The sequence below is a fragment of the Silurus meridionalis genome, chromosome 13 (assembly GCF_014805685.1).
Source record: "Silurus meridionalis isolate SWU-2019-XX chromosome 13, ASM1480568v1, whole genome shotgun sequence".
Taxonomy (NCBI): Eukaryota; Metazoa; Chordata; class Actinopteri; order Siluriformes; family Siluridae; genus Silurus; species Silurus meridionalis.
The window spans coordinates 13,224,259-13,285,206 of record NC_060896.1 but is presented as its reverse complement, the minus strand read 5'-3'; the positions used below and the strand labels follow the sequence as shown (position 1 = coordinate 13,285,206).

Sequence of the window (60,948 nt, the reverse complement as noted above, 5' to 3'; positions counted from 1 at the left end):
AAGATGCTAAATGTCTACCAACAGCCATATAGTTAGAGATCAATAAAAAAGTGATGGTTTATCTGAAATCACTTTCAATGATAAGTGTAAAGTTCCAATATTTGATTCATTCAAATGTTTAGCTCTTCAATAAAATAATATTAAAAAAAGGTTGACTGAAAATGCAAGTGTGTGGATGTGAGATAGAGAAAAAGTGTGTGTGTGTGTGTGTAAGAGAGAGAGAGAATGTGAGTTAGTGTTAATGCTGACTTGATAAGAATTCCTGTGTTCCCACATGAAGACGTCAAGAAGCTTACTTCAAAAGAGGATTGTACAATACAGATACCATCCGAGTGACAGTGGTCAGCACTAGAGTTTGCAAACACTCCCTCTTGTCTTCACCAGTATTCACAAGGAACACAAAGCAGCCATTGGTGAGTAAAACAAGCCAGCCTTTAGGGGATACTTTCACACTGACTCCTTTTATTTGCTAGACTCTTTGGTGCCTGTGGAAGTGCCTGAGGGCCACTCCACCCGGTGTACACACCTTCTGGAGTATATTCACACAGGTAGTACATTGTACACGCCCACCAAAAGCATAATAGGGAAAGTGACAGAAATGGAAAAATTCCTGTTGTTTGTTTAGAAAAGAAGTGAGCATCTCCAGACAAATATTATGCGAATACTTTATTATCAATGTGTGAACGGTGTTAGCTTTTTGTCTGGATATTAGTAATATATAAAAACTATACACCAAAACCAGGTTTGTCTAATTTTGTTGTATAATTTTTCAAAATGGTATTGAAAAATTCTTAATCTTATATATATATATATATATATATATATATATATATATATATATATATATATATATATATATATAAAAGCCAAAGTGCATTTCTGTTTTTTTCCACTTGTCCATGTACTCATTGCACCATACATAAATAATTACATTGTAAAAATGACTCCAGTATTTACAAGTATAATATATATTTCATATAATATATAAAACTTTATATTAAATCTAAGTAGACGATATTTGGGATTGTTTGTGGGGTGTGTCCAGTCTCTGGGTGCATCTTTTGGCTCTGAGTCTGTGACTGGCTTTCAATGTTCATCAGTTTGTGTGTGTTATCTGTGGTTGTTGAGGAGGATTTCGAGCCAGCACGGGCAGGAGGTGATGAACTGGCGCGAGTAGCACGGTCCCCAGCCCTTGGCAAAGCTGATGCGCACACTGTTGGGGTCATATGGCCCATCTGGTAGCGCGGGCTCAGCTTCGTGGCGCAGCAGTAGCCGAGCTGAGAGCTCATAGTCAAACACCTTGATGGAAAATCCGGGCATGACTTTACGTACAAGCAGGCCGCGACCTCCTGGTGCTTCCAGCGTTGGTGAGTTTACGAAAATGGGGTGCTGGCTACGATTGTAAGCCCACACACCGTCCGGCTCTTTGCTAAGCAGCAGGCCGTAACCTATTTTGCTGCGTGTGCGCTGAGCAGAGCCACCGCGGTGCTCGCCGCCCAGCTGGCCCAGGCACAGGCCCGTGCCCTGAGGTAGGTCATAGAAGATGCTTACTGAGGGCTCATACACTGGGTAGAGGCGACCCACTCGAGTCCGGTGCTCCCAGTATGCCACGCTACACCAGTGGCTCTGCTTAGGGGTGTCTGGCGACAAGCTGGCATCTGTCAGAGAGAGAAAAAAGGAGTGTTTAACATACAATGTAGTAGTAGTATAGGTAGTATTAGTAAAAGTAATAACTCAAACTAGAAATTTGTCAAGACAAAGGGCGTCTTTTATGCTGAATGGTAAAGATGTTCAATTGAATGTAATCTGCTTACATGCCTAATGGGCCTTTACTCAAAATGTATGTAATTTTTTGCACTGCCTCAAGAGGGCACCACTCTTAGGCATTAGATAATTAAATCTGACTACTGCCTGATATAAATATTGGCCTTATTTATATAATTTTTTCTTTGAAATCATAAAAATTAGATAATAAATTGTAAAAAAAGTAAAAAAATATTAAATCTGAACACTGGTTATTCAAATGATACTAAGTGGTGTTTGCAAATTATTAACAGATCTCTTCGGTGTGATCGAATTCCTAGTCGTGAAATACTTGCAGAGATCAAAAATATAGAGAAAGAGACCCAGAACAGTAAATCAGCTTCCTAATCAGTGCCAAAGCCCTCTGCTTTCACATCGAGTTAAAAGTCCCTGGACTCACAAACAAACACATCCATATTCCATACATGCTTGTGAACATTTCTGCCTTTTGTAATTTCTTCTTCTGCAAAAGTAAAATTTTAGCTCATATTCATTCTGTCCCTCCCACAAAACTCATCCCTCTTTTTCTGTCTGTCTTCTCTCCCCTCTCTCTTCTGGTACATTCCAGTGGGTGGCTAAAGGTGGCTAGGAAAATGGGGGATGGAGGTCTCTTCCCTCTCTCTCTCTCCCACCCTCCTTCCTTGCTCCTGCTGTGGGCCAGAGAAATGGCATTCAGCTCCCTGACGACTTAGCCCAAGCTCGCGACCCCTTGACCCCTCAAGGCTTCGCGCTATCAGCTCCCATTAACTTGCACGGAAAGTGATGCCATTATTTTGCTTCAGAGAGTCTGTTGGCAGAGATTTTAGGGACCTGCTCTGTGGCCCTGTGCATTTCTTGGCTACGCTCTGGTCCTAATAATGCAGCAAACACACACTGTATTAAATATAAAGCACGCATTCTGACCTCAGTTTAATCACCAGCTCTAATCTGGGAGAGAGAGAGAGAGAATTGTTTAGCCGTGTAGGGCTAGATATACGGTCTCACACGCCCACACACACACACACACGTTCGCAGAGCACATGGTCCCTTTTCACTGGGCCCCTGAACGTTACCATTAGTGAATTCTTCAGATCCTGCACAAGCCTGCAAGGTATCTTTTTTTTTTTTTTTTTTCCTCGGTGGCCTTTACAGCCTTCTGTCTGCTATCATTTTAGAGGCTTTGAACATAAGCACTGCTTTACGAGCAGCCTACACGCCACACACAACAAACGCTCTAACTTAACACAAGTGGAATATAAAGTCTTTAAAGGAGCTGTGATACATGAGAATATGCCTCTAGCTTAACTCCATGGGTCCGAAAAGTTTATAAAAAGTCATCTTTTTCTTAATTTATAAGAGAATTAACTTGTAATTTTATTGCAAAAGTATTGTTTCGCAACCAATTGTAATGTACTATAAATTGTCAGAAGTTTAATCAAGTGAATTGCTAAAAAAAAACAAAAAAAAAAGTTTACTCTTATTGTATTTTGCAGTGACAGCTGAAAGTGAAGAGTTTTGGATGCAGAGAAGACAGTGAGCTGAAAATGGTGAAAATAATTTAGTCTCTAAAAGCAGTGGACCGTGTAGTGTTTACAATAAAGACGCAGGAAGGAAGGAAAGAAAGAAAGAAAGCCACAGAAAGAGGAAAAAAACAGATATTTGAAACAAACAAAGGTAAAGAATGGATTCGGAATGTTCGATTTGGGTAAAAGAATAAAAAAAAGACAGGAGGCATTGTGTGCATATGTATACGGGCATATATCAGTTTTCAATGCGCACTATGTTTTTGAGAGCTGAAGAGAATTTCAGGCAGAGTTTTGTTTTTAAGTGAAGTGTGTGTCTGTGTGTGTTTTGGCTGTGCTGCACTATGATTATGTCAGAGAGAGAGAGAGAGAGAGAGAGAGAGAGAGAGAGAGATAGAGAGAGAGAGAGAGAGATAGAGAGAGAGAGAGAGAGAAAGAGAGAGAGAGAGAGCGAGAGAGAGAAAGAGAGAGAGAGCGAGAGAGAGAGAGAGAGAGAGCGAGAGAGAGAGAGAGAGAGAGAGAGTTATTAGAACCTCCTTGACAAAATAGTACCATCTCTTGCTCGTTCTCATTTATGTTCTCCCTCATCCAACACACATCCTGGTTTAAAATAATCTATAGAGCCTCTGTGGTCTCTGTCTCCTTTAAATCCTCTCCCTTTTCTTGTCTTTTGTAGTATTCATCAATTTGCCACCATTTTGTCACACTTCTTAAGGCAGACACGTTTCACTTTCAGTACCCCAGCATGCCTGCACAGAACAAACAGGATGCAGAACTACTGTCTTGTCTCTCCCTGAAGATCTCTAGCAGTATGCCATGCCAGGTGTGAGCATCAGTTTTTAAACAGGTATCAGAACTAAGACAAACTCCCAGAAGGCCTAATGAATGGTAAAGATTTGATGTCCCATTTCAGATTTGCTTCAGAAACTTGGAGTGGAAGACAGCGCTGTTGGTAATTAAAAATATTCCACACTCAGTTTCTTTGTATATAAAATCCCTGACACAGACACTCATCAGGCACAAGCACACACACACACAGGGTAGAGAACTGGAAGCAATTACGCCACTTTGCATCTGTTTAACCTCGCCACCTCGGAACAGCTCCGTTTACCCATTAGGAAAGTAGCGGCCATTATTATCGCCATTATATTCTCAGAACTGTCTCCTCTCAGCACCAGTCTCCTAAAAGACACATGCTGTCGGCAGAAAGACAGCGACCGGCTGAATGTGGAATTCACCTATGGAAATCATTCCAGGAACACGGAGGGGGAAAAAAAAAAGAAACAAATCACACTCTTTATACTGTATATAAATGCAGGCTGGTAATCATTTGCTAAAGCGCTCTGCAACGCAGCTCTGGCGAACTGAATTACATTAAAGCCAAGAGCTTTTAGGATGATTTAATGGTAAACTGCATGCTCAAACAGTGGATCAAGGGTGTTAACAGTGGAGTGTAAATAATACAGGCCCATCAACAGCACGAACGATTTTTAGACTTCAAACATGAAAAACGAAGAAAAAGACTACAGCAATGACGCTCGTTACTTTCAGCAGCCTTTTCTTTCTGGCGAGCCTTTTGTTTTGCTTCATTGTTCGATACTTCAAAAAAATAAATAAAGTGTAGCACACACGAACATATGTGCACGCGCAAATGCACAAAAGGCGTTCCCTTTTAAATGTCTACACTTGCACATAATGCCCTGTTAAATCTACCAGTGCAATCACTTGGGTAAACAAATGCGTTTCATGGCTCTTTTCTCATCCCGTGCTTTGCAGGGCAAAGAGCGAAATTGTTCCCCCAACAAGCAAAGTGCTCCATGGAAACCGCTCCGGACCTATACAGCTGCTTCTCCTCTTTTATACACTCAATGAGGAGTGAGGAGTATCAAAGCTCGGGTCATGCCACTTCCTCAGACACCGCAGCTCATAATAACCATGACAAACTGTACATGAATCAAACTGTACGTGCTCTGGGTCAGCCTGAAGGCATCACCGTACTCAAGCTGCTTGTTGAGGTGGGAATATAGACTCGATATACTGCAGATACATGTTCTCAATGCAGTGATGTAGAATGATAAAAAAAAAAAAAAGTACATTAGTGGCATGCTAGTTCTTCTGTTTCGAAAAATAATCCTCACTTGTGCTGCTGCACCCGAGACATTGCATGCAGTGGGACAATATGAAAAGCAGCTAAAAAGAAGCAGACAAAAGGTAGGGTTAGACCCCCCCTCCCCCTCAATCTGGGAGTAATTACTACTAAGTACAACTAAGTACACAAAAAGGTCTTGAGAGTTTCAATGGCAATCCTCTCTTATTATCCAGTAATGCTTTTAAAAGCACCATACAGAGAAGAAAAGAAGAAGGAGAACAGCCCCGGGCTAAACTCACATCCAGAGAGAGAAAAAGAGCAGACAGGAGAAGAGTGGTACGGTTTAGAGGGCCTGTCGTCTCTTCCCGCCGAACTGCAGACCCACATTGCTCTCTTTTTCATCCCTCTCTAATCCATGGAATTCTGAAAAGATGAACTCATTCCTCTGCTGCTCAGAAAGAGAGAGGGAAGGGGGAGAAAGAGAGAGAGGGAAAGAAAGAGTTGTTGGAGTCTCTTATCCTGTGCCAAGGATTAGATTCCCCTCCAGCTATTAGACTGTACCACTGGACTGACAGGCAAAGGGGGAGACAGTCTCGAAAGTGTGTTTGTTTGTGAGTGTACAAGAGAGGAAAAAAGGGGGCAAAGTCAAAATAAGTAGAAGAGACAAAGTGCAGTTCACGAAGGACAGGATTAATTATTTTGACGCCAGTCCACCCTGACTTGAGCATTCTTTTTTTTTTTCCTACTCTAGCTGTATGGAAAGGCTACATATTGGGGAGTCGGTAGGAAGTATAGGGGTATGGGTGTAATTTAAGTGGGAAAAACGACCCTGAGGAGCACAGTAAAGCCTCCTCCACCAACCCACCCTCTCCAGCTATGTGGTACGGCTCTGATGTTTTTAGACGACTATCGCTACAAAGCAACTTACAACTGGCTAAGGCTACATTTAGGCTGGCGTCTGTGCTATCTCTGCCATCAAAGACTGCTCTATCAGCCAGACGTACTAACCGGTCCTGCACCCTCACTCAGATAGATTTCTGTCTCTCTTTTTTTTTTCCTTTTCCCCCCTCTCTGCCGCTATTATTCTCTCTCTCTCTCTCTCTCTCTCTCTCTCTCTCTCTCTCTCTTTCTTTCTTTCTTTCTTTCTGTCTCTCGCAGAGCCAGAGGAAAAAAAAAAGGCCAAAGCAACAGAAGCTGACAAAGAGCTACACACTAACAGCAGTCGTCCTCTTATTCAGATAGGGTTGCGCTAATATAACGCCAAACCCATGAACATTATCAAAAACAAGGAATCCCTCGAGGTTGGGTTTGTATTACTCAGCCAGTGCATCACCCTACTGTAATCCTTTCTAAAAGACTCTGTGGCGTTAACGATAGACCTGGGTACACGGTCAGATGACCGCAAGTTTCACACCTCAGCCACATGTAAAGCCCTGCACTTGGCTCCCGCCATGCAGAGAGCTGTGCTGCGGCCATCATGTGTTCACACTTCGACACATAAGGTATCCGAGCGCACAGAAACCAGCGCGTCAGCTCCTCACGAAAGGCTGAGCGTGTAAAATCGAGAGGTGCAACTGCACGTATGAAATTGTAAGTCTTTAATTTAATACCTAGCGACATTACAAACCACAGTCTTCGGGTAACGCCTCTGGAAGTGTGCTACGCCATGGTTTTATTGGGCGAAAAATATACAAACAAAATGCTAATCGGAGAATGGTATTTATAAATAGTTTTGACAAAGCAGCTCAAATATCGAGCTCAAACTATTTCTTTGAACACATAATAAAAATAAAATAGCAGCTGCTGAATACTTCAGTCTCAAGAATATAAGACAAGTGATATCAAAACAAATTTTGATTTATATGTTATGATATAGTAAATAGTCCATAACATTCCACCCCTATTACCTCTATTGCCTCTCAAGAGTATTACATGTTTTTGTGTGTGTGTTTTGGTTTGTCATATGTGAAAGACCCAGCCGCATTCTAGTTACTTTTTTCAACTTTCCATAATAGTTATGAACAATAATGCATTAAAATAGAGAACTATTTAGATGTTAGGCTTTGTCATATCGCCCTGGGATTGTACGGTTCTTACTTTCCAGCCTACATTTTTTAACCCAACTAGGAACTTATACTGTTACATTAGAGAAATAACAACTTGTTGAACAATGCATGCTGTGGTACAGGTCCAAGGAATCTCCTCGATATGCTTTCATTGGTTACCTGCTTTATAACTAATTAGCATACAATTGAGAATATCTGATTTTAGGTACCGTAATTTCCGGAATAAAAAGCACACCCATATATAAGCCGAACCCACTGAATTTTACAAATATTTTTATTTTTAACATAAATAAGCCGCAGGTGTCTACACTAATGTACTTTACACAGGCTTTAACAAAAGACACGTTACACACGGTGTAACGGGTAAAATATGTTACCCTTCCTTTAGGAGCATAGCGGTATTTTGGGAATAGCCTGCCACTGCATTTTTTCCGGTATTACTGCGTGTGTGGAGACTGAGGAATATGTCCTTATTATTTTCTGATGCTCATTTCTAAGTTTCTTTGACTAACCCTTAACGCTGTTGCCAAGAAAAATAAAAAAGCACGAGTTTTGGAAACCTGTCTGTGCGTATATGATTTCTGTTGCAACTGGAGTTAGCGAGCTCTCCCTTCACCCAGACTCAACGCGTTACAACGGCTTGTATCTAAACAGTAGCCGACCAAGAAAGTCATTGTTTACTGTCTTCCTCCTTCCTTTTACAACTATTTCTCTCAAAAGTTTATCTTTTGGCATCGTCGTGCGTTTAAAAATCACCCGATGGAAGTTTTTTCTCCCGATGCCGTGCAGCTCAGAACACAGGTGAGGTGCGTTTTTTCGTTTTTTGTTCGGAAATTTCATTGGTCTAATGTTATGGTTCAGTTTTTTGGCTTGAAGTTTGTGAAACCGGGAAAAACGTGGGGAAAAAGTAGCGGCTTATAGTCCGAAAAATACGGTATAAGATCTAAAGTCATTTTGCTAGCACCTTACTGGTGTGAACACATTGTCAAGACTATAGATTGATACGAAACCTTAAATTCCTGTTACTGTTAAAATAATTTATTTGTCTCAACTATTGTGTATCAGAAACCATTTGTTTATTCCTTTTTTTATGTTTGCCATGGTATGTATACCATGCATGTTTACAACCGAGTGAAAGCATGGCGTTTGGTGTGAACTGGAACGCTTCACATTACATTTTTCCCATGAGCATCTTCCACAGGTGTGTCTCGTGAACACTGAGAACCCGGTATGAACTCTAAACCCATATATCTGTGCTACTATCCAAACACATCCTTTAGCGGGCAAATAAGCTCTGACAGCTGAATAGAACAGCGCAGATTTGCTTTCAGGCCTGTGTAAAATTGAGTCCATTTAAGATGAAAGCTGTGTATTTGGATATGATGCGTCTGTGAGGTGATGGACACGCAGTTGGCTTGGTTGAGGCCTGACTATTGATCAACTGACTGGATTGCAAATGCGTCGGGAAAATAGGTTCTGTCAGGACGCCGCCATTCGAGTACTGCGTTTCAATTACAACTCAGGGACACACGGTTTTGGACAACCAGCTTGAGAGCACTAGAGCGTAATGAAAATGTGGAAGGGAGCAATTCTGATCATTCACAACTTAGTAAGAACGTCAACGAGGCAACAGCAGAGAGGAATAAATCGAATGATGCTCTTCTATCACACTATACACATAGTTTACATTTAAACTAAAAGCATGCATTAGACAACATTGTCAGGCCTGTGAGGATAACCAGATCTTTTTCCCTGTTCATAAATAGCCTCTGTTCAAATGAGTTCAGAAAGGTCTCAGTAAAGGGCACTGAATGGCAGCACAAACTCTCTATTGAGCACTGTAATTACATTTGCAGAGCAAACCAGGCTCTGGACCGCAATGATGCGCTGACTGCTGTGGCTCAGAACGACTCTTTTAACATAGCTACCATGATAATATGATATATTTCATTACACAACTAATCAGAGATCAGAGCACGTGGGTAAAAATGAATAAAGTGATAAATTCAAGTCGAGAAAGGTGGCTGTTATGTCTGCATTGTTTGGATTCATGTGTCCTCCTGGAGCCAAGGGTCTCTGACTTACTGGACATTTTTCACCAGATATGTTTAGCACAAATTAAAGTAAATGTATTTGTGAGAATGGCATTCGTCCCTTCAGTACAGTTCCAGAGATTTGTAGAACTTGTGTCAAACTTGTACCAATGACTTGTAATATCCAAAGAATTTAATGCTATTTTTCCATAGCCATCTGTCCATAGTTTGATCATATACCTGGCCTCAATAGATCTATCATCTATGTATGTTGCATATAATTTTATTTATAAGAGTAAGCTTCATGGGCTTCCTATTTTCCTTGCTCCAAACTTTCCCTGTCTCGTTTGGAACCACATTTAAGAATGATCCCTTCGTGTCTACTTTTTAGACAGAAAACAGCAATTACAGCTGTGTAAAATGACCCGCTGTAACAAAACGATTGCTAACATTCGATGTACCACCATACACACGACAAAACCTACAGCATTTGGAGTTATTCAGCAGAGATTAGAATCCCAGCCTTTTGAAGAACACGTCCGGTGATATACGACCTCATTTGGTTCAAATGAATATTTCCATCAAACAAACGAGTTTCCAAAACAGCCACGATGTTCTGGAAAAATCTAAAACTATGCCTGTGCCATTATAAGTTAGACTGACAGGTCTGAGCTGCTTTCAAGTCTTTTGATTACAGCACCCGCTTTTAGGACTGGGCCGCTACATCATCTTTGCTTGGATCGAGCAGTGGAAAAGAGTGTATGAAAGTGGGAACAACCACAACAGGAAATTCAAATCCAATTCCGTGGCAAATATATGCGCTCTGCTCGGATTACACGTTAGCAAAACACAAGCCAAGCAAACAGGCAAAAGCATATGAAGGCTTTAAAAAGCCAAGCTTGCTCCCTCTAATATACACATTCTCTCTCTCTCTCTCTCTCTCTCTCTCTCTCTCACTGTCTGTAAAAGGGGAGCATGGAGAAGGTGGGCTGTGTGGGCCTCTTGGTTTAATCCTTACTGAGCTTTCTGCAGGCACAGAAAACTGTTCTAGCTTTTTGCTGTTTTAAAAATACTAGCCTCTATCGGTCCTGGAACAACTGTCAAAGTGTCTCTGGAGAGGAAGGGAGCGAAAATATTCATCTTATTTTAGTCAGCTGATCACACTGAAGGTTTACACAACAACCCTTTCCTTTTTATTCCATACCAATTTTAGAACTGCCGGTCCTGAATAACTAACCGGGGGGGAAAAGAAATGTAAAGAAAACACAACGTCAGCATCCACAACTGCCACCTCGTTCCGTCCGCTCCCCTAAGCCCGGGCCAGCCGGCTAGTTTCATAGCGTCCAGCACTCAAACGCAGCATTGTTCGAACTCTCGGGCAGCCTTGAGAGGAGGCTGGCTAAAATACTAAACCAACAGTTGGACATTCCATACATTTTTAATGGCATGGCTGGGTCTTTATTTGTTGTCCTAACCCCGTGGCCTGGCCTAGATGAATGGCTCTATTGGAGGAGAGCGGAGCGCTGCGAGGAGGAGGGAGTGCAGAGACAAGCATCACCAACCTTCCCACAGCACGCTGGAGGATTAGCTCACTGGCACTGCTATGCACTGGGAGGAAATCTCCCGGTGAAAACGATAACCTGTGCAAATGGGCCGTGTTTTTAAATTGCGGCACATGAGTGGACCAGGCAACGCGTGCGGCTGTCTGAGAAGCTAAGGCGCTTGTGTGTATTAGCGAATGCATATATACACACATTATCAGCTGTGCAAAGAAAGTTTGCTGTTAATACTAAGACTAATGGCTCACGTCGGAAGTTAGGCTTACGTAAGGCTAATTTCAAGGTTAGGCAGGCAACACAATGACGTCAACCTGGAACACCCAAATGCTGAAAGTTGAAATGTCCCATATTGAAAAAGCCACATCATTTAGCTGGGTTTCTGCCCGGCTCCCGATAGCGTTGCCATGAGCGGTAAATAAATACAGCATGTGGCAGCATTGTTTCAGTTTACTTTTAACTGATTTGGAAGCCTATTATTTCCACGCTGCACACTAGATTAGTCGCTACTAGATAAGTCCTATCAGTCACCTAAAAGGCTAGGCGATTTGACTAGAATAAATGATGGATGAACATTTTACACTTGGGTCCCAAAACAGCGTGGAGATGGCTGACTGTGATGCATGACTACTTGAAATCTTTAAAAACACTGAAGTGAATGATGTTGCAACTGATGTTGCACTGCTGTACCATTAGAAATGTATGCCCCCCCCAACCCCCCCTAAAATAGGCATGTAGTAGAAGAAGGAAAAAAGATCCAAACAATTTGTGTCTCACTTCTAATCTCTTTCGCTCACTCCCCCTTCGTCTCTTTCTCTCACTCTGTAAATGCTTTACATCTTGAAATCCTTATAACACTCAAACAACCTGGAGAGCAAACAAAAGATTCTAATCTAATATCCACAAGATCTCATTCCAATCCCACATCCAGGGGTCAAGCAGAGTACACCACTCCAGATACACACACACACACACACAAAATATACACCATATACACAAACACATACACATTGTGATCACAAATACAAGCTTAAATAAAAAAACAAAAAGAAAACAAGGGTTGATTATCTATTTCATTGAAATTATTTACAGATAATATGGCTATAAATAAAATGAGATAATAATTTCCTTGCATTACCTAAAAAACAACATCCTGGTGTCATCTGAGTGAAACTATATCAGCCTGGAGCTTTAATGTGCTACGTTACACTGAATTCCACAGCCCATACAGCTGTCTTCTAATGACAGATAACTATGTGTGTGTCTGTGTGTGTGTTTGTCGACTTTACGTGCATTATGTAAGGGGGAAAAGGAAATCAGTCTCTCCGGACCGGAACACACACTCGAGCCGAGTCTCACTGACAGCACGATTCTGTTTTGCTATTTTGCAGAAGACAAAAACATGTTTACTGAGGAAGTCCACCGTCATACACTGTATGCAAAACCCAAAACAAAACATGCCAGGAAAGGTCTGTTAATGAGGGCCAACGCACAAATGTTCACACAGGCACGCACTATATCACACACACACATACGCGCTTACTCTAACACATCATCTCCAGGCCACTGGCCTTCTCTTTAACATTCCTGAGCCTCCCCATACCGTCAAAGGGGCGATTGAGCGAGGCCCTAAGCCCCGGCGCTACAAAACCCAGGCAGGCTTTTTAAAACAGGATGTTTGGCCGAGGCCTCCTTCCCCTCAAATAAACAATCCGCAGAACCTGATTTTCTGGAGGCAGGGTGGAAGTACTCGAGTCACATTATTTCCACATCCCGTATCCTGGAGCTCTCAAGGCCCTGGGGGAGTGTGGCCAGGCTCGGGGGCTGCGGTGGAAACCTGAGGCCTCATGCCAGGCAGAAAGGAAAAGGCGAGAGAAAAAGTCGAAGAGAAAGAGAAAGGGGCAGCAGCCCACCGGGACAAACCAAGGTAAAGCAAAAAGAGGGGTCTAGTGTGGCCAATCAACCGTGACGAGGTGAGCAGTGCTGTACATTAAAGAGATCTTACATGAGCAGGTGATTAGAGCGATGGCTGAACACATACAAATGTTTGCATGACTATTGGAAAATGTGGCAACATCCTGCACAAGCTAAAATTAAAATGCAGCACTATGGTATAAATAACACACAGGGCATCGTGGTATGCTGTAAATGATCCAGCCAAGTGACTTTCAAAATAACAAAAGCCGGCCTTTTCCACAACAAACTCGGACCATCATTGCAAGCTGAGGCCTGATAAAACAAAGCATGTGTAGTTAGAAAGAATAAAAAAAAATAAAAAAAAAGAACAGTTTTAAGAACATTCTGTCTATTTTCAGTATCAACTGAATAAGCAAATGACCTCAATTTGTAGGAAACACGCACGTGCACACACACACACACACACACACACACTTTTAAACCTGTACAAAATCTATGCGTGCAATCTGATCACTGCTACATCCGTACAGTGTTGCGTGTTGTGATTACTGTATAAATGTGCCATGCATTTCCTTTTCTCTCTTTCTAACACACACACACACACACACACACACACACACACACACACACACACACACACAAGAACACAGTCCAAGGGTAAGCTAAACTTCAAAAGTGGTTCAGACTGACCTCATGTGAGTTTATTCAGCCTGTGCATCAGAGAAGAGCAGCAAAAATCAACCCTCTGTGTGTGTGTGTGTGTGTGTGTGTGTGTGTGTGTGTGCACGCAGGCATGTTTGTGTCTAAGTATTGGCCTATCATTCTGGAACAGAAAACCCCTACTTACATCGAGCAAAAAAAACAAAAAAACACCACCCCAGCAGTTCCTGTGTAACTCAAGTCACTGCTATACTCAGACGAACACTCTATTACAATATAATGCACACGGCTAAATATACAACTTACTAGCTGTTTAGAACTATTGATCATTCCTTTAAATATAAGGCATTAGGCTAGAAGATTTAAGCTCTATTTATCCAACAGGAACTCTGATACAAACAACACAAGACGACAGAGGAGCAACCGCATGATGCTGATTCTAAATCTCAGTCTTTCCATGTCCAGTTCATGTCTTTGAAGTCTGGGATCAGAAATTGCAAACCAGATCCTAACTTTTACAGCTCATTTAATTAGACAAAAACCCAGGGCTAAACGTCTTATGACTACTCTGACACATTTCTACCTCAGAAAGAAAGAGACAGAAAAAGGGGACATTTGCATATTTTCAGCTTTTTCACTTTCCTGATGAAAGTGATGACATCCCTGGCAAGTGGAAGAGAAAGCACTAATGCATATTACGCAGATATAGACGATACTGATGTCTAGAAAAACTACTCACTTCCCTCGTCGCTTGACTGAGGCACATCAGGGTGGTGCAACACCACACAAAAGTCTACTAGTACAGATGTACACTCGCAAACAGTTTGGATTAGCTTCCTTTTTGACATCTGGCAGCGAAACTCCACTGCGCTTGTTAAAGGGAGCTCGTGATGGCTTTTGACGTCAGTCTGAGGCTGTTGAAGCGACGCAGTGGCTGCAGCGATCACTATGGGACATCTTTCTCGGGATACACAAAGTCCAACATCTGTTCGGTTTATCACTGTTTTCTAAGGTAATTCCAAACAACTGGTGCCTGGCTTGTATTCATAGACTTGTGAAATGATCAAAAGGAAAAGTTTCAGACAGCAGCAGGAACACTGGCAGCGAAGAGGCAACAAGTTTGCACTGTTACTGATCCAGTGGTCTGAATGTGTGAAACACGTAGATCACAAAAAACCCAACTTTGAGGGGAAACACTGAGCCTTATGCACACAGTTATACAGGAAGCAATGAGAAAAAACTTCAAAGGGCATCATTCTAATGTCCACACGACCATAAGTGGGGAGTGAGGAAACAGGTGTTCTGCATGACTACCCAGTCGAGGATTTGGCACACACTGTCTCACACACACACACACACACACACACACACACACACACACACACACACACACACACACACACACACACACATATATACCACAGTAGGACCATATGCTCAGTGGCCATGCTTTGAAAAATGAGGTCTTAATAACTGCTCACTGATGTAGAGTAAATACAAGCTGACAAACACATGCTTTTTGCACCAAGATGTCACTGATCACACCTCGGGACAGAAAAAAATGTCACTGGTGCACAAATCACATCAAAATGGAAACAGTAGCACATTTGTATCAACATAACACTCAACCACAGCACAATCACTAGGGTTGACCTACATGCATAACAGAATTACTGCAAGTGTGCACTGATCGTATTTTGTAGCTTTGCTGCCGATTTCCAGCACGTTGGATTTCAAATTAAACAATGGATATGACATTCAGAAACATTGAACAGATCAGGAACACACTCGAGGTAAAAACTGTACCATAAAACTGTACCATTACACATGCAAGTGTACAATTCACCTGCATGACCTCAGCTAGCTAACAACAAAACAATGCTAAGATTTAGAAGCAGCATTTTGGTAAACAGTATACTATACACTATAAAGAAGTCTGGGACAAGAAACCAGTTCTGAAACTAAATAAAAAGTAAAATGCTTACAGGCCAGTTTAATCCCAGATCCAACGAACAAGCTGGAAGTCCCATAAAAAAGTGTTGCCTAATTCCAGAGAACACTTTTATTACATCTGAGAGTTATTCTGCCAAATCAAGAGGCAACACAATACTAGTGGTATGCGAATGCAAACATTTTCCAAACCGATTAGTCAAGGGGTCGCCTGAACAACTAGTCATTTAATCAGTGTAAAGGAAGCCCTGTGGCTCGGGGTCATGTCCACCTGACACTCGTCTGACGTCTCTCTTAGAGAAGTGTTGACGCAGTACACAGTCCTTTAATAACTAACACAGACAGCCCTTTTCATCAACCGAACAAATAACTGTAACCTTTCTCTGCCCTAAAAATGTCATTGTTACCCAAAAAACAAAACAGAACAAAAAAAAGCGAATAAATATTCAAAATAACTGGACTGTTGTTTCGAGCACATGTCCTACAGTAATTGTTTTTGGGTTTTTTAATGCAAAGTTGATGCTTTAACATTGATTTGATCTTCGTACATAACCATGCTAATAAATGGCTGAAAATCAACTGGTTTGTTTTTTTTTTTTTTTGGCTAAATTCCGACCCTTTCATAAAAAAAAAAAGTTTTGATAACCATATTTGCCATATTAGCCTTCTGCTACTACCACTATTACTATATTAATGTTGTTATTATATTAGTATTTTCTCCACAGTATTATAAAGTATTAGGACAAATTCTAAATAAAATAATCTGACTAACTGACTAATAGGCTGTTGCTTAATCATTAAATGATTCTTTCATTAACACTGATGCCATTAGAGGTAAAAAACTTCCAGCAGATACAGATTAACCGCAAAGGCGATACTCCAGAGAAAAAACAAATGAAAATTATTTAGCTGCTTTTCAAAAGGCAAATCTGTGACTTTTAAAAACTGAAATCAGCTATCCTACCTATCCAGTTCAGACATGCTCTACCGTGATTGTCAAACAACGAGGGATAAGTGTTAAGAACAGGTATTACAGTAGCCCATGGGCTACAATCCACAGCAGGCTGTTACCCCTGCAAAACACACAATCTGCCCCCAGGCCCCACTTTTACTAGTTCCTGCGTGTGGGTGGGGGACCACACGGTCTACTTCTGCTCATTGATCTCTACTCTCTGCATGCCAGAAGGGTGGGGTGATGGAGACGGATGTGGAGGTGTGCTTATACGTGCTGGGTGGTGGGGGGGTGGGGCAAAAGACGCGTTCTTTTCTCCTGAGAGCCGAGCGAATTCTTAAGCCCTGAATTATTGAATCAATGCACAAACCAAAATCAACACATTTAATTACACATTACAGATACTAATAGAGCCAAGTGGTGGTGAAAATGACCTGGTGATGCATTTGAACACGATAAGAAGGACAAAAAAGCTAACAGTACCTTGGGTCATGAGAAAAATTCTTCCCTTTTTAGTTGAGCGCAAAGGCCCAAAATACCCTATACACTCAGCGCTGTGCCGCATGACATACAGTGAACCAGAATCAGAGTTAGTGTTTGAACCTGCGTTTGTTGACACAGGGAGTGTCGCCAGGCCGAGCAGTAGTGGTGATGGGATATGGTGAGTGTGAAGTGAGAGCCTTCATCTGGCCAAGCACTCCATTCACATGTGCTGTTTAAATATGAGCTATGCTATTCCCAGCCCGGGAGAGAAATGAGGTGAGGTCTTAGTGTCTCGCTCCGCTGTGGCCATGATCCTATGCATGCACAATATGCCTCCAGTTTTATGAGACAGGCATGTTGAGTTCATGCCATGAGAGGGGAGTGTTTCATCTCAAATCGGCAGACAGGATGGGGCTGGATCTGCACTTTTCCTTCAGTGTGGCCCTGTTCACAGAAACAGAAACCTGTCCAAACCCCCCTCCCACTTTCAGTATGCCTAGATAGAGCTGTAACTGTGTAAGCGCGCGCGTGCGTGCGTGCGTGTGTGTGTGTGTGTGTAGGGGGTCAAACATGTGCTATTTGAATGTGTGCATGCCTGCTGTGAATTTGTGTGTGCCGTGGCCCATGTGTATGTATGTGTGTGTGTATGTGTGTGTGTGTGTGTGTGTGTGTGTGTGTGTGTGTGTGTGAGAGAGAGAGAGTAAAACAGAGGGGAGAGAGAGACAGAGCTAGTGTGTGTCCCAGCGAGCTTGGATCTTATTACAATTTGATCCCACTCAAATATTTCTGAAAGAAAAACAGGAGGGGAGGCCAGCTCTGTGGCCAGCCAGCATGGCCCACTGCGCCTCGGACCGCCTTACAATGGAGAGCTTTATCTACGGCGCACTCTCCCTACTCCTAATGCCCTTTAATGAGGAGGAGTAAAGCACAACATAAAAAGCAAATTACCTGCAAAGTTTGCACATTTAGCTCGCACTTAAACAGGAACTCGAAGCCTCAATCACAAAAAAAAAAAAAAAAAATGATATTGATATCTTTACTGTTTGCATATTTCCGTAAGAACAGCACACCGTATAGCATATGAAAGCATAGAGAAGTTCTCGATTCATCCATATATATTCTGGATATATTCTGGATTCATCCATTTGAATCCACAGACCCATTTGCCTCGACTGATTTCAGGACTAGTGCTTATGAAATCCGTATTGTATTCGTAAACTATTCGCAGTTCAAAAATGTCACATAGCTTTTGTTTGGAAAGTGATATTATTACGCATTTTAAAAAACAGCTTTAAATTCCGACCGAAGAATGTGCAATGTTAGTGTTCACAATGCAGACCATCAACAATCGGCACAAATGTTTTCGGTTAAGCAATGGCGTATTTTTTTCCCAATGGCCGGCACTTTACAAATATAAACTGAACTCACCTGAGAATTCCCCTTGGGTGATGTTTGGTGAGCTGGCAGCCTCCATTTCAGTGTAAGACAGTGTGGAATCTGACAGATCTGAGAGGACAGGAAAACGTACTTGTAAACACGTGTCAAACAATTGCAGCTCTTTCCACTGTTTATCAGCACTCCGTTTAATTGCTTTCAATTACACGTTCAGATTAACTTCCATTGTATCTCAGCACATCCTCCACATAACATCATTTGCATACACAGTAAGCAAAGCAGCATGTGCACAATAATGGTCACGAGGTTATGAGTTATATTGAAAACCCAGCCCTTTTTAAAATGGCACCAGTCCCCAAGAGTTCATTGTGGTAATGGGGGATATCCCGGCTTAAACCCCAACCCTGGGCCAGGCTCCACTAGTTCTCACCACATATCCAGGCGTAAGCCCAGGCTGCCCGCCTCCGCACTGGCATGCTGAAAATGGGCCTGTCGGATGCTGGCTGCAGCCTCTGCTCATTCTTGCAGTTACGGCCACAGATTCCTGGCCACTGTGTCTAATTGCGACCATTAAAAATCTTCACATTGTTGAACTCTTGCTTCCTCTCATCCCTCTCTACAGACAGGGATTCAACTAGCGGGTGACAATTGATGGCAACACTGCAAAGGGCGTCCTATTACCTGGTTTATGTGAGTGTGTGTGTGGTTAAAAAGTGGTGTGGGGGTCATCTATAACTTTTCTTTAGCTATTAGAAGACAGCTTTCACTACTGCAATTATTAGATATACACCTCCAGACACTGCAGTTTAAACTATGCAGCTGCTGGTGTATTGGTTCCTAGGACACTTACCCAGTGGCTTGTGTTCGTCACTAGGGGAAAGTCTTGAGTAGGGAGGAGGAGGCGACTCTGAAGGAAAAACAGAACAACGAATCATAGACGGGTCTTATCCTACAATTACTAAACCATTTATTATGTGCTACATAAAAAGCAGGAAAAAGCACTGGTTTAAGTCCTCGCTGTGCATGCTCTGTTTTCTCCTAACACTGAGTCAGTGTATAAAGTGTAATCAACCAAGAAATGTTATATTTATTTCAAATGCAACCTAAGGCACAATTTCCAGTCATTTACTAAAATATAACAAAATAATAATAATAATAATAATCATTTGAATATACTGAAAGATATATTTACTACAAATTATTTCCAAGACTTGGACATATCACATTTTATACCCTAACATAAATCTGGACATAAAAACATTAAATATCCATCCATCTTGCAATGTATCAAGGGTGAGAATACTGCAATCCAGGCACCTCTTGTTTTTAAGAAGGGCTGTGCAATTAAACTGAAAATGAATTATGATCCTTTTGTAAGAGAATTTGCGATAAACGTTTACATTGCCTTGCTCCCCGTGTATAAGCCTGTTTACAGCAGGGTTGTCATGGTTAATTGTTTCTCATCGATCACGTTGGTTTTCCAATTTCTTTGACATACATATTTCAACTGTGTGTAATTTATTTAAGGTTGCTGCTGCCTTTACTAAGTCATCCATTGCCTTCCCCAATCACCACATACATAATTCATATTATTGAGGCTCAGAAATAAAAGTACTTTTCCATGTTGCTGGATGGGTACCATCGAGGGTGCATATTTGTGCCATTTTTGTATGCATCTTCAGCATGTGAAACCATCATCAAACTTCAGATAGTTATACCTAAGAATGAAGCTTTATCCCTTCCTGTTTTTCCGGTAGAGGGTTTTCGATCGCTGTAAACAGATTATTAATATTATCACCACAAAGTATGTTATACGATTAGTCAGGATTGTGTTGGGTTTCTGTATATAGAGTATCGTGAGCCTGTGTTTAGGTGCTGGGGCGCAGGGTGATGGAAAAGAGGAAGGCTGTGAGCCACTTGCCGAGCTAACAATTCACACCTCTCCATGAGAACAGTGGTTCGAGAGATCAAATAAATTGGAGCCCAACTAAAGATTTTTCGACGAGTCTGCTAATTTTTAAAGCCTTGTGTGTCATTTATGAATTATTAAATCACTGTGGAGTGTGAAACCACGAATGTTGAACATGGGCTACCTATAAAACTGGTAAAAGTTGAATCGTTGGCTTTTTCTTTGAAGGATTACTTTCATAATGTGTTCACAACCACTTGTATCTTTATCCATTTCCCAAATGAGGGTTATTGCCAATTGTTAAGTTACGCTGATACACAATTGCATCGTCCCCTCATGGCTTTTGCTGCGCATCAACAATTGGATCAAAAGATATTAGAGCATTTTGCTCACACTATTTTATATGGTTTTAAACTTTCAGTTAGCACCAACAACAAACGTGACCTTTTTACCGAGACCGGGCCAAGCGACTTGAACGATGTTAATCCTACTGCAAACTCGGCGTGCAAACCCGCCGTGCTTATGGGCCGTTTGGCGTTCCATAGAAAAGTTTGCGAACACGTGACCTCGCCTAGAGGGAGAAGCTGAAGAAGAAAGGAGGTAGGGGGAGGAGGAGGGAGAAAGGGGGGAGTAGGAGGGGGGGTATAATAGCGTCTGTCTCTTTAAGAGCGGCGGCGGTAATTGCCAGGATCCTAAACTCAGTCACTCACATACACACAGCAGTCAGTCTGGCGCCAGCAGTATGCAAACTGTATATTATCACCACTCCTTCGCCTAAATAGCATGAAGGGGGGACCTTCTTCGGCAAAAAGGCCTTTTAAAAACGCAACTTGAAACTGATCTCATTTCAAAAAAAGGGAATCGTGCCTAACTAAATAAAAGAAAAAGAAAAGCGGTTTTTGTGCGCGTGCATCCGAGTTTCCGTTCACTGGAGACTTTCTCGTGCTTATAGATGTTGCGATTTAAAGATAAACCAATTATACTGTAACGGGTTGCTGGGGTTTTTTTCCCTTCTTTTTCACAGACCCAGTAAAGTTCAAATTGTTTTCCATGTGAGATACATTGAAATGGCGGGATAACCCGATTCATTATGAGGAGAGAAGAACTCTCAGTCAGCGCTTGTCGTATGTGATCAAGCGTTTGAGAGGCCCGAAAAAAACCCCTGGCTTTATCGGGACACGCACGAACGCCCACGAGTTATGTCAATATGGCAGAGAGCAGCAGGGGTCTTCTCACCTCTGCACCAAAGAAATGGTGATTAGTGATCTCAGACACGGTCTGGCTTAGAAATTAGTGAAGGCTGATAGTGATTGTGCTGGATCGTAAAAACAATGACAGTCGACAATCAAGGGCGCATAGGGCCTCCATATTGCATGGTCAGGGTTTAAGCCTTCTCCAGTATCCTGTTAGACACCCCCCAACAACAACAACAACGAAAGAATAAATAAATACAAAATTAAGTGGCATGTCAGCAAATCATTACTATTATTAACCAGGAGTTTTATAAGAAAGTGAGCAAATACTCCATGTCCTGGAGTGAATTATGCCTTTACGTGCATCATCGTATTTCCATTGTGGAAATCCATGAATATTTATTTAATATAGACTTCATTTATTTTTTTCCATGAGGCACAAAACCAAACCAAGTAGTTGGCCAAGAAAAAAACACAAACATTACAATGCAATATCCTCCTGGCCGTTTGAAAAGTAATGCTGATGTTTAGTGCTGCCGTTTCACATCGCATGCAAGCTTTAGCATTCTGCAGATGTTTACGCAAAAAAGTTCATTCCCTTCTACATTTGAGCACTACGATGAGCTTGAGCTGCTTAGACCTCACGACGTGATCCAAGTCACCGTCGTACACATTAAGCTTAAATATCAGCGAGTTAAAAACAGAAAATGTGCAGGTCAGCGTAGTTAATTAGTTAACACAGTCCACTGGAATGCACACATAGGCCATTTTCTGCTTTTTTTGCAGGGGTCAGGAGAAAGAGGTTAATTAGTTAGGAGGTCATTTGGCTGCTGGAATTACTTAGATGTTAAGAGGCCGCATGTAATGGAAGGAGTTCAGTTGAGTATGTAGAAACGCAGCCACGTAGAGAACAGAAATTGAGTGGAAAATCGTTCTGAATGCATACAGGGTTTTTTTTTTTGTTTTGTTTTAAGACTTCAAGGCTTTCTTGCTCAGTGTCCTAAACATGCTTTCCACGCTGACTGGCAGGAGTGTGTGCCAGTTTACTTCAAACCTGGAAACCATTAAAATCTCTCAATCACTCATTGGGCCTGCACCAGAACACACTTTATCAGCTGCATCTATTACATGGATATCAGACTGTAACACATTTTAGAAAAAGATTCGAGAAATAAATCTTAAGGGTTGTATGTATTTCCCCTTTCAGCAAACTCTTTAGGGTATTAAAGAGAGCCTTACACTAGATACACAGAAAAGAATGCAAAAAAGCCTTCATTATTAAATGAACTCTTAAAGAAGCATTGTAAAATGTTTTCTTTCTTTTTTTTTTTGTGTTTTATAGAGGGGCTCGAGGTATAAAAACTCAACACTGCTGTACCAGAGCTGTAGACAATCACATGAGGCATGTCTCAGAGCTACACCACACACTTTATAAAGCAGGCCACACCATATTTAGGCTAAGAAAGCTTGTGCTGTTCTGTACTTTTTCAACACATATGGAACAGTTACAGTGTTCATTTGAGTAAAAAAAATAAAAAACCGGACAGAACCCCTCCAACGCAGTATAAAATATATGTACACCTTCAGTCATAACTTTTTTTTTTTTAAACTTTGGTCAAATTATTTACCAGCGCCTGAAAGCATCCCCATGGCTAGGGCAGGTATGCTTACCTGGCCCGCACAGGCGGCTGTAATGATAGGGGTTGCAGCAGACCAGCGGTCCGTCGCGCCCGCCGAAGCTCTTGCACTCGTAGAGCGCTTTGAGCTGCGCCGTGTGATGTAGGTCGGTCCATCGGTACAGCTTACACACAAGAAGCTGCGGCGGAGCCGCATTAGCACCCAGACGCTGCTCTCCCCGAGCCACCATCACGCATTCGCTCGGCACTCCGCCTCGGGACTCCACGGCTTCGAGTAACGCATCCAACGTTTTCTCCTTCAACCGCTTGAGCAGCGAGTACGTGGCGGCCTTGAGCTCCTGCTCCGCCAAGCTGCGCCGTTTTGCCTCGGGACTCTCGATTGAGGAGCTGCCGGGACTCCGAGGCGACCACTGACACGAGCCCGGCTCCTTCACGCGAGCCACAATCGCCGATTCCGAGCTTCCGGGAGGTCCGGAAGAGTCCCTGTCTTTGAACAAGCAGCACGTCACGGTCCTGCTGTCGATGTCCCGCGACGACCGGGGGCTTCCCCGTTCCGGAACGCTCACCACAGCGCCGCCGCGTTGGTCCAAAGTCACCCCCCAGCCGGCGCTGGAACACACTTCCCCGCCGAACCCCGCACCGGCCGAGCCGCTCGGTGTCATCGCACCGAACTCGGTTTTGCCGATTTTCTCCGGTCGGTCACCGACATCGTCCCGACAGCAGTCTCCGCTCTTGCCATTGGCGTCACCCTCCTCGTTATCTGGAACCAAACGGCTTCTCCAGAGTCGCCGCACGAGACCTGAGCGTTTCGTCCTGAACATACGACACTTTAAAAATCTGAATGGGTGTTTTATTTTGGGTTTTAATTCTGTTCCGATCGCAGGCGTTCACAACTGGGTTTCAGCTTGTGCAACATTAAGCTTGGCCGAGTGCTGTGCAGAGCGCGCACAGCAGAGCACCGTGGGTCGGGAACAGAACCACAACATGGGGTTTAAAAGCACGTTCTCGGGCAGCATTAACATACACACAGCGTACATGAAATGCAACACAGCACTGGAAACGAAATGCATTCAAGCGCGAATGCCGTCGGTCGTGCCGTCAGACGCGCGTGTAAAATCTGTTTAACGCACTAGTTCATGTTCTGAGGAGAACAAGTATATACCGCGCATATTGGACGCTGACCAGAGGGGGGGAAAGGGCGACCGACACTTAACACCAAGTCATAAAAAAACTACTGTAATTATTAATGAAAGAAAAAAAAAACTTCAGCGTTCTCAGGCGGACTTTAATACCAATTCAGACCCTCTCTATGGTCACATGAATGAAGCTCCTCGGCAGGTTAATTCCATAGAGAAAATTCCCAGTCGGAACTCGCGATCCCGGATGAGTTCCTTACTGTTCCAGCACACTCCGGTCTTCCAAAAAATATCCGCTGCTTGAAAAAAAAAAAGCAACAATCCGCGACTTAAGGTGTGCACCCGATTCCGTGTTCAGACCTGGTCAAACACTGCAGCTCTCAGCTCTCCCTTTCTCCTGTTCTCTGCTTTTCTTTTTTCTTCCCCCCTCACTCACTCACTCAAACACACACACACGCACACACGCACGCGCGCGCGCGCACTGGGCCCCTGAGGAGAGCGGTGGAGCCATTGGCTGACTACCATCATGTGCTAGTCTAGACACTTTGGCGGCTCTGAGCTGCACTGATTGTTGCGCAAACAAGGTTTCAAGTTTCTTAACTCTTAAAGGCGCACCGTCCGGGTCCTGTGCTACAACTTAACTCCGTGGGACAGTCGTGAGACCACTTACACTAAGCATTCAATATTAAAACGCAAACACGATGTTTCCCCCCCCACACACACACATGCATGCATCACTGAATTGAACGTATATGATCCAGGAGTGACCGCACAAACGTTTACGAAGTGAACTCTGACCTTATATATCAAACTCGTCCATGATGAATGTTTTCTAGGAAGTCAGTTTGGCAAAATGTTGGCTTCAAGTAATACATACAATCACGTTTTTGCGTATTCTTACACATTTCCATGTTTTATAACAATTACAGCATTGACTAGAGATAGAAAAAAAATATTTTTATTTATTTATTTTTAAGATCAAGTTCTATCAGTAATTACTGACAAGAATCAGTGTAACTATGTCCCTGCTGGTGGTGAATGACAGAATAAGTGTTTTTGTTGGACACTTGCCACAGAGCTCTGCCCCAGCCGGAGACAAGGAAAGAGTTAAAAGGTTCTCAGTGGAGTCTGCAAGTCGAGGCCACGCCCCCTCTCCGTTAACTTACTTAAAGAAGCAAAAGTTCGGCAAGTGTCTCCGCTGATTGGCTCTCCCGGCTTTACGACTCTCCTCGCGGATACTCCGATTGGCTGAGAAGATAAAAGGAAAAAAGCGCCGCAGTTCTTACAATTGACAGTGAATGAAATAAATTCCCCATTTGCCGGCAGGTTGCCAGAAAGCGGTGCGCAACATCTGACACGCGTATTCGGCGAGAAGCTATGTAAATACGGTCTCTGCACTAGTTGTGTTGACAGTCTTATTTATAAAAGGAAATACAATATGAAACGAGCGGGGAAGGATTGGAGTCGCATAAGTAAGTCACTAGGAAATAAAAAATAATACAAAAAAAGGTATAAAAAAAATCTATTAGATGCATTATCACAGTTTCTTATACAAACTTGTGCTGAAATATACCACACCACAATGGGCTGCCAACCAAATGCTCAGAGCAGTACTTTGAGAAAAAGCCACGTGTTAACACATGGAATTAAAGGAAATTACACACAATCGCACACGTCTGCACACGTGGATCAGTCAGAGCGGTATTGTGCCAGTATGGAATCGGGTTGATGTGGCAGGTTTGAGGGTCATAAAACCCCTGATTTCTCTGTGTTTTAGGCACCTGTTGCACACTGCACAACCTTTCACAAATCAGGGTAAGAAATCACAAAACACATAAAGAAATCACCAAATCAAGGTTATTAATTACAAATTACAGTAAAAGTTCACACATCACAGTCACAAATCACATGAACAAATCACAAATCACACTAAGAGAAATAAAAATAGTTAATGCAATGTCACACTTTGTACTTAATTCTTCATGTTTAATTAAACAATACAAAAGTTGTAACACTACTTTTATTTCCATACAATATTGACAAATAACTATTTCGATTGTAGGATTTGCTGGGGTTTTTACTTCCATTTAATTGGAATCTTACTTCAACCAAAATAGTCTCAATTACCTGATCCAGGCTTCTGTAAATAAGAAATAAAAACACAGATCATTTGAAGTCCATCATGAATAAATGTGTCACATCTGGCATAGACAACAAGCAAAATAAAAATAGGAAAAGGACATTTCTGATGTGGTTTTGATTGGAAATTAAAGCGTATATTATAGTACTGTATATGTTTGCTCTACATATACAGAAAAGCTGATTCAGCAGATTGATACCAACTGACAAGCTAACGAATGGCCAAAGACATATTTAAAGTATCATCTGAGACATGCATGTATCATAGAGCAAAATGTGTGTCTGTGACTCGTATGTGACATAAGAGAATGTAAATCATAAATCATGCTACATGTACACATATCCATTCCACTGATACAGTTAGTGACTCAGATTAAAAGTATGCATTATTCAACCAAAATATTTCTTAAACAGTTTTAGGGCCAACTCAGGGTAAATCCAACATTTCCTTTAAAGTGAAAAGAGATTTTTTTTTGTGAAACACAATGGCCAGATACATGTTTATTAACACAATAACAGATGGGATCAGATGAAAACAGTGGGATCTGAAAAAATATATTAATGCCCTGTGTTTACATCATTACAGACATTTAAGCGTTTGCTTTGATCAGTCACAGCGAGTTCTTTCAGCGATTTTTTCAAGACTTAAGACAGGCAGCAGTGCGTAATCCTTGCATATTGAAGCAGCCAGTCACTCATGAGTTGTTCAGAACATTGTGTCCCATGAAAGTCCAGTCCAAGGTCAATTTGTACCACAAGATTACTGATGTTAACTTACGCATGAGTAAATGCATATCAAACATGGTTTATATGAACATTTAAATCTATTATTTTGTGAATAATTGCTTACATCAATTCCAAAAAAGTAGAGCGTGGAAATGCAAAACTCTTTTCTGTCTTTGCAAAGTTGAAGGAGAGACAGAGAGACGAGCATCTCAACAATAAAATTCACCAGCCTGTGACAGCAGCCATATGTTCACAGGACAGGAGGCATTAATTCTTCATAAGGAAATTGGAAGTGTGCGTGTGTTGTGTGTTGAGAAACTAATGAGAACCAGGCACAAACACTTAGCTCTGTGGACATCATGGGGTGGAGGACACTAGATTGGCTGAGATTCTACAACTTAATTCACAGTCCTCTACAGTATGTACAATGGCTGATGGCCAAGTGAAACACCCGTCATCAACCAATTAAAAGATTAATACCAGACACTTGTCCTTGACCTCATCTTCCGCATTTCTGTTTCATCTCAGAGAAGAATCATTAGCAACACATAGTAATTGGAACTACAGAGGAAAAGGCCTTTTTTTCAGTATTTAATTTGTTATGCTCAGTAATGTTAGGCATGTTATTATCAAGAGACTGTAAGAACACTGCAAAGAGTTGAAACAGAGACATGGAAAAAGGGGGAAGAGAGAAAATGACAGAGGGAAAAGAAAGATGGTTAAATCTTTAATTGGAGGCAATTTGATTCATTTGGTTGTGTTGGAGACGGGCAGTCCAGGCAGACAAGGCCTGAGGCAGAGTGTGTGTGTCATCTCTTTGTATTTGTCAGGGTAATTCAAACCCCCAGGGACCTGCTGTCAGTAGCTTGTGAGCCATTCCTTCTGATCCAACCCTTTATGGACCAGTTCAGCCACTCACGGAATCCAGGCTTTTGGCTAATTTCTTCTGGTCTTTAGGTAAGCGGCACAGTCTTGTGGTATTGGTTCCATATAGTAAGGTAATAATTCATGTGAGACATATGTTGTTATATAGCTTTAAGCTTTTTAATGTAATTTGTAAACAAGACTAAGGCCTGGGTTGTTTGTTTCAAGAAAAATGTATTAGGTAATGATGCTGTGTTTGAAGGCCACAACAAATGTTTTTTGATCTCTCCATTCCACATTCTACACCTTCAACACCTTTTATTATTTACGCGTTGTTGGACATTACAATCCCAGCATAAGGGTCAATTTGGATACACACAGGAGCCAGCTCAAATGAGTCCAAGCAGCATCAACGATGGACGAAAAGGTAAATGACACACCTGTGCTGTATTTATAACTGAAACTGCAGCCAGTTTATCTCAGTCAGATTCCAATTTTACAGCTGCTGATAGAGATTGCTAATTAATAGTATGATTATTGCAGTGTTTTGTGTTTTTTCCCCATTCTGTTTTCCTGACCAGCAGAGACGGCAAGACTAAGGCCTAAGTAGGCAGGTCAGCCGAGCCCTAGCCAGAGACACACTTGTGTGAAGAATAATATTTTCCAACTTTTTATCAGCATTTGTTCAGTTGGCCATGGAGACAGTCTGTCTTTGAGAGGCAGATAACCAAGTGAAAGCCTCTAATTGCACTGTCTCTGCCAGACTGATTTAAACGCAATCATGCACTTACATACACACACACACACACACACACACACACACACACACACACACACACACACACAAAACATTCCTAATGACCCCAAATTAGAGGCATTGTAGGAAGAAAGCTTTGAGGAAGATTACTCCCACCAACCTATACCTCTTTGTACTCATATTTGTGTACTTTCTTGACTGTACAATATACTGAACTACAGGACCTCAAATCTAGTTGACAAAAAAGCATCATTTACAACTGTATGCATAATTTCATGTATTAATACCTGTATGGCTAATTGTTGCACATTTGTGTATGAGAAGAGAATTACATTAATTAAGTTTTATTTTGGATTGCCTGTAGAAGAAACGGGAATATATTACAGCACGAAAATACTGCACAAGAACAAGATGCCAACACACACAAAAAGCGCAAAGTCAGGGCCAAAGTAAACTGGCACTGAGCAGATTTTCACACATTGGAAAGACCCAGTCCTCACACTAGGGCAAAAACATTCACATGTAGGCCCTAAACACACTTAACATGGCCTCCATCAATAACAAATTACTAACTTGGCATAACAACAGTGCACAATGAATAAGGTACACCGGAATGCCACTCAATAAGGGAGTTTGTTGAAATAAGGAGTCTTGTAAAAGTTCCCCAAAGGGTCAAGTGAGAGAATCAGAGTGTTGAAGGTTTTAATGAAAGTATGTTTGTTATGTGAAGGCCTGAGTTGACATAGCATGGTGGTTGGGTTCAGGGACATGGAGGAAGGAGAAGAGGAGAGGAGAGGAGAGGAGAGGAGAGGAGAGGAGAGGAGAGGAGAGGAGAGAAGAGGAGAGGACTGCTGGAGACAGTACAAACACTCTCAGTGTGAACCGCTGTACTTTTTTTTTAATGCTTCCCGAATGCTAGTAAATTCAACTCTCTTAAAAATTTATGCTGAAACCAAATGCCAAGTATGACATCATTTACAGCATAAATATTTTTTTTTCATCATTTTTCACAACTCTATTTACATAACGCTGAAGGATCACTGTGGCCACCACACATACCCTGGATCCACAGCTAACTTTGTAGCACCACACAAGCCAGCATGGCCCACTGAGCCCCTCTTAAAAGAAGCTGGTAGAGAGAAACTCAGTAAAACTGAGAATCGGTAGCCATTTGTCAAATGCATAACATCTGTCAGATTGTTGTTCAACTGAAAGTTTCTAATGGTGATGTGGTGAAACCTCATTTGCTGTTTGTTGCATGGATTTGCATGAATTTGAGCCCTGTGAATAGAGAGGTTGATTACATTGCTTTGTTACTTTTGAAATGTGGTTGTTTCAAGGGATAGATTAATGCACATCAGCAGCATCCTTATTTGGGAAAATGAATAAACATGTGGGCTGATGTATGTGTAGATAATTTTTTTATTAAAGTATGTGAAGGCTGAAAAATGAAGCTAATGATTCTTACACTTGTTTTATACGAGAAAGGGCTGCATTGTGGCCTCTGCACACAAGCCTGTTTATTTACAACTTGGCTGCCTGGAATGTGCAATTACAGTTCAAGTTTTCTGATTTGCCTTATAATAAATCATATCAGCCATGCTTTACTCTCAGAATCCAGTTCTGTGTTTATATATATATATATATATATATATATATATATATATATATATATATATATATATATTTGTGTGTGTGTGTGTGTGTGTGTGTGTGTGTGTGTGTGTGTGTGTGTGTATTTTCTCACAACAGCCCTGCATCGGATGCTTATTCGCATTTGACTAGGGTGTTGGAGGTCCTGATAGTGATAATCAGTTGGTCTGGCGTCATCCTGGTAAGTAAGCACTGGCTCCCCTTCTAAAAGCCGGCAGTTTGATAGGCTATCAGGAGACTGGAGGCTGTGCTGGGGAGACATGGTGTCCGGCTTTAAATGACCTCCTAAAATAGAGTGGTCTGCACAGACCCATGTTCCCAACATCCCATCCACTGGAGAGGAACCCACAGAAGAAATGCATATCATCAGGTTGATTTCCTCTAATGAAAGACAGCACTGCCGCTGGGGTGGCAGCAATCATTACCAGTAACCAGCTCTTCATAACCTTTAACCTTTTTCACCCTTATCTATTTAGCAAAGAAGCCTCAAAAACTTCAGCAACAGGCAGTACTGACACCTCTATGCACTCCCTCACAATGGCCCATAGAATATGTTCTGCATTAATATGCACCAGTCTATTAGTCAGGTGCCTAATACAGGAAATATGGATGTTGTGTTTCATCTCATAGCAAGATAAACTGTTCACACATTATGGCTATGATAAAGAATATAAAAAATATGCAAACTGACCAGGTTTGTTTTCTGGACACTAACTGGTTTTGGAATAAAACAATATACTCCTCTTGCTTTTGATGTTGTCAAAAGTTCATCAGAGGAAGTTGACCTTTTTTCTGAGTGAGTATCTGTCCTACAGAACATGTTATTTTCATTATAATGCCTTTGCTACATCTCTCCACTGATGTTGATTTAAGTCCTTCTGGTGCTGCTTGGGTCAACCAAGTGACCCACCCATTCCCAGCACATGATTTACTCCACCACAGCAGGCACACTTCCACTATGACCTCTGACTCTGCTCAGGCCTGGTTTTCCCAGAAGGGCCACTTGTTTGGTAGAGCAGAGAGAATAGGCAGTAATGCTGGTGTAATGCCTCTTTTCCCAGCAAGCAGGAATAAATGACAGCAAGGCTGAAGCTGGGAAAGAGGGAAGATCAGCAGGAAGCTTTGGCTTATGAGCTGGAAAACATATAAAGCCTAGGGGAGGTTAGTACAGGGCTCTGTTTGCAAGAGGGCCTAGGAGAGCAATGAAAAAGATGGACAGATGAATGCAGAGTGTGGCTACTGGAGCGTTGTGCTTCTGCATGTCCCGTTTGAGGCTGTTAATGTGTCCTCAACCTTAATAAGTACAGCTGTATTTTTAAAGCCTATCAATAGGCTATAGGCACATCATTTATTTAGTTCACATTTCTTACATTATTTACTTATTCTTTTATCCAAGTGCCCCTGTGCTATAAAAAGTCAGTTACCTGCAAATATCAGTTGACACATCTATTGGAATTAGGCACAATGTACAGAAACAGTCAGCTAAATGCCATAGCTGACAATAGCACCAAAATGTCATGGTTTCAAGTCAGCTCACTGATTATGACTACAAATATATATTGAAACAATACAAAATTAAAAGAAAGAGACAGGAAAAAGGAACATTACATAAATTACTTTCACACGGCTGTCTTTCTGAGCATATCCGCACATGAATCAGACAAGTTATCAATACTGGTGCTAGTGTGATTAATCTCCATATGTTCCTTCCTTCTGCTCCCCTGACAGGGCAGAGATGTTAAAATCAATTAGTTTGTCTCTCGTTTCTATAGCCTGAGGCAGGCAATGAAAAATTGATCTTTTTATGGTGCGATAGAGTAACAACTCTGCACGTGGGGCTGTGGATCCCAGCAGCCTAAAGGAGCTTTGCTGTGTCTGTTCTTTAAACACAGCAACTTTCTTCACAAGTCAGGTTCACCATGCCACAGGAGGGCACGTGAGAAATAAAAGAAATGCTTGGACCTTAGGAAACTCCAAATAGCACAGTGGGCGCCTATCTGGTACCACAGAGTGCTTGTCGAGGAGTCGCCGTCATCAGGGCTCCTGGAGGACTAACGACTTCTAATTCTGATTTACTTGATCTCGTATCTGAGAGGAAGCTGCAGACTGCCTGCCAGTCTGGCTCCCTTCATGACCTCAGCACGTAGGCTTGCTTACAATAGGCGGCCAACAGCAGCAGCTCCCACAGCCTCATGGGTAACATGCCGTCAGTGGTAGAAGGAGGATATCCTGGTGAAGGGAATGTACCCGGAAAAGCCTTCTTGGGTCAGAGACATAACTGAGCAAAACAGACATTTTTTTGCTTTTAAAATATTTTCCTAATTCCATATAAAAACTACAAATGTGATAGACATATTTTGGTTTACAATGTGGATAAAAAAACTACAACAATGGTTAATTTGTCAGACCAGTTTCTGTACTTGTGCAAAATCTGGATCTTAACTTTATTTAGTCATAAAGACTGAGGCTTCCAAGAAATATGATTCGAAAATTTCAAAGTTGAGCTCATTTATTAAATATGACTATGAGGCTGGCACTGGTGTACAATAACCTAAACAGGGAGTGGTTAGGTTAAGGGTATTGGTCCCTTGTGAAGAGTGACAGCGCATTGGAATTAAGTTTAGGGTATGTTGTTCTGATAAACCTCCAATTTAGCTAATGTGCTCAACAAGAATTCTGAACATGATACATATGACGCATGGAGTGTAGTGATAAATCCCAGAGCCCCTGTTTGTGAGAGCACTCTCTCGGGAGCAAAGATTAAATCATTCCCATGGATTCTCTCACTCTGTACATCACCACTTTTAGAAGTGTGTGCTGGAGGACAGTCTGTGGGCCAGGTGATACTTGTATGCGTCCCAGGACTAACAAAAGAACAGTGATAAAGGCCCTACTTACTGTGTTTTATGAGCTCCTCTCAGAAAAGCTAGGAGAATGAGGAAACGTGGCCTCCCATTGATGTGGAAAAGCAGAACACTAGCATAAATAACCTAGTATAATAACTTAGGATGTGTGGGACTTAGAGAGAATAGGACACACTTTTTCCCAGGAAAAATTCTTGGCATTATGTATTCTACTGATATTACTGTACTTTTCCAATGTATGCAGAACCCTTACTTAAAGACATTTGACCATATTTTACATATCTATCTGTCACACTGCCCAGTTCTCTGTGGTGACCTCATTGCAGCCAAAAAATGTAAGGAACTTTCTGTCATCCCCTGGCCATGTTTCACGGTGTCTACAGTACATATTTTTGTACTGTAGCTTTGTAGCTTTGCCTAAGCAAGATGTCTTCACTCTTTTGTCCCATCTCCATAAACTCCAGTGTCAGAGTGGCTCCTCCCTCCATTCAGCTGTTTACTTTCTCAATAAACCAATGTTTGGACTTACATCAGTGGGGAGAGAGTATCTAAGAAACCAAGGAAGGAAATTTTGTGGAAAACAAAGGAAAGGGAAAGAAACCATGAGCGAAAGCAGGCTGGACCTGCACTTTTTCTGCTTACGGCGGGAGCAAAGCAGCACTTGGCGCCATCACAACTGGCCGTCCTGGCGGCTGGGGCAGACAGGTGGAGAGAGACAAGCGAGTGACGTTCACTAAATACCAAGTGGAAGGGCCAGTCAGGCAGGCTTAATGTGGTGTTTATGTATTTTAGATGAAGGTGATTTTGATTCTGCAAGAAAAACACAGAAGAACTGGCAGACCCATCCCCAAATCCACCAGAAACTTTGGAATAAATGTTTAAAGGCTTGTATCATGTAAATGTAATAAATAAATAAATAAATAAATAGATAAATGTGTAGCTCTGAAATAAGTAATATAATTTAGCCAGTGGGAATAAAGGTATATTATGAAAAAGTGTGCATATGAGAATGAAAGGAATGTGCAGTACAGAAGTAGTTTATGACCTTTATGCTAAAATGTTACCTAGATTTCTTTTATTTCCATTTGCATTAGTGAGGCTTATTAACACTCTAGTTTGTTGGTGCGTGATAAGTCATGATAAGTCAGTTACATAAATAAACTTCTGTACACAAATTACATTTGGTGTTTTGACAGTTATAATCACCTTAATTATTGAAACAACTTTGATAGAAGCATTTCCAACAGCACTGCCTTTATATGACATCTTAAATGATACAGTTAATTAACCAAGCACTGCTAAAAAGATCATGTGTTCAATTATAAAAAAAAAATGTCATTGTTTATAAAGTGACAGAACAGGTAATGTTTGCTTTTTGGCTCCAGGTTTCTGGTTCGATCCTTAACTTGGGTTACTGTCTGTGAGGAATGTCTCATGACTGTGTGGGTTCCTGTCACCGCTGAATAGAACGTGCCAATAGGTGGCTCAGCTATGGTTGATTATCCAGTCTTCCAGCAGACTTCCAGCTCGGTCAGATAGTAATGAATAACAGTATGTTCAATAAACACTAAAGTAAGAATTCTAGGAATCATGCTTTTGTTTTTGAGTCTTTGGTGTGGTTAGCACCAACCTACCATACAAAGAAAATATTGTGTAATTTACAGTTAAACCAACATGTTTTTTTTATTTCACTTAAAAACAATACAAGTTTTTAACACCTTAATAACACTAATACAAAATCCACTGTATTTGACTCCATCATTAAATTGATATTGACATAGCATTTTTTAACCATTAGTTTAATGTAAGAAAAAAATGCAATAGGAAATGAAACAACTATAAATGTACAGAAATTCCTAACAATATTTGCAATTTACGGATTTACAGATGTACATTATTGTACAGAAATAACAGTATTTTTGCACACTTTTCTTTTAAAGATGCATTACTTAATACTGCAATTGTGACCACAGTACACATGTAGGTAATTCATTTTACTTCTTCTATCCCACACATCATTAATATTCTACTCAATTACTCAAAACATTGTCAATACATTGTATAGAATAAACAGATTTAGTAGGTCATTCAGCTAGAACAAATTAAACTAGTAACAAAATGAACTAACAAATGCGGTGAAAATATACTGACATCTTATGTTAAAACTGGGCTAATTAATGCATAGTAAATGATTATAATTGTCTGTTCATTTTAAGAACTTTAAGAACATTTTGAGATTGTGTGCCCATGAACAAATGTAGAATAATGTATAATTTTGTAAGAAAACATGTGCTTATGTGAATGAAAAGTGTGTGTTTATATATTTCCTGACAGTCAGGCTAACAAGAGACTCTTGGGATCTCAGCACAGTCAATTTTGCAAATTGCAATGTAAGTTAATTTTTCTGTTACCTGATTGGCATCTAGCAGTGGAAAATGTTTTCAGTGGAACTCATGCTTGTGTGGAGGTTAACATTTTGCTATTTTGCCTGTTAGCTCATGCACTGAATTGACATTTTGCCTGTTAGCTCATGCACTGAATTTATTTTATACAGAAAAAAAAGAACAGAAACACTCCCAAACAATTTGAAGAAGAAAAAAAGGGGGAAAAAGAGAGGACTAGAAAGCCGTCAAGCCAGGCGGTGACTGTGGCAGGACTGAAGAGAAAAAATCAGCAATAATGATTTCAAACAGGAAGAGTGTGGCGTCAGTACAGGCTGAAGATAAGAGGGCTGTGCTCCATACACAAACACAGGACTCAGTGGCTCCCACATCTCCAGGCGCCCCTGCAGTTGCTCTGTCCTCCCACCCAGACTGGGTCCTGTACCACAGGCTGCTGACCAGCACCACACCCACCCCCCCCCTCAAACACACACACACACACACACACACACACACACACACACACACACACATACACACACACACCCCCATACACACAGACACACAGAGTTGGTTTTCAGCGAGTGCAGTGCATGATATCCATACTGATATACACACAATAAATTATAACCATTTCCCATTATAATTGCTACAACATAAGGTGGTCTAAATCATTTTTGTCCTCATCCACTAGACAAGCAGTCATGTGGGCAATGATTCTGACATTAGCTATATTAACCCCCTTCTCCCTACACACACACACATACACACACACACACACACACTACAGTCCTCTGAACTGCATTAAGCCCCCTAGGCTAGACCATATAAATGTCATAAAAGTTGAAGCGCAAAGGAATTAATTAACAGCAAAGCCTCACAATTTCTTTTATTATTTTTCTCTATCTAGAGAGCAGCTGGAGGAAATATTTTCAAAATTAATCTAGAATGGAAAACAAAGAATCGGTTGTTTTCTGGTCTCTAAACTGAGAGACCATATGACCAGGTATCCCTGACTACTTCAGTGCTTTTAAATGTATAGATATGATAGACAGGTGTTCAAATACTTATTTGCAGCTGTATCATACAAATAAATAGTTTAAAAATCATATATTGTTATCATATATTGTCAAATATTGTTTTCCTCACTGTATATACAGTGAGGAAAATAAGTATTTGAACACCCTGCTATTTTGCAAGTTCTCCCACTTAGAAATCATGGAGGGGTCTGAAATTATCATCGTAGGTGCATGTCCACTGTGAGAGACATAATCTAAAAAAAAAAATCCAGAAATCACAATATATGATTTTTTAACTATTTATTTGTATGATACAGATGCAAATAAGTATTCAAACACCTGTCTATCAGCTAGAATTCTGACCCTCAAAGACCTGTTAGTCTGCCTTTAAAATGTCCACCTCCACTACATTTATTATTTTAAATTAGATGCACCTGTTTGAGGTGTTTAGCTGCATAAAGACACCTGTCCACCCCATACAATCAGTAAGAATCCAACTACTAACATGGCCAAGACCAAAGAGCTGTCAAAAGACACTAGAGACAAAATTGTACACCTCTACAAGGCTGGAAAGGGCTACGGGGGGAAATTGCCAAGCAGCTTGGTGAAAAAAGGTCCACTGTTGGAGCAATCATTAGAAAATGGAAGAAGCTAAACATGACTGTCAATCTCCCTCGGACTGGGGCTCCATGCAAGATCTCACCTCGTTGGGTCTCAATGATCCTAAGGAAGATGAGAAATCAGCCCAGAACTACATGGGAGGAGCTGGTCAATGACCTGAAAAGAGCTAGGACCACCGTTTCCAAGGTTACTGTTGGTAATACACTAAGACGTCATGGTTTGAAATCATGCATGGCACGGAAGGTTCCCCTGCTTAAACCAGCACATGTCCAGGCACGTCTTAAGTTTGCCAATGACCATTTGGATGATCCAGAGGAGCCATGGGAGAAAGTCATGTGGTCAGATGAGACCAAAATAGAACTTTTGGGTTATAATTCCACTAAACGTGTTTGGAGGAAGAAGAATGATGAGTACCATCCCAAGAACACCATCCCTACTGTGAAGCATGGGGGTGGTAGCATCATCTTTGGGAGTGTTTTTCTGCACATGGGACAGGGCGACTGCACTGTATTGAGGAGAGGATGACCGGGGCCATGTATTGCGAGATTTTGGGGAACAACCTCCTTCCCTCAGTTAGAGCATTGAAGATGGGTCGAGGCTGGGTCTTCCAACATGACAATGACCCGAAGCACACAGCCAGGATAAACAAGGAGTGGCTCTGTAAGAAGCATATCAAGGTTCTGGCGTGGCCTAGCCAGTCTCCAGACCTAAACCCAATAGAGAATCTTTGGAGGAAGCTCAAACTCCGTGTTTCTCAGCGACAGGCCAGAAACCTGACTGATCTAGAGAAGATCTGTGTGGAGGAGTTGGCCAACATCCCTCTTGCAGTGTGTGCAAACCTGGTGAAAAACTACAGGAAACGTTTGACCTTTGTAATTGAAAACAAAGGCTACTGTACCAAATATTAACATTGACTTTCTCAGGTGTTCAAATACTTATTTGCAGCTGTATTATACAAATAAATAGTTAAAAAATCATACATTTTGATTTCTGGATTTTTTTTTTAGATTATGTCTCTCACAGTGGACATGCACCTACGATGACAATTTCAGACCCCTCCATGATTTCTAAATGGGAGAACTTGCAAAATAGCAGGGTGTTCAAATACTTATTTTCCTCACTGTATATATACAAACCCGATTACAAAAAGGTTGGGACAGAAAAAGGCCGGAAAATGTACATATAAGGAATAGCTGGAGAACCAATCTGCAACTTATTAGGTCGATTAGCAACATGATTGGGTTTAAAAAGAGTGGCAGTGTCTCTCAAAAGTCAAGATGGGCAGAGGATCACCAATTCCCCAATGCTGCGGCAGCAAAAAATAGTGGAGCAATATCAGAAAGGAGTTTCTCAGAGAAAAATTGCAGAGTTTGAAGTTATCATCATCTACAGTGCATAATATCATCCAAAGATTTAGAGAATCTGGAACAATCGCTGTGCCTAAGGGTCAAGGCTGGAAAAACATACTGGATGCCCGTTATTTTTGGGCCCTTAGACGGCACTGCATCACATAAAGGAATGCTACTGTAATGTAAATCACAACATGGGCTCAGGAATATTTCCAGAAAACATTGTCTGTAAACACAATCCACCGTGCTATTCGCTGTTGCCAGCTAAAACTCTATAGGTCAAAAAAGAAGCCATATCTAAACATGATCCAGAAGTGCAAGCGTTTTCTCTGGGCCAAGGCTCATTTAAAATGGACTGTGGCAAAGTGGAAAACGTCTGTAGTCAGATGAATCAAAATTTGAAATTCTTTTTGAAAAATTGGGACGCCATGTCATCCGGACTAAAGAGGATAAGGACAACCCAGGTTGTTATCAGCGCTCAGTTCAGAAGCCTGCATCTCTGATGGTATGGGGTTGCATGTGGCATGGGCAGCTTACACATCTTGAAAGGCACCATCAATGCTGAAAAGTATATCCAAGTTCTAGAACAACATATGCTTCCATCCAGACGTCGTCTTTTTCAGGGAAGACCTTGCATTTTCCAACATGACAATGCCAGACCACATACTGCATCAATTACAACATCATGGCTACGTAGAAGAAGGATCCGGGTACTGAAATGGCCAGCCTGCAGTCCAGATCTTTCACCCATAGAAAACATTTGGCGCATCATAAAGAGGAAGATGCGACAAAGAAGACCTAAGACAGTTGAGCAACTAGAAGCCTGTATTAGACAAGAATGGGACAACATTCCTATTCCTAAACTTGAGCAACTTGTCTCCTCAGTCCCTAGATGTTTGCAGACTGTTATAAAAAGAAGAGGGGATGCACACAGTGATAAACATGGCCTTGTCCCAACTTTTTTGAGATGTGTTGATGCCATGAAAATTTAAATCATCTTATTTTTCCCTTTAAATGATACATTTTCTCAGTTTAAACATTTGATATGTCATCTATGAAATATGAAACTTCCACATCATTGCATTCTGTTTTTATTCACAATTTGTACAGTGTCCCAACCTTTTTGGAATCGGGTTTGTGTATACACACACACACACACACACACACACACACACACACACACACACACACACACACACACACACACATATATATATATATATATATATATATATATATATATATATATATATATATATATATATATATATATATATATATATATATATGTATGTATATGGTACGAATACATGTACCGTTCGGTTCAGTACACACATGTACCAAATGCAGTCCTTTTTACGTGTTGATCATCTGAGGTTGCATTTTTTTAAATATTATTATTAAACCTGAAAACATACACGACAATGACGGGAGTGTCATTGTGGCATCTCACTTCGTACCGGAAATAAGATTTGTTTTGAGCATGCATGAAAATGAAAAAGAATCCATAGCGCTAACCAGGAAGATATTCCTTACGTCCAGCTGCAAGAACTTCTCTTAAAGAAAGAAAAATCTGACAATTCCGCATATCAGGGGGAGTGAATGAATGAAGGATGGAAGGAATGAAGACATTTGTTAAAGTATTCTAAAATAAGTAGAACTGTTAAAAGTTAAGTAGAACATATCTTTAGAAATTTTAATATTATATGTAAAACACAAACACACACACACACACACACACACACACACTTATTGTGCCAATTTAATTGATTTCTCAATTTAATCAATGTAATATAAAAGTGTATTGCATTAATTTTTTTTATTATTATTATTATATTAAATAATATTATAAATATTATACTTCTGTACTGCAAATATTTTTGTATCTTTTTTTTTCATATGCACAATCGAGTACCGCTTCACCCCTAATATATACACTATATTGCCAAAAGTATTGGGTCATCTGGTCATAATTACGGTATGTGTATCACTTTGTGCACAGGGGCATTGCCATGCTGGAACAGGTTTGCGTTTTCTAGTTCAAATGAATGCAAAGTGTTATTATAGTGGATCTAAAGATGTGTATGTATGTTATCTATGTATGTTAACATATACTGTATATGTGTGTGTGTGTGTGTGTGTGTGTGTGTGTGTGTGTGTGTGTGTGTGTGTGTGTGTGTGTATATGTATATGTGTGTGTATGTGTGTGTATATGTGTGTGTTATGTGAGGATAAAGATTTGTGCTCTTTGTTAATAATTTTATAAAGCCATTATTATAAATGCCTGTTATCAACAAACATCTGCTTTAATTTCCTCATTTTTATCTGTATTTGTTCATTTGTCAATACTCACCCACTAGCCTACTCTCCTCTATCACACAACAGCTACCAGCCTGAGAGGGTAAAGGAGAGAAAATGCTTCATCTACTGTATTTGAACTGTTGCTCATGTTCACGTCACAGCTAGGGCAGCTGAACACACTTTAAGGTAAACACACTTCCACATACATGAGCTCTGATTGAAAGGGGAGAGAGTGCCTCCCTCTCTCTTGTGGCCAATTATTTCTTCCTAGACTCTCAGCAACATACAGCTGTCAAACTTTAACACACCTTGTGTAGTTAATCAAACACTAATGAACACCTGACTGTAAGAATCAGGTGGATATGATTAGGGTTCCAATAAAACATAAATTCAAAAGTTTTAAATTGAAATGAAAATGCAAAACCTATTTAATATTAATATGGGCCTCTGGTGAAACTCGTTTCGCTTCCAAAAAAGTACCATTACTACCAGTATAGTGCTAATAATGTTTTGTTAGGAAGTGTTTTTTTTTTTTTTGACTGTAAAATTTTAAAGGGAAAAACTGAAAGAAGAAACATGAGCCTGGAATCCCAACAAAGTAATCTCAGACATACTGTACAGTCCTGGAGGCTCCTCTCTTTCTCTCTCTATCACTCTCTCTATATTGCTCCCTGTCTTTGTCTCCGTATCTGTTTTTTTTTAGATACCCTCACACACACATTATATGTGCAATTTGCTGCCATCCATCCTCCACTGCAACCGTTCCACCATTTTCAGGAGAAAAAAGACAAAAAGAGTAAGCAGCATTCCAGAAATGTATGATCTCAGTCAACAGTTTTACAGTGGGAAAGAATTTATCACCCGTTGCCTCATTAGCACCAGGCTGTTAAATGTTAACTCAATAAAAAATATATTTTCTCTGAAATTCATGGCTTTTGTAAGTACCAAGGGCATAGCATGGACTGTATTGAGGTCAGCACAACATGAAGAAGAATTTGGAAACCAGGCTGCTGATGATAAGTAAGGGAGAGTTTTGACACGTGGGAAGCAGGAGATTCTTAGACACTTAAAGAAACGCAATCCATGGGTGTTATTTCTCTACCCTCTGTGTCTCTCGCTCTCTAATGGCTGATTATGATCTCAAAAAGATTTTACTTATCCCACTCGACAATTGTGTTAAAATATAAATGTGTAAATATGTTATACATAAGCCCGAGTTAAAACAGTGAACATGATTTAGTTCATGATTTTACATCCTGCCTGCATTTTGAAGCTAATAACTCTAAAGGAGCACTTGCCCTGCACTTTTTTAAATACTTTTTTATGTGTTAACATGTAGGGATGATATAAAAACAATTCATTGGAAGACAGATGCCTGGGACTGTGGTTGAAAGTACAAAAGCTGTATCAATTTTCTTCTGTGCTGTATTTTATCATTATCTGTTCTAAGGAAACCACAGCTGTATCTAATCCAACAGTTCTGCTACCGCTAAGAGAAATGCTGCATGGGCCCTCATGATTAAGACACAGTAAAAGCAGTTGAGCAATACATAGTTCTGACACAAATAAAAAATGTGACAGCGAAAAGGGAAAGGACGAAAGAGAAAGCGAACGAAGGATAGCTAGAGATAATATACTGTATGTGGAGAAAGAGAGATGAGGGGAATTACTTCAGCAGGGTTTCAGTCTAAAAGACTGTAATTACAGCCATTCTCATCTCTGTGATTGTAGCCCTGTGTTTCCCAAACGGTGGTAAAAACAAGGCTAAATATGGTGGGCTGGAGACAGATCTACCCTCTGGGCTAGTTTTATACTATACAGAATAAAATTATGAAGCTTTTTCAGACAGGATATTCAGGAAAGGGTGCCCATTTTAATCAGCAGTTGTCCTTAAGTTCCTGCTTATAACCGTTAGTAAAAAAAAACTGCTTCGCATTTAAACAATGAAACAAATAATTTAGACATAAATGCTGTAAAAAAAAAAAAAAAACAAAACATGTTGAACTTATTTAGACTTGATGATTAAAATGTTTTCTACACCCTGATGCGTGGACACTTTTTACTCATGCAAAGGCTTTTAGTGTGAGATTAGCCATTTTGGCCAGGATGCAGCAGTTCTACCTGAAAGATACTGCAGTTTCTTGGACAGATGAAGATTGGAAAACATTGCTTGGTCTTTCATTTTATTTTTGTATTCTAGTTTCGTTATATATATATATATATATATATATATATATATATATATATATATATATATATATATATATATATATATATATATAAGGTTAACCTTTGTCGGCTTCCTGGAGGTCAGCTATCCCCTGTTTTGTATTATGCACTTTAACTCCTCCCACATTAGGGATTAGGATTGTGTTTAATGTTCCTTCCAATTTGGCCTGAAGACAAAAATGATTCACCATAATGAAAAAGCTGCAAGTATAAGTCATTTGAATATCATCAATTATACATAAAAGCTCTCAGAGGCTTGTTATGGCAGCTTAGTAAACATAAATTGAATCATCTCCCTATCATGATCCTCAGCTGGGACGCAATCACCCCGTCTTCATCCTGTCCAGTCTTTAGCAGCAGCCAGCAGCTCTTGGATGTTACTCAGTAAACACTGTTGAGGCCTCAGTATACAGTGAGAGAAGATTAAGAGCTTTTTAAAATGCCCCCAGCTGCAATTTTAGCTTTAGCTTGCCATCACAGATCCAGGGACGTGCTTATATTCAGTTTCAGAGGCATGCAGTTTGGATGCATGTAATACATGTACACAGAGCATCTGAAGTTTTTAGGCAGTGTGGAATCTTGGAGTCAGGTGAGCCTAGGAATGTCTCGATTATTTGTGTGGGGTGTGAGACTGATCTCTAGAAGCCCAGAAATGCAAAGTCAACATAACAGTGTAGTGGAACCTCCTGTTGGGAAGTGTGAAACACCCCTAAACACATAATTAAAGTAAATAAATGCGACAATTCATTTGTTATACTGCATGTTCAAAACACCTAGTGAAGCAAATTTGTGGACATTTTATTCATTAAAACATTAGAAGCATAAGATCATTGATATAAAAGGTGTAGGCCATGTGGTAATAATAAGTGCCTAAAATATTATGAGTTCATAACTGCCAACAATGTGTTGACCATGAATTCTTGAGGTAGCCAACACCACTACCATTATCTCACTTCCACTGTGAGGTATTTGGAGTGTGTGATACGGGTACATTCCAGACAGACTCTCATCCCCAACACCCAGAGGGGCATTGGCACTGCAGTCAAACAACTCATCTGCTGAGGGGACTGAATGAACGAACAGCAATGCCTGTCATGCCTTTAAAATAAATGTGCTGGGCCTAGAGCCAAGAGAGCATAAGCCAAAACAAATATATTGTCCATGCCTCTGACATGCTTTAAGGAAGAACAAGGATTTGTTTAATACTTAAAGCCAAGTGAGCTTTGATTGTGTTTTCAGAGAGAACCGGCAACTGTTATTTTTTTCTCTGGATTTAAGCTTTTCAAGCAAGTATGCCTCACGCTTTCTTTAGTTCTTCTGCCTTTGTTGGTTTTATTAAAAGTGCAAAGAGAAATTCTTTAATGCAAAAACAACCCAGACCATCTGTCAGTCTATTTTCAATCATTATGCCTCTTCACTAAGATAAAGGGAGATTTTTTTTACACCCAACTACTTAGGAATGAGATCTAGATCTTGACGATAAAGCCTGTGGGCCTGAGGCTGTTTTTGTCTGGACAGACATCACAGGATAACACCAATGTATTACCTAGAGAAATTTTTTCTTTTTCTTTTTTTAGATTCTTTTTTTTTAATAACCCAAATTTCCAAATTACCTCACACTAGTTCTACACAACCTCTAACCACCCTCTAAGTCTAAATAGCCTAAAATAGTCTCAAAAGTCACAATAGCCATTGCATCTTCTCTAACTGCTGATCCTGCAAAGTCAGATTGTAGCTTTCCTTGTGTGGAGGAGAAGAGCTGCCCTCTTCTGTGCCAGATCACACAAAGCACCATGCCCAATAATTATATATATATATATATATATATATATATATATATATATATATATATATATATATATATATATATATAATCCCTCACTTTACTGCAGTTTAAATCTCGCACCCTTGGTTTATTGCAGAATTGCATTTGTCACATAACTAATTTGTTTCTCTGATTTTCCCAGTCTCTTGTTGATAGCACGATAGACCAAAAAACTTATAGGAAATTGTTTTTATAGAGGTTTTTTTTTTTAAACATGAAATTTATTCATAAAAATATAATTATTACATCCATTTATCACAGTTTTTCAGTGGTTTTGGAATGTAAAAAAACCAGGGGATTACTCTATATATATAGAGTTTCAAATTTCAATATTTTATTCAGAATACAACATAGATGACATATCAAATGTTGAAACTGAGAAAATGTATCATTTTAAGGGAAAAATAAGTTGATTTTAAATTTAATGCCATCAACACATCTCAAAAAAGTTGGGACAAAGCCATGTTTATCACTGTGTGCTAATATGTTAGTCTGAGCTTTCAAGCAATTAGCAGCTTCGCGTGACTTTCAGATTTTTAGCGAGTAACTCTTAGTCCGGTTCCAAATGAAAATATATATATATATATATATATATTACATGTCAGTCTTAATTGCTTTTAGGCCTGTCCTTTATGTGTTGTGTTTTTTTTTCTTTCTTTTATTAACCACTGCCAGATGCACCAAACAAGCATTCGTATGTATATACCTGTATATGTTATGTTTTAAATAAAAGCTTATCTTATCTTACATGAGCTTCCTGTGGTTGCACACACTAATTAAAAGTACTGGCTATTAAATCATGTGAGTCTAAACTTTGTGTTATTACAGTCCAGTCACATATTTGCTTTTTAGCACTACCATTAAATTCAGAAAAAAAAATCCCAACCACAGATTCCATAAGAAACAGCTTTTTTGTCACTGATTGCAAAGAGCAAAAAGTTTCCAAGAAACTGACAAGAATTACATGACTTTTTTATTTGCTTTCATGGAATAGCTAATAAATACCATTCATTGTTTCATTTTCTTTAGATAGTCTATTCTGTTTTAAATCAATCAGAAATAAAAATCTATGCAGCCTAAAAGGAAACATAAATCAGGCTTTAGATTGCTGCACCACTCATGACCCAAGGAGATCATCATCATGCATTCCAATCTTTACCTTATTAGACCATAAAAAGAATCTTCTCGAAACTAATATGATTTCAAAGAATTTCAAGAAAAAGGCATTTGGGGAGCTCTTGTTAAATTTTGAGCCACGTCAAAGCCTGATTCCATACACAGAAAGAAATAATGTTAGCTTTAGTGTCCACTGTGTAGTGGACAGTAGCTCTGACCGGACTGCAAAAAAGAGCCCAAGACATTAACAATCCCAGAGAAAATGAGTCAGTAGTGAAATGTGTACTGTTAAGGGATGAGATATAATGTAGTTCAGTGGAGGGTGGGACAGTTGTGTCAGAGACAGTGGGTGATTCTCTATTGATTTATCTTTCTATAATCTCTCTGTCTCTTTCTGTCTGTGCACACTGTGTTGTTGGGAATTGGTCTGGTGGGGCAGATTTGAGTGGAGCCGGAGTGTGGGTGCAGGGCTGTACTCAGATAAACAGCTTCTTGTTTAAGCCAGTGAGTGGTGAGCTGAGTGGAGTGGAGCAGAGCTGATAAGCGCAGCAGTCAGCGGCGTCAGGCCTTGTCAGCTACAGGAGCGGAGTGGTGCCTGGGGAAGCAGACTCTCTGGCTGCTCTCTGCTCCCCCTCCCTCCTCTGACCGCCTCTACTGTTCTCTTGGCTCCTGCTAATCTCTCCCCTTTTCTCTTCCTCGTTCTTTTGACAGAAAAGGCTGGAGCCGCCTAATTGCTGGGGCTAGAGTGAAAACTATCAGCAGGCCATAGGGGAAGAGATGCAGACACACACATAATGGGGGCAGACCTGGGAAAAGAGAACCCTTATGGCAAATTTGGGTGCATGCATCACTATCCTACAAGTAAGTGGACTAACAAAAAAATCATATCTGAATAGAGTTACTTAGAAGATCAAACACACACCCACACACCCACACACCTAGCTGGCCACAGTTTGTAGCTTTAGCTGGAATTCATACCGGTAGATACCATAATATTAATCCCTATTAGCTTTTTTTCTGATGATGAACTTGGGGTCAAGAATGGTGCAGCAGTCTAAGACCTGATTTATATTTTTAGCAGAAAAGGATTCTTATAGATTTTGGAAAATGGCTGTGGGGATTTCTGAACATTTAACCATGAGAGACTTAGTGACGTTGGACACTGGTGTTTAGAAGCAGCAGTCAGAGTTACAGTTCATCTCAAACATGTCCAGAGAGGTTGGGGTCAAGCCATGTCTTCACAGAGTTCATTTTATGCACAAACACATTATCATTATCATGCAATTTCAATGTTTCGGCTTCTTAGTTCCAGTTATAATGTATAGTCATTTCAGGAATCAGGAAAAACCTAGCAGGTAGTAGATGGTATGCCACTATAAATGTGTGTGCCAGTTTTAGCAAAATGTTTCATGTGGCTTTATAAAACTATATTGGAGTATGTACTGAACTTTAAACAATCACTAATTGTACTTCAATAAACAAAATGCACATGGTGTATTTTTGCTTTACATTATTTTATATTAAAAAAAAAAAAATACATGTGATATAAGCATGGGAGGATGTGTACTCTCCTAGCCCTTCACTTGGCTTCATTGTGCAGGGGTGTGCAGGAGGAGGTGGGTGAATACACTAGTGTGGCATTGACACACATGCTTTACATTCTTGCTGTGACTAATAACATTTGCCTCTGCCGCAGTATTCCAGCACCAGCTTGAGATAAAGCTACAATGAGACAGAGACTTCATTCTGTTTATAATCAAGCAAAGACACTGCAAGGGCAAAATGTGTAGCTGGAATTATAAATAACTACTTTTCTCTGGGGTAAGATGTAAACTGAAGAACTGGATGATCACAAACTACTGTATATATTTTTTCCAGTTATGGACAGTAATTATTTTTACTAATTGAATGTGGTTATATGCATTTTTCAAATATTTTTCAAATACATTTAGTGAAATTTTAACGTCATGACATTTTAATATGTAATAAATTAATTTATACTCTGATCCAAAAATATGCTGCTACTTTAAGTTAAATAAATCATTTGTTAAAATGAGAAAATGTTACAAAACTGCAACTGTAACCCTGCAGTTCTTGTGAGAGATGGCTTGGAGTAAGGGTACTCTTAATGAGTGTCTGTAAGAATGGAACACTGAATTGTATGTATTACTTACAAAAGCAAGTACTTTTATTCAAGTAGATATATAAAAAGGGCAATGTTAAAGCAGGGTAATTACACTTTTAGGACTTGTGTGCTTCATCCACTCATGTTTTTTTCCTGTAAGTAATACTAGTATTCAGTAGTTGAACTAGTATTTATTAATATATGCACTACTTTATTTATGGAGCATCATTAATGTTGATTAGTTTTGACATAGGCATTGAATATACACATTACAATGTTATAATAATAAAGAATGGATAAACCACTTAAAACATCTAAAAGTCACTCAGTTTATAGAACAAGCATTATGTGAGTGGCCTAATTGTTCTACCCTTAAAGCTAAATAATAAGGGATATTTTTGTCTTGATGTGTATGTAGTCCACCAAAGCATTATGTGCCATGTCATGTGTTTCAAGCTGACCTCTATCTGAGTTTATCATCAGGGTTTCAGAGTGTTGCTGATAAGTCAAACATGCCAGAGGATAAGCATTCAATAAACCTGGAGAAATAATTAGTCAGGTCCTCTACCCAGGTTCTGGAAGAACACTTCCTGCAGACACACAGACAGTAGGTCTTTAATACCCCATTGAAGGAATGAAAAACAAGACAACAAAATTATTTACCAAATAACTTTGTGTATCACTTTGTTTGTGTTTCCATAATATCATATTCTTTTTGGTGCTAAAAATGAATGAGAAATCTTGAAAGATCTGCATGTGTATAAATAAGCAATTAGTGGGTAGCTAGTAGGAAGAAGAGCATAGCTTAAAGATTCTTCAGACGATTGAGGCAATTTTCCTGATTTAAAAAAAAAAAAATTATATACTGTATAATAAGGTTCAGAGTACACATCTTAAGCCAAAAATAATCCTACAAAATAGCTTAATTATACATTCAGGTCACCTCCAAATTTGGATGAAATATAAAAATGATATGAATGAATAAAATAATAAAAATTTATAATGGAAGTGTGACTGCAAGACTCTAGAATTCTAGAATGTTCTGTTGTGAGGAACAGAAATTATTACTGTACTCAACTCAAAGTTGTGTTAGCCAAAGTCAAATGCAAGAGTGCTAAGCGTGACAGCCAAGCGAGTTCTTGTAAGAGAGTTGAGAGTGTGCATTCTGAAGAGTAAGATTAACTTCATGGCACTGGACACTGATACAGATGACATTGATCCTTGCCAGGCATGGTAGGTTCCCTACGCCTCTATCTCACAAACATGTGTACACACACACACACACACACACACACACACACACACACACACACACACACATGCACACATGCACACATGCACACATGTCCCTCTCACAGTGTAAGATTATCAGTAAGAATCCTTCAGGACCTTCAGTGCTTCTGCATATTGTTTGCTGAGCTGGAATAGACATCCAGACACTCAGCAGAATCCAGGCGACGGGGGGACCTCCTGAAATACGGCCCACTGTAATGCCATCGGGGCTCTCGAGTGTCACCCACCCAGACAGAGCAGGTACAGTGGAGTACATCCAGGGTAGATGAAGGAACTCAACAGAGAAACATGACCCAGTACAGATCAAGATAAATAAATCTGCCAACCACCACTGACCCAAACTGTAGCAAATAGCAAACTGAGAAGGACAAGAAGGTTCAGCTCTATGATAAGCATCTTGATAATGCCTTACTGCTAAGTCTTAGATGACTTACTTAGATGACTTAGAAGGGAAAAAATGGCAAGCAAATTAAAGTGTAAGAACTATTATGATTTACTATTCATTTTTATTTTTCAAAACACATGGTAGACACTTACAGTCTATTGAAGTGTGAGATGTGAGAGAGGGGAGGCCCATAATTACAATGCATAATCAATGTATTTATTAACAATATACTTGTACAGTAAATAATATAGAAAAGAGAAATAACATCAATAAATCAACTATTCATTGTTTAGTATTTATGTATGATGTGTCAATGAAATGATTAGGTTAGGGCATTGAAATTAAGCACACGCATGAGGAAACATGCAATAGTGGACTAAACTTACTTGTTAAACACGCTTCTTTTCCTTATCCCTTATCTATTCCACATGGTACAGCCCAATCCTGTCCCAAATGGATGGCTCTACACCAAATAGTCAAATGTAGGATAGGTTCAATGTGGAGAAACGATGGTGTAATTTAATAGAAAGAGGTTACAGCTTGTTTATTCTTGTTTGTTAGTGGTGGTCTACTGTGGAAGAGTAAGGAAGACACTTTTTCAAATGGCTATCATTTAAACCTAGGACACCACACAATAAATGTGTGATAGACTTGGTCAAGAATTGCTTTGGAGATACATCATTGTGTCTGCCACATGTATTCAACTGCTCACCCAACAAAAATAAACACAATTTTAAAAGACTTGTTTTCAGCCAAGATTTTGCAATTACTATTGTAAATTGTAAAATACAAGTCAATCTGCCAAGCACCAATGACCCAAAAAATTTAGCACAGGCAGTGTCTGATAGGTATGTTGATAAACTTAATTGTGTTGGACAGAAGAAAAGGGATCTTTCTTTCATTACTCAAATTCCAAACTGTCTTCTTTTGCAAACCAACACACCACTACTGGTTTTACAAATTCTGCATGAAAGCACCTCTCATGGTTATATGTGCAAGAAACTTATTACAACATGCTGCACTATTTTCTGGGCAGTTGTCGCATCATAGTCTTTTTTGTAAAGCACAAAGTATACTGTATCTTTATTGTATGACATATTTCTTAATTGTGCAAATGTGTAACTTCTAATTATCTGTGTTAAGAATTAATTAAGTTGAGTGGAAGAAGTGGACATCAGGATTAAAAATTGTAATCGCTAGACAGCCATAATATATATATAATATATAATAATATATATAATAATACAATTAGGCCACTATATATATATATATATATATATTACTTGATTTGAGACATGGCAGAACAGTAAGCGGATCAGCCATTCATATTTTTCATAAAACTTTTTAAATTCCCTATTTACAAACCAATGGGGTTGTAAATGTTAGAATTTAAAATGTATATGAATGTTTCGCACCAGACATGGCATAAATACTGTAGGTGAGTCCCGCCTAAATTCTTGCCACAAAGTTTGCATACCCAGTTGTATACAATGTCTCTGCATACTGTAACTTCACAATTACTCTTCACTGGAACTATGGGGCCCTAACATGTTCCAGCATGGCCATGCACCTGTGCACAAAATAAAGACTATTAACACATGGATTGCTAAGGTTAGACTAGAAAAGCTCAAGTGGTCTGCACAGAACCCTAAACTGTGCTCTAGGCCTCACAGACATCATTGAGCTACCTTACAAATGTTCTTGTTACTTGGGGCAATCCCTCTACTCCAACTGTTTAAGACTATATATATATAACTGTTAACTAAAAGGAGAACAAAGATGATAGGGAAGAAGAGAGAAGAAAGCAATCCAAGAGAGAGAAATAATTCAATGTAACAGTTTTTAGACATTTAAACTGTAACTTTTGCATACACGTAGGTGCCTTATTTCGGTACCTAGCAGAGCTTCCCACTAAGACACAGGCAGTGAATGACTCAGCAGCAGAAAAGCCGATGGCAATGAGGATAAGGGGCATCGCGTCACCAGGGCACCCAGAGCACTGCGATAATAGTGCTAGCCTCTCCCTGGCGGCTCCAGGCTGCTTCTGATACAAACTGGCCTACGCTGGTGCCATCCTGTCTTCAGTCTCTCTCTCACATACACACATAAACACACATGCTGGTGACTGACTGGTTGCTATTTCTCACGACAGCGGGTGACCCTACACCCCCGGACAGGCTGCCTCTGTAATAGCACGCTCTAGTGCACAGAGAAAGACTGAGAGAATGAAAGAAATAAAAAAGATTAAGAGATAGAGACCATCCCTAGCAGTTATCACCAGCTCAGACGCCAGTCTCCACACTATCATCACTGACCGATGAGGCAGATAGTGTTGGGAGGGATCAGCAGAGATGCACACAATGCAATAGTTCAGAGATAGTCAGAATTGAGCAAGCATAGAAAAACAAAACAGTAAGATTTAATCACACGCACACTACATTGGTATGGTTGTACACATACAAAACACATTCGGCTTGTTAACAAGGTTGCTAAGCTATTACATATTAGCTGATTATATAAATAATTATCATGCAGAATGAGGAAAATAAACCCAATGTGACTCGTTGAGGTTCTGTGGCACAGTAGGAGGGTGTCCTCATGGTGTTGTGTTCACTTCTGTTTCCTGTTGCTGTCTGGGGTAGTGGAGATCTGGAGGTCAGAAGTGAAGCTTTTGTACTGAGACCCAACACACACAACACACACACGTATACACACTCATTCACTGATTCCTTCCCGTCTTGACACAACAGTGACTGAGCTCACGTTCACAGCACCACAGGGGAAGTAAGTCTATTATACAATTATTCCTTAACTGACCTCAAGGTAAATGAGGTAAGAGTTTAAGCATCATTAACGTATAACTGAGTATAAATAAGTCAAACTGGCTGGGTTTTTGTAAAACAACAGCCTACTATGTAAGAATGAGCAGCCATTGCTGGTTGACAAATTAATATTTTAGTGAGAACCTTTAAATGCTGTTGTTGCTAAGAATGAATGAGCTCATGTGGAATAGTTTACATTTTAATTAAAATGCTGTCTGTTTAATCATTCACATTCAATAACTATTTTATCCTGGTTTGGGTTGCAGTGGATTTTGAACTTGTATCAGAAATATTGGGTTTTGGGCAGGAAAACAGTGGAATAGGTGGCAAAAGTGATGTGAGATGAGAATAGGTTTGTTTTTAACCCTGAGCAAGTATTGTCTCAGGAATTGGTGGGGTAAATGAGGGCCTGGTTAAAAAACATTTTTGGCATCACTGTCTTTTCCCCCCTTGTTAGTAATGAGAAAGATGTGCCCTGAAGTGACCAGCTTCACTGTACAATACAGTTTTCTCTAAACCAGACTTTGGTCACACAGCACTGTATGTAACCAGCCCCACTCCACCCCATTTCATTTTCTGTGCCACTCCTTGCTCCCAATGCCTCCAGTCTACTGTGATTTATAGTGAGTTAAAAAGGCTTGGGGGTTCAGTCTGTGCTGCTCAAATGCTCTCTGTCTAGCTGGCTCTCTTCCACAGTGTCTTTCAAGGATTCTGTTTCTCTCCCCATACAAGACCATTGTGCCCTTAACAGATGAATCATGCCAGTGCAGGGCTAATGCAGCCTCGACAAAGGGGATCGGTTGGCAGGTCACCGAGTCGCTGGCGATTCCATCGCAATTTAACAGGCTGCAAATTCATATTCTGCACTGCACATGAAATCGACCATGGTCCTAAAAACAGCAGCACTCCTGAAAAAGTACAAGCCTGTGGTCTCTGATGGATTGAGTCTAAGATCATAAACTGAATGGGTTTGCAATACATCAGAGCAAGCTGAGAATGCAAAATGAGCAGAAATAAGAAGTCATTTTAGAGAGAGAGAGAGAGCTCGCAAGAAAGAGATGCACTGATGGGTCCAAGCAGGCTCAGATACGGGTCAGGATGTAGTCATGGCCAGAGTCATCATCTGGCTATGCATTCCTTCCCTATCTGTGCAGTAAACTGCATCTCCTACTTCCTCTTATCAGCTGTCAGGAATTCTCTATCTGAGGCCTCTCTCTCTCTCTCTCTCTCTCTCTCTCTCTCTCTCTCTTTTGTTTTTTTCCTCCCTCCCTCTATTTTTTTCTCTCCTTTTTCATTTGGCTTCCCCTTCTTTGACATAGAACAGGGATGGTTACTAGTCATTAAGATAAGGAAGCACTGAGGGGCGGCAGACACCTCTGGGGATGAGTTGCAACCCAAACACTGGAGGAAGGGATGGGGGTGGGCTCTACTACCCCAAGCCAGTGTTTGCCTTGGCAACACCAAATAATCCATCAAGTGACTCAAAGCACGAGTTTGGCCAAAATAATCACAAAATATTGTTTCAGAAAATGAATAAACATTTTGCTCAATTAATCTCATGTTTGTCTCATGTAAACGGAAGAAGGCCAAAGGTAAAAAATCTTATACAAGCATATGTTTACAACTTAATTACTGTTTCATGTTTCCATTTTACACTGTTATGTATATGGGATATGTATTAATTTGCAACATAAAGAAGGAATTAAAATAAAAAAAAACAAACAATGAATTCATTCAATCATGATATGGAGCCTTAGAGAAATACCTTACTGCACAATGTGCATTGTTTTTTACAGGAAATTGTAAAGTAGGCTTAAGTTCAATGACAAAAATATTATATTCACTGTGTGCAACATACAGTACATTCTGTGTGCTAAATTATGTCATGTACTAAATTATCATTCGGTCATATTCCAGACAGACTTCCAATTACTTGCTCATACATATACACTACAACTCTTAAATGTCATCCAAATGAAAGTCTTGTTGTTTGGTTTATTTGTTTGTTCCAAAACACAACAACATTGAATATGCACAATTCGACAACTAACTGGTTGTGTTAAAGATGACACAAAAACACTGGAGGAGCTGTGTAGATCAGTGGAAGTTGTTTAAGCTTGTTAGGCATGTTTGGAATTGCTTTTTAAGGGTTATTACAGTGCAGCTTATACTGTATATCATTCATACAACAGCCACTATAGACAAAACGGGTGAGAAATCAGTTGCCTAACCCTTGTGTGTTTCAATAGAGTGACATTTTACTAAGATGAAATGCAATGCATTTGTTTTATGAAAGCCAAAATGGAAACCAGACGTTGGTTTTGGTTCTGCAGTCTTACAATATTGAAAAGAAGAACATGAAGTTCAAAGCTAAGTCCACATTTAGACCGTAACCACAATGTAATATTACACGAGACAGTTTCAATGCAGTCATGCCTCAAATTCTTACAACAGCATGAACCAACCCGAGTAGGCAATCCTCAGATGGTCTCTGTTACACTTCATAACCAGGAAGTATCAGTTATAAAAGTACTAGGACATACAGGAAACATTATCTGAATGCTTGTGGACATACTGATCAGGCTTTGAATCATTTAACTTATTTAGTTGTATTTTTTTTTTTTTTATGAGCATAAGTATAAGTATAACTGTGAGCATAGAAAATGACTTGGAGCTTGCAACAGGCTTACATGAAACTTCTTAATGAAAGAAAGCTTCCATTGCTTGTAAGTACTGGCATTTTGTATCACTGTGCATAAGCATAAGCTGCTATTCTGTGTTTCTTTTTTGATCACTGATCAGAGTATCGAGGGCTGGCACAGCCCTCAGACTGAAAATAAAGATGTCAGTCAGTACGCCTGGAACAGTCAGTACTTTAAGTGAAAGAGCTTCCGCTTACATTTATCCTTACTTCCCTCTGCCACTTCCATATCCACAAAAAAAGGGGAAAGATTTATTGCAGCTGCTCAGCAGACTAAAAATACATCCTTAACTCCAATTCTATACATGCTTCTGCATTAACACAGGGTGACTGAGATGCATAGTAAGTGGCTACAACTGTGGATATCTGAGATGATGCTATATACCAGACTGAGCGAATTATCAGTTCACACTGTGACATCATGCAGATAAGCCTGTGGATATGGTATAGGAATATTTAAAATGATGCAACATGTCAGAACTATAGCATTCACTTGTCACTCTATGCAGGTCTGCAAATTTGTCCCTGCAATATTTTTGCATAATAGTCTTTCATGGCTTTTATGCAATAAATTAATATTTATAGAGAATGTGCCAGTCTGCTTTGTGCCTGTGAAGATATGAGGGGAAAGACCTAGAAGGGTGCAGCTAACGATTACAACAATTATCACCATACTTCAATTATAAATCACATCTGCATCATGCAAATTTAGACAGCTCATCTCAGTAACCCTATAATACTACACTGGGAGGCAAGCGAGCTTGTTCAAATCGGTTTGCTTTTGCCGCTTCCTTTCAAACTGACCTAAAAGAAGAGACCTTTAGTGATAAATAAAACATACATAATGTTCAAAACATATCACTTCTGCAGAGCTGAAATTGTTCAATTAAATTAACTGCTTTCTGTGTTGGTTTTCCTCTCAGTCTACGTTTACTGATTATTTTCTTCTTCGTTTTTCTCCTTAAAAGCAGTGGAAAAATGGCCATGCATTGCCTCTGCTAGGCTGGGACCATAGTAATATCCACACGGGAGTCTGTAATTACCCAGAATAAAGTTCAGGGTCTAGGCCCCACCCTGTTTGCCCTGCAAAGTTCTCTGTCTGCTCTCTGTAGATCACTCAACCTTGCTTTCCCCACTCACCTCCAAATTTCGTACTTTTTCTTATAGAAATCCCCCCGCCCATCCCCAGCTCTGCTATTCCCAATTCTCTCGCTCTTATTATATTAGCTTTTTACCCCCCAATTTTTTTCTGCCCAACTCAAGTTCTCCCTCACTCTCTATCCCTCCCTCCCTCTCTTTCTCTCAGCTTCTAAAGTTCTCAGTGTCAGGGTGTTACTGCTGACAGTCTTGAAGGAAGGTTTGTGTGTAATTCATAAACACGAAACCTGACTCAAGTCCATTGCCTTGCCACATAAACTCCCTGACATGTCACCATTCTTTTGAAGGTTTCCATGCACCCAAGTCAAACCTCAGTGACCCCCTTCACTGCCCAAATCTGTATGGCCTGCGAAATGAACCGGACTAATCATAGCATCTATGCATGTTGAACTAAAGGTGTTCTCTCATCTGGTAAAGCAGTGCCAAGGTGCCGTGTCTAGAGTTTGATGGGAAGCTGACGCTAGCATGAAAAGAAATAAGGCAGAAATGTTTAAGATTAACTATCGATAAGAACTAGGCATGCACGATGGCCTTCATACTGTTTGAAGAACAAGTGAGACACAGTCTCACGCAACCCTACACAGGCATACAGGAATGCTTCCTTCTCCACGCACAGACAAAAACACACATATATATATATATACGCACGCACATACACACACCCAAATACATACACACAGGACTCAGCCGCCACATGATTGGCTATCTTACCATCAGTGTGGAAGCTGCCAGAGAGCACCCTTTGAAATGCGATCCCCAGCCTTTCCAAGAGCAGCCTCTCATTTTAATTGGATGATTATAGCCAGAACAACATTATTTTAACTCAGAGTAGGGGGAAAAGCCTTTATTACTCAGTAAATTCCTCCTGACTCGCTATTTGTAACCGTGGCTAAAAGTTACCAACTTCAAGCTGTCAAATGAGGGCCAGATTGCGGAGAGTTTGTGGACTGCTTAACACAAGGAGCAGTGTCTTCAGATCACTGCTGCACTCAGCTCCTTGTCTGAATACCTGCATGCTGAAATAAGCACAAAACTTCATATAGCTCCATCAGTGCAACTGGAACAGACCTTTCCATGCACAGCACCATGTCCACAAACTTTTCCAGCTTCACAAATAAGCACCCCATGCATACAGGCTTGCCACACTGTAAACAAAGTTGGGGGCTCAAGTTCAAGTGCCACTGCTCAGACATAAACCAGACAGAGGGGCCCTGAAGAAAAGAGGGTTTGGGTGATAAACATCAGACATCAAGTAATAGTGATCAAAGGCAGCTTTTAAAGGCCATGTAGACATCATCCGCAGGTCATGTTTACATTCCTTAGGTGCTTTAATGAGTCAGTTTTCAGTTTATACAGCGAGTTATACAAGCTCAGTGTTCTTATAAAAAGGCTAATATGCAAATATGCCCAAAAAAGAACATCTGAACAATTTTCCCCCAAAGTAAAGCAAAAAATTTTATTCTAACAATGCAATTATGAGAAGGCTATTTTCATAGCTTCCAAAACCACTGAAACACTATCACTGTGGCTCAGCAAGCTCTTTGTCTTCTCTACATGAGAAAGCTTGTTAGTGGCACAAGAGAAATGGCATATTGCGTCCTCTTGGCGGCTATGATGGTAATTTGGTGGCTGGAGCAGGCTGAGGAACAAAGGAAGAGCTCATCTCAGGCTCGAGATGAGCCTCAGGCAGGCTGCTACAGCGGTCAGCCATATATCACAAAAAAGTATAAAAACAGAATCAGCCACTCAAATATTTGCTTAAACTCCACATGCCCCATAATCAGTAGGGAAATGACAGTGTGTTTGCATTGACCAGGCGGCAGAGGCCTCCTCTAAACACACAGATAGACAGAGAAAAAGAACAAGCAAGAGAGCAAGGACAATGACAGAGCTGTGGAAATAACAGAGCTTCTACAATAGATTTTTTTTTTTTTACTGTACCACACTTACTTGGTCATGAACATACCAGCTGCAGGAACGCCATTCTACACCTTAATGCTGTAAACTTGCAGACACAAACCAACAAAATAGCTTTTGGTGTGCTCCAGGAGTGACCAATTCACATTAACCAGTTTATTATCCACAAACCTTTGAAAACACGGATCTAAGTTGAGGAAAAAAAATAGCTGAAATAGCTGGATTGGTTCCCTGGACAATATTGTACTTTTTCAGTTTCACAGTGTATTTAACACACATCTTACCAAGTCTTATACCTTTGATTTTATTTTCCAAAAATCCTGTCATTTAGCTTTAAAGCTGACCAACGAGTGCCTTATCACAGAGCTCACTCTAAAGGTGTCCATTGACATTTTAAAAAAGTATACAAATTATTTATAAAATGCTTTTAGGTCTTAAGTTAATCGGTTTGCTGAGGCACCGATACACAGTTTCAACCTGAATTAAACATCACTGTAAACTGTGTCAAAGGTAGTTCTTGTTGCATGCCAACAAAATATGAAGGGGATCCAAAGAGTAGTTAAGGTGACCGGAAATGTTAACGTGTGGTCACTGCCGTCTCATAATAAGACTACAGGCAACCCTGTGACGTTCACTTCCACCCAACAATATGCACTCTCTTTGGCCTTTGCTCACTCTTTGCTCCTGCTGTTCTGTGACGCAACAAGATATGAGGGTATAGGTTATCAACAAAGACATCCACAAACCACTAATGCTATCAGTCTCTCCTTAATAAAGACTGCTCTTCAGGCTGACTAGCTCTCTCATTTGGCACAACATTTTACTGCCTTCCATGTTGCATTTGGTAAGGGGACTGGATTTGTCATGTGATATTAGAAATGAATGTGATTAAGGGATATTTTATTTACAGCAAAATATTGGATATAAATCAACACCTTTAGAATACACTGTACAGTTTCAATTATTTATATTTATGTTAATAAGGGCAATTTAGCATATAGGAACAGAATAATATCCCATATTGCTACAGCGCTTGAAAATTATTCCATGTTGTTCAGACACTGAAGAGGGTTTACTTGAATCCTACTGTTTTTGAAAATCAAAAGGCAAATGAAATTTGAACCACCACTTTTGTGCCTGGCTGTTAAAAACAATTCAGGGAATTTTCCTGCATAAATGGTTTTGTGGCACACACTAAAACATACTAAACGCTCTCATCAGTATACTGCAAGCACTACTGCTACTGCAAGAAACTCCAAATGTATTTTCTTTCTACTATTTCTGGTCTATCCTGCCAGATTCGCCACTAAAGAAACTGATCAATGGTAGGTTATGTGGTTTATGGGTGTACATTTCTGGAGTCTTTTCAAAAGCTTCTATTCATTTTGCCAGATGCACTATTGATAGGAACTCACGTCAAGGTTAAGGCAGCGCTAGGTTTGTGTAATTTATTCCTCACAAAACCACAGCAATTCCACACCTGGTGGAAACTCACTCTATTACATTTACTGGGCAAAAGCACATGAGATTTTGGAGGTGTCCCAGCAGTATTCTGGGACACTGTAGCTGTTATTGCTTAAGTTCACAACCTGTATACAGTCACTAGCTGGCTCAGACATTTATAAGACATAGATAATGTCTTATAAATGTAACACTTGCCAAATATGGATACCATTTTACAAGAATAAATAAGTGTAAACAAAAATTTGTGTAGAAATGGAAAGATACAGGATTATCTGCAAAATCAGGAGCAAAAAAAAAGCATCACAATCAGAATCTTTAAAGAGTCAGTAGCAATTTCCCCAAGATGCTAAATTAAATATATACATAAACAAATAACTGAAGTAAAAACTGATAAAAACTGATCCAATAACCTCCTTATAAAGCTGCACAAATTTTACTTGGGATTAGTGGTATTAGAGGTCATCAAACCAAATTTCTGATTTTGTCTAATTTATTACTTTTTACTGCCATCTATTGTATTATTTTTTAATAGATCTCTTTAATTAAATATAATTATACTGGCATCTTTGCTTTACAGCAAAACTTAAATTCAATGTGTGTAAACTCTTTACATAAAATAAACAAATCCAAAGCCTGTCATTATTATTCTATTTTAAAGACATAAAACATCTTTTTATTAGTGACTGATCAGAGCAGTACTGTTAGCAAGCATTGTTTTAATTAATTAAATTACTTATTTATGGTTTGTTTATTTATTTATTTGTAAATCAATGCAAAACAGATTAAATCATACATGTGTTTATACAGTATAAAACAAATAAATTAAAAATAATAGTGTAAGTATAATAGTAAGGTGTTGAGCCACCACAAGCTGCCAAAACATCTTAAGTATTAGTAGTGATGACCTACTCTTATATATAGTACAGTCTTTTCAACTGTACTGAAAAGAAGAACACGT

General features: G+C 40.0%; 1 protein-coding gene and 1 long non-coding RNA gene across 3 annotated transcripts; one reads left to right on the top strand and one right to left on the bottom strand.

Annotated features, from left to right (window-relative positions):
- Nucleotides 1-442: 442 nt before the first annotated feature.
- On the bottom strand, nt 443-24,769 carry smad6b (SMAD family member 6b). Of its 2 annotated transcripts, XM_046863898.1 has the most exons (4): nt 23,180-24,764; nt 19,257-19,313; nt 18,440-18,517; nt 443-1,658 (listed from the first exon to the last, which is right to left on the bottom strand). In XM_046863898.1, exons 1-4 carry the CDS (start codon nt 23,964-23,966, stop codon nt 1,111-1,113), a joined length of 1,470 nt encoding a protein of 489 aa, XP_046719854.1. In that variant the 5' UTR covers nt 23,967-24,764; the 3' UTR covers nt 443-1,110. The 2 variants fall into 2 exon arrangements, with proteins under 2 accessions (XP_046719854.1, XP_046719855.1); XM_046863899.1 differs by lacking the exons at nt 18,440-18,517; nt 19,257-19,313 and having other exon boundaries at nt 23,180-24,769.
- An 846-nt stretch (nt 24,770-25,615) lies between these two features.
- On the top strand, nt 25,616-28,091 carry LOC124395433. Its single transcript, XR_006927626.1, has 3 exons — nt 25,616-25,753; nt 26,059-26,096; nt 27,977-28,091. It is a non-coding gene; the product is annotated as an uncharacterized LOC124395433 (long non-coding RNA).
- Nucleotides 28,092-60,948: the final 32,857 nt, after the last annotated feature.

Excerpts from the sequence above, each read along its gene's own strand:
- smad6b (XM_046863898.1), bottom strand. The coding sequence starts at position 23,966 with ATGTTCAGGACGAAACGCTCAGGTCTCGTGCGGCGACTCTGGAGAAGC. Across the intron at positions 19,314-23,179 it reads CAGCCGCCTGTGCGGGCCAG|AGTCGCCTCCTCCTCCCTAC; the intron begins GTAAGCATACCT and ends TTTTTCCTTCAG. Across the intron at positions 1,659-18,439 it reads CACCCAAGGGGAATTCTCAG|ATGCCAGCTTGTCGCCAGAC; the intron begins GTGAGTTCAGTT and ends TCTCTCTGACAG.